The sequence below is a fragment of the Nicotiana tomentosiformis genome, chromosome 3 (genome assembly GCF_000390325.3).
Source record: "Nicotiana tomentosiformis chromosome 3, ASM39032v3, whole genome shotgun sequence".
NCBI classification, from domain to species: Eukaryota; Viridiplantae; Streptophyta; class Magnoliopsida; order Solanales; family Solanaceae; genus Nicotiana; species Nicotiana tomentosiformis.
In genome coordinates this window covers 53,035,111-53,107,199 of record NC_090814.1, presented here as the reverse complement: position 1 = coordinate 53,107,199, position 72,089 = coordinate 53,035,111, and the positions used below count along the sequence as shown (strand labels likewise).

Genomic DNA, 72,089 nt, shown 5'->3' with positions numbered 1-72,089 from the left:
TATCTTTCTCGAGCCATTAACATCAAAATACCCATTCATAACCACCATTATTACAAAACCACTTACTCTTCTTGAGTCCAAACTCATTGACATGCATGGGAATTTAATTTGCCCCAAAATTTAACAACGTGAAAGATCCTTCAAAACATTCACACTCGAGATCGTACGTCACATCAAAATGAAAATGAAGCACCCAATGGCCTTCCTCTACATTTCAAGAAAACACTTCTCATCACATTCACATCATCTTAACACCTTCCGCAGTTACGTCATACTCACCACAAAGCCATTCTACCACTCATCGAGCCACAAATTCCACTCGTGGGGACATTATCGGACATATGAGTCCAAATGTATAGGTTACAACCGAGCCTAAGCTGCGGTCTAACCATGGCCTCAAGTCCTCCAGACTGGCCCACCACCACAAAAAAGAATACACATCCCAACCCTGTTCATAGAATCACAAGTCGTCGATGCACAATCGATACCGAGCACTCATGTGCGTATACGAAGGCGTGGAAGGAATTCAAGGAGTTATGTTCCAAGCTGAATCAATTCTGCATGATAGAATACTAGAAAGTGAAATTTTTCTAAGGGTTCTGCAGCCTCTCGAAGATAAGTACAGACGTCTCCATACCGATTCGCAAGACTCTACTAAACCTGTTCATGACTCGTGAGACCTATGTAATCTAGGGCTCTAATATCAATCTGTCACAACCCAAAAACCTAACATGTCGTGATGGCGCCTATCATAGAACTAGGTAAGCTGACTCATTCCAAAACAAACCGATATCTCATTTCAAAGATAATTTCAAGGCTATTTAGCATTAAAAAAACCTTCGTAAAGGAGTTCAAATCAAACCAAAATTTCAGAGAAGAAAAGCCCGACATCGGGGTGTCACTAATCATGAGCATCTACTACAATTCATCTGACAATATCAATAATAACATAGTCTGGAAAATAGAAAAATACAACTAAAGAAAGATAGGAGGGAGAACAGCAGGGTTGCGATCGCCAGGCAGCTACCTTGCTATCCCCGAGAAACTCTGTAATCGGAACAGTCAACAGCCGCTATCGTGTCCAGCTACACCTGTATCTGCACACAAGATGAAGGGATTAACGTGAGTACGCCAACTCAATAAGTAACAACAATAAATAAAGACTGAGCAGTAGTGACGAGCAATAAGCATATAAAGTTCATATCATGGAATCTCAGTAAAATACCACATGCTTTTAAATTCAGGGTTTGAATCAAAATATTTCGTTTAAACCTAGTTCCAGTAAAATCATTTAAAGATATTTTTCAACAATTTTCAAACAAAGTCTCAATGCAAGGTGAGCAAAATGATGAAATCATAAACAACCCCTCGGGCAACATCAATCGTATACAGCCCCTCGGGCAAACCTCACAATCACTCATGCCTCTCGGGCATACCTCACAATCACTCATGCCACTCGGGCATACCTCACAGTCACTCATGCCACACAGGCATACCTCATAATTACTCATGCCTCCCAGTCACTCAGCGCTCGACACTCTCACTCAGTAGGTACCTGCGCTCACTAGGGGTGTGTACAGACTCCGGAGGGGCTCCTTCCGCCCAAACACTATATCAAGACAAATCATGGCATAAATCACTCAGGTCCTCGGCCTATATCAAACATGTTGTGGCGTTCAACCCGATCCCATAAATATCCTCACAAATCAGGGCCTCGGCCTCACTCAGTCATAAACCTCTCAAGCCACTTGGGCATTTCAGTAAAACCAGGGTACTCAGCCCAAAACAACATTTATATGCATCAAAATAGAGTAAGAAAAACTGAGTTATGCAGTAAACAGGTATAACCATGACTGAGTATAGATTTTTAATCAAAAACAACTATAGGATAGTAAGAAAAGGCCCCTAAGGGTCCAAACAGCATTGGCACAAGGCCCAAACATGACATTCAACCCAATTTACAGAAACTCTTTCTAAAACATATAAGTATCATATAGTTTCAACAAAATATGAAACTTTACAATTGCTATGGGACGGACCAAGTCACAATCCCCAACAGTGCACGCCCACACGCCTGTCACATAGCATGTGCGTCACTTCAAAATAGTAGAATGATACCAAATCCGGGGTTTCATGTCCTCACGACTAGATTTATAATCGTTACTTACCTCAAACCGATCAAATCTCTATCACGCAATGCTCTTGCCTCTCCACTCGGCCTCCAAATGCTCCGGATCTATTCACAATCAGTACATACATTATTAGTCAGAAACCTCTTTCTTGCTTATTTCTAGGAGGAAATCATAACACACAACACGTTCCGTACACCAGTAGAAAATATTCGGTTCAAACCATGGTAGAAACCATCATGAACACTTTGAAATCCATTTGCACATAACCAAGCTATCTTAACTGAATTCCTCTAACTCCACCAAGCTACACAGGTTGGAAAATCCGAGAGCATTGCCACGAAACACCTATAGATACTAGCCACGTCATAAGTACCTAAAGAACCGATCATACACATTACTGTGTTAACCTAACCTACTACCAAGCTGTCCTATTTCTCCAAGTCCTTTCCAAATTGCCTTCAAATTGCTACTTTTTCCTTGTTAGAATACTACTATCCTTAACTAAAACTTGCCCCACAAACTCTAGCATAGAATCACACCGCCCTAAGGCTTATAAGCCGATGAATTCCCTTTTTATGTATCCCAAAGGTTCCACAACCAAAAATGCTTACTCGAAAGAGACATTATGTGAACTTAAGACTGTTTCCTTCACCTTTTTGATACTGAATGCATAATTCACAATGATATAAAATGTCACGAGTCTCGACACCATTCAATGCAACTCCCAGTTTTCTAGCCATATATATAAATCTTGAAAATTCCAAATCGCTGCATATAAATATTGAATCCATTAGAACCATTCTTGAGAGTCATCCACTCTACTCAAATCTCGAATTAACCGACCAAACGGACCGAAACGACATGTGCCTCATTAGCACACCAACACCCAAGGGAAATAAAGAGTAACCCACACTCCTACACAACCGAGCAAATTCTCGCTCCATGTACACTACATTCTTCGTGAATAACCACTCAATTATTTTATGGTCCTCCTATAACCATAGAGTGTAATAGAACTTGTGTCCAGAAATTCCTTTACCTGAGTCATCAAGTCCTCTAGACTGGCCCACCACTACAAACACAGAATACACATCCCAACCTTGTTCATAGAATCACAGGTAATCGATGCACAACCGATACCGAGCGCTCATGTGCACATACAAATGCGTGGAAGGAATTCAAGGAGTTATGTTTCAAGCTGAATCAATTCCGCACGATAGAATACAAGAAAGTGAAATTTTCCTAAAGGTTCTACATCCACTCGAAGATAAGTACAAACTTCTCCGTACCGATCCGCAAGAGTCTACTAAACCTGCTCATGACTCGTGAGACCTATGTAACCTAGGGCTCTGATATCAATCTGTCACGACCCAAAAATCTAACCTGTCATGATGGCGCTTATCGTGGAACTAGGCAAGGCGACTCATTCCAAAACAAACCGATATCTTCATTTCAAAGATAATTTCAAGGCTATTTAGCATTAAAAAAATAACCTCCGTAAAGGAGTTCAAATCAAACCAAAAGTGCAGAGAAGAAAAGCCTAACATCGGGGTGTCACTAGTCATGAGCATCTACTATAATTTGTTTGATAATATCAAGACTAACATTGTCTAGAAAATAGCTAAATACAACTAAAGAAAGATAGGAGGGAGAAGAAAAGGGCTGCGATCGCCAGGCAGCTACCTTGCTATCCCCGAGAAAATCTGCAACCAGAACAGTCTATAGCCGCTATCGTGTCCAGCTACACCTGGATCTGCACACAAGGTGCAGGGAGTAACGTGAGTACGCCAACTCAATAAGTAACAACAATAAATAAAGACTGAGTAGTAGTGATGAGCAATAAGCATTTAAAGTTCATATTATGGAATCTCAGTAAAATACCACATGCTTTTAAATTCAGGGTTTGAATCAAAACATCTCGTTTAAACCTAGTTCCAGTAAATCATTTAAAGATATTTTTCAACAGTTTTCAAACAAAGTCTCAATGCAAGGTGAGCAAAAATGATGAAATCATAAACAGCCCCTCGGGCAACATCACTCGTATACAGCCCCTCGGGAAAACCTCACAATCACTCCTGCCTCTCGGGCATATCTCACAATCACTCATGCCACTCGGGCATACCTCACAATCACTCATGCCACACGGGTATACCTCACAATTACTCATGCCTCCCAGTCACTCAGCACTTGACACTCTCACTCAGTAGGTACCTGCGCTCACTAGGGGTGTGTACAGACTCCGGAGGGGCTCATTCAGCCCAAGCGCTATATCAAAACAAATCATGGCATAAATCACTCAGGCCCTCGGCCTATATCAAACATGTTGTGGCGTTCAACCCGATCCCATAAATATCCTCACAAATCAGGGCCTCGGCCTCACTTAGTCATAAACCTCTCAAGCTACTTGGGCATTTTAGTAAAACCAGGGTACTCAGCCCAAAACAACATTTATATGCATCAAAATAGAGTAAGAAAAATTGAGTTATGCAGTAAACAGGTATAACCATGACTGAGTATAGATTTTTAATCGAAAACAATGATAGGATAGTAAGAAAAGGCCCTAAGGGTCCAAACAGCATTGGCACAAGGCCCAAACATGGTATTCAACCCAATTTATAGAAACTCTTTCTAAAACATATAAGTATCATATAGTTTCAACAAAATATGCAACTTTACAGTTGCTACGGGATGGACCAAGTCACAATCCCCAATAGTGCACGCCCACACGCCTGTCACCTAGCATGTGCGTCACTTCAAAATAGTAGAATGATACCAAATCCGGGGTTTCATACCTTCAAGACTAGATTTACAATCGTTACTTACCTCAAACCGGTCAAATCTCTACCCCGCAATGCTCTTGCCTCTCGAATCGGCCTCTAAATACTCTGAATCTATTCACAATCAGTACAATACCATCAATATATGCTAATGGAATGAATTCCGCAAGAAAAACTATCAAATTAGCCCAAAACCTGAAATTGGCTCAAACCCGGCCCTTGGACCCACGTCTCGGAATCTGGTAAAAGTCACAAATTACGAACACTCATTCACTCATGAGTCCAACCATAATAGTTTCACTCAAATCTGACTTCGAATTGACATTCAAATCCCAAAAATTTATTTTATGAAGTTTCTACAATTTTCCCCAAATTTCCACCTCAAAGTACTAATCAAATGATGAAATCATTGATATATTCATGTATATTAACCAAATTCGAGTTAGAATCACTTACCTCGATGAATTTCTTGAAAAACCCATGAAAAATAGCCACAAACCGAGCTCCCTAGGTCCAAAATGTGAAATAATACCCTAAACCCTATTTATATAGTGCACCTCTGATCTCCCACTTCGCGGTTCGTGAAAGTTTGAGCGCGGAAGTGCCTACCAGGTCCTGCGGTCGCGAAAAACTAGTGAGGCCGCACTTTTGGTGGCTGCACTGCCAGGCTTTAGTATTTTGGAATTAACTTTCTCTACATATGTCCAAATGATGACTTCTTTATCTTTCTAGAAACTAGACATAAAGGGCTACAACTTTCGTTTTTTAATAATCTCAAAATTCTTTGTAGATAGCGCGGCCGCGAAATTCTGTTGCGGTCTGCGAAATTCCAAGCACCAGAACCATATTTGAGTTTCGAAAATGACCAGACTCGCTCAAAACTCATCCCGAAACACACCCGACCCCCCAGAACCTCAACTAAACATACAAACCAATCCTAAAATACCATACAAACTTAGTCGAATCTTCGAATCACTCAAAACAACATTAAAACACAAAATTACCCTTGGATTCAAGCCTAAGAACTTCTAAACTTTCATATTCGACAACCGATGCCGAAATCAACCAAACCACGTTCGAATGACCTCAAATGTTGCACACACATCACAAATGACATTACGAACTTACTCCAACTTCCGGAATTCCATTCCGACCCCGATATCAATTTTTCCACTACCGACCGAAATCGCCGAATTTCTAACTTTCACCAATTCAAGACTAATTCTACCATGGGCCTCCAAATTATATTCTGGACGCGCTTCTAAGTCCAAAATACCTAACGAAGCTAATGGAACCATCGGAATTCCAATCCAAGGTCAAATGCTAAAAAGTCAAATTGGTCAACTCTCCCAACTTAAAGCTTCAACAATGAAATTCTTTCTTCCAATTCGATTCTGAAATACCTGCAAACCAAAACCTACGATTCACACAAGTCAAAGTACATCCTACAGAGCTACTCATGCCCTCAAACAACCGAGCAAAGTGCAAATGTTCAAAATGACCGGTCGGGTCGTTACATCCTCCCCCACTTTAACATATATTCGTCCTCGAACGTGCCCAGAGTTGTTCCAAAAGTCATCAAATCGCTGTGTAACTACCCATGCACATACCCGGGGGTGATCCCATGTCACCCTATCACATACAGGTCTGATAGCACAACATAGCTGAAATTTCTCAATTCAACCTAGCCCACAAGCCTTCGAATCAAGTTTCCAACATCCAAAATTTCCTATAAGATCAGAAGTTCGCATTTACATACCGTATAAGTCTGAACAAGCTGTACCAAAAGCTGTAACCATAACTCAAATACTCAAATTCAAATACCGCATGGTTCGAATGCTCGAAGTAATGATTTCTAATCATAGTATCGGCTCAAATCAACCCAGTGCCGGTAATAAACCTCATATCAGACAAAACCTTGTTCTAAAACCTTCGTACACTGCCAATGATGAAAGAAATATACTGAATTCATAACCATTCATTAGACCAACAGGTCATGGAGCTCTCGTTCCTTCTACAAGAACTATAGCTAATTTCAAAGCCTACTTCCGATATTATCCTCCCAATTATACCACAATCAAATCCGATAGCATCCATTCTAGGCCAAATGACCTCGTCTCATCCAACACGACCACTCTAATGACATGACACATCAATACAATCTAAAGCCACAACCCGTACACCAGATAGCAGCATTCCAAATGTACTCAATCGTAACAATGACCCAAAAAGGAGAACCATTATGCAAGCACAACGGGTACCACCCCGACGCAATGCTAAGAACCCATCACACACCGCAAAACGTTAACACACGAATCTTACACAAAGGATCATATTTCTGCATAACTCTACTACAACACGTGCCCCTATCCAAATACTGGTCCATATGAAACACCTCAAGCCACCCTGCTAAAATCAATAACCATGCACAATTCGACATTAAGTACCCAAAGTGCATTACCATAACCATGGAGAAGCAAACGACACCATCATTTCAGAACACGAATAAACTTCATATCAACCGAATGGCACATCCTTCAACAATAGCAGTATGGAGCCAATCAATCCGGCTCGGTGTAGAATACACATCCTAATTAAGCCTACCAATGGGCCCCAAATCAACTCTAGTGAGACACCAATAGATAAATAACCTCCGAAAGTCCACAATGACTAAATCATAACATATTCTATCATCTGGCTAGCTCCAGCCACAACTTCACAGTCCACAACCATGAAACAATCTGCTCCTGAGAACTCCCAATCTCCAATTTCATAGAACATACGAATCACAATATTTGATTCCACCTCCACCACCCGAATGCCTAACACCACTCTCATACACAATCATCCCACGGGAAATACTTTAAAAATTCTTTCGTGCCACCTGGAAAAAATTTGAAAATCAGCAATCGATCAATCGGGAGAGTGCCGCAATACCAACGAAGTACCCATAAATCAAAACACACTGCCCTTTCTGAAATGTACACTCTCATCAAGCCATACCAAATAGTAATATCATTTACATAGTCATCTAAAACCGTCCATGCTGCCTAAGAATTTATGTCATTCCCTTCAAAACTGAACTGTGACCTTGTACATGTAAATCCTATTCCCACACAACACAACACATCTATTATGCCATCATGTGACAAGCATAAGAATTACATTATCAACTCTGAATCGCTAGAAAATTACATACCTTATTAGTCATAAACCTCTTTCTTGCTTTTTTCTAGGAGGAAATCATAACACACAACTCATTTCGTACACCGGTAGAAAATATCCGGTTCAAACCATGGTAGAAACCATCATGAACACTTCGAAATCCATTTGCACATAACCAAGCTATCTGAACTGAATTCCTCTAACTCCACCAAGCCACACAGGTTGCCAAATCCGAGTGCATTGCCACGAAACACCTATAGATACTAGCCACGTCATAAGTACCCAAAGAACCGATCATACACATTACTGTGTTAACCCAACCTACTACCAAGATGTCCTATTTCTCCAAGTCCTTTCCAAATTGCCTTCAAATTGCTACTTTTTCCTTGTTAGAACACTACTATCCTTAACTAAAACTTGCCCCACAAACTCTAGCATAGAATCACACCGCCCTAAGGCTTATAAGCCGATGAATTCCCTTTTTATGTATCCCAAAGGTTCCACAACCAAAAATGCTTACTCCGAAGAGACTTTATGTGAACCTAAGGCTGTTTCCTTCACCTTCTTGATACTGAATGCATAATTCACAATGATATAAAATGCCACGAGTCTCGACACCATTCAATGCAACTCCCAGTTTTCTAGCCATATATACAAATCTTGAAAATTCCAAATCGTTGCATATAAATCTTGAATCCATTAGAACCATTATTGAGAGTCATCCACTCTACTCAAATGTCGAATTAACCGACCAAATGGACCAAAACGACATGTGCCCCATTAGCACACCAACACTCAAGGGAAATAAAGAGTAACCCACACTCCTACACAATCGAGCAAATTCCCGCTCCATGTACACTACATTCTTCGTGAATAACCACTCAATTATTTTATGGTCCTCCTATAACCATAGAGTGTAATACAACTTGTGTCCAAAAATTCCTTTACCTGAGTCATCCTAGATCTCGACCTCTGTAAGTCAAAACTGATTCACAAGTATACCACGAACCGAAACTAATATGACATATAACCGTGCAATCAACTCGTCGATAGCAAACTTTCCCACTTAGCCTTAAGCTGTAATTATATAAAATTAGAACCCACAAGGATTTCACGCCGTTAACCCGCCAGACTTCTCGAAGTCTTTTATTAAACTTTTCATGAACATTCTGAATCGCCAGCCACAATCACACACGCGACCTCCGACTGTGTAGCAAGTAATATTCCTTGCAAAAGCTTCATCAATATCATGCCACCGCTAGCTGCACACAGGAGATAACCCACCTGTGGAATTCCTTACCGACATCTCCCAATGACACTGCACTGAGTGCAACGACCATAAAATCCGTAAATTCTCATGAGTTCATGCTCGCCCATCATTGGTATAAGTTTGCATTTTCCCTATTGACATCAACTGTATGTCCAACAATACCTTCCAAACTCAAGTCATATTGCACCTGACACGATAATCAGATCTTCACGCTTCTCTTCATTTCAAACACACTCATTTCTGCCATATTCAATCTTCCGTTGTACAGTAACCATCACTCCAAATAGAGTCTGCACGCCAAATCACATACTAACATGATTCCAAACCATTCTACCCTTTCTCAAGGCGCACGACTACCCTACCAGTGAATTCATATGCTAATCTGCCACTCTTACTTCGGTTAAATCATCTCCTTTAAGAAACTTCTCAACCTCTACTTCTCCTACTTGACCCGCTAGTACTTCAACCACCGCGAAACGCTTCCCGTCATGTCTTCTCTCATACTTTGCTGCCCAATTGCTGCATCAACTCGAAATGCATCTCTTTCGTACCAGAACTAATAGAAGGTTACCGACTCTAAGTCTCTTCAAAGATTATCTTTCTCGAGCCATCAACATCAAAATACCCATTCACAACCACCATTATTACATAACCACTTACTCTTCTTAAGTCCAAACTCATTGACAGACATGGGAATTTAATTTGCCCCAAAATTTAACAACGTGAAAGATCCTTCAAAACATTCACACTCGAGATCGTACGTCACATCAAAACAAAAATCAAGCACCTAATGGCCTTCCTCTACATTTCAAGAAAACACTTCTCATCACATTCACATCGTCTTAACACCTTCCGCAGTTACGTCATACTCACCACAAAGCCATTCCACCACTCATCGAGCCACAAATTCCACTCGTAGGGACATTATCGGACATATGAATCCAAATGTATAGGTTACAAGTTACAACTGAAGCTACCGAGCCTAAGCTGCGGTCTAACCATGGCCTCAAGTCCTCCAGACTGGCCCACCACCACAAAAAAGAATACACATCCCAACCTTGTTCATAGAATCACAATTCGTCGATGCACAATCGATACTGAGCGCTCATGTGCGCATACGAATGCGTGGAAGGAATTCATGGAGTTAAGATCCAAGCTGAATCAATTCCGCACGATTGAATACAAGAAAGTGAAATTTTCCTAAAGGTTCTACATCCTCTCGAAGGTAAGTACAGACGTCTCCGTACCGATCCGCAAGACTCTACTAAACCTGCTCATGACTCGTGAGACCTATGTAACCTAGGGCTCTAATATCAATCTGTCACGACCCAAAAATCTAACCTGTCATGATGGCGCTTATCGTGGAACTAGGCAAGGCGACTCATTCCAAAACAAACCGATATCTTCATTTCAAAGATAATTTCAAGGTTATTTAGCATTTAAAAAAACATCCGTAAAGGAGTTCAAATCAAACCAAAAGTGCAGAGAAGAAAAGCCTAACATCGGGGTGTTACTAGTCATGAGCATCTACTATATTTGTTTGACAATATCAAGACTAACATAGTCTGGAAAATAGCTAAATACAACTAAAGAAAGATAGGAGGGAGAAGAAAAGGGCTGCGATCGCCAGACAGCTACCTTGCTATCCCCGAAAAAATCTGCAATCGGAACAGTCTATAGCCGCTATCGTGTCCAACTACACCTGGATCTGCACACAAGGTGCAGGGAGTAATGTAAGTACGCCAACTCAATAAGTAACAACAATAAATAAAGACTGAGCGGTAGTGATGAGCAATAAGCATATAAAGTTCATATCATGTAATCTCAGTAAAATACCACATGTTTTTAAATTCAGGGTTTGAATAAAAACATCTCGTTTAAACCTAGTTCTAGTAAAATCATTTAAAGATATTTTTCAACAGTTTTCAAACAAAGTCTCAATGCAAGGTGAGCAAAAATGATGTAATTATAAACATCCCATCGGGCAACATCACTCATATACAGCCCCTCGGGCAAACCTCACAATCACTCATGCCTCTCGGGCATACCTCACAATCACTCATGCCACTCGGGCATACCTCATAATCATTCATGCCACTCGAACATACCTCACAATCACTCATGCCTCCCAGTCACTCAATACTCGGCACTCGCACTTAGTAGGTACCTGCGCTCACTAGGGGTGTGTACAGACTCCGGAGGGGCTCCTTCAGCCCAAGCGCTATATCAACCCAAATCATGGCATAAATCACTCAGGCCCTCGGCCTATATCAAACATGTTGTGGCGTTCAACCCGATCCCATAAATATCCTTACAAATCAGGGCCTCGGCCTCACTTAGTCATAAACCTCTCAAGCCACTTGGGCATTTCAGTAAAACCAGGGTACTCAGCCCAAAACAACATTTATATGCATCAAAATAGAGTAAGAAAAACTGAGTTATGCAGCAAACAGGTATAACCATGACTGAGTATAGATTTTTAATCGAAAATAACGATAGGATAGTAAGAAAAGGCCCCTAAGGGTCCAAAGAGCATTGGCACAAGACCCAACCATGGCATTCAACTCAATTTACAGAAACTCTTTCTAAAACATATAAGTATCATATAGTTTCAACAAAATATGCAACTTTACAGTTGCTACGGGACGGACCAAGTCACAATCCCCAATAGTGCACGCCCACACGCCTGTCACCTAGCATGTGCGTCACTTCAAAATAGTAGAATGATACCAAATCCGGGCTTTCATGCCCTCAGGACTAGATTTACAATCGTTAATTACCTCAAACCGATCAAATCTCTACCCCACAATGCTCTTGCCTATCGAATCAGGCTCCAAATGCTCTGAATCTATTCACAATTAGTAAAATACCATCAATATCTGCTAATGGAATAAATTCCACAAGAAAAACTATCAAATTAGCCCAAAATCCAAAATTGGCTCAAACCCTGCCCCAAGACCCACATCTCGGAATCGGGTAAAAGTCACAAATTACGAACACTCATTCACTCACGAGTCCAACCATACTAGTTTCACTCAAATCCAACTTCGAATTGACATTCAAATCCCAAAAATTCATTTTATGAAGTTTATACAATTTCCCCCAAATTTCCACCTCAAATTACTAATCGGATGATGAAATCATTCATATATTCATGCATATTAATCAAATTCGAGTTAGAATCACTTACCTCGATGAATTTCTTGAAAATCCCACGAGAAATGGCCACAAACCGAGCTCCCTAGGTCCAAAATATGAAATAATACCCTAAACTTTATTTATATAGTGCACCTCTAATCTCCCACTTCGCGGTCCTTGAAATTTTGAGCACGGACGTGCCTCCCAGGTCCCGCGGTCGCAAAAAACCAGTGAGGCCGCACTTTTGGTGGCTGCACTACCAGATTTTAGTATTTTGTCCATAACTTTCTCTACATATGTCCAAATGATAACTTCGTTACTTTTCTAGAAACTAGACACGAAGGGCTTCAACTTTCGTTTTTGAATAATCTCAAAATTCCTTGTAGATCAAAAGATATAGGCTTCCAAAGTCGTACTAGCGTATCTGCATAACTTTCTCCGGAGTGCGGCCGCGGCAAAATTATGCGGTCCGCGTAATTCCAAACGCGGCCGCGAAATTCTGCTGCGGTCCACTAAATTCCAAGCACCCGAACCGTATGTGTGTTCCGAAAATGCCCGGACTCACTCAAAGCTCATCCCGAAACACACCCGAGCCCCCCGGGACCTCAGCAAAACATACCAACTAATCCTAAAACACCATACGAACTTAGTCGAATCTTCGAATCACTCAAAACAACATCAAAACACAAAATTACCCTCAAATTCAAGCCTAAGAACTTTTAAACTTCCACATTCGACAATCGATCCCGAAATCAACCAAACCACGTCCGAATAACCTCAACACATCACAAATGATACTACGAACCTACTCCAACTTTCGTAATTTCATTCCGACCCCGATATCAATTTTTCCACTGTCGACCGAAATCGCTGAATTTCTAACTTTTGCTAATTCATGCCTAATTCTACCACGGGCCTCCAAATTACATTCTGGATGCCCTCCTAAGTCCAAAATCACCTAACGAAGCTAATGGAACCATCGGAATTCCAATCCAAGGTCAAATGCTAAAAAGTCAAATTGGTCAACTCTCCCAATTTAAAGCTTCAACAATGAAATTCTTTCTTCCAATTCGATTCCGAAATACCTGCAAACCAAAACCGATGATTCACACAAGTCAAAGTACATCCTACGGAGCTACTCATGCCCTCAAACAACCGAGCGAAGTACAAATGTTCAAAACGACTGGTCGGGTCGTTACATCTTCCCCCACTTAAACATAAGTTCGTCCTCGAACGTGCCCAGAGTTGTTCCAAAAGCCATCAAATCGTTGTGTAACTTTCCCATGCACATACCCAGGGGTGATCCCACGTCACCCTATCCCATACAGGTCCGATAGCACAACATAACTGAAATTTCTCAATTCAACCTAGCCCACAAGCCTTCGAATCAAATTTTCAACATCCGAAATTTCCTATAAGATCAGAAGTTCGCATCTACATACCGTATAAGTCTGAACAAGCTGTATTAAAAGCCGTAACCATAACTCAAATACTCAAATTCAAATACTGCATGGCTCGAATGCTCGAAGCAATGATTTCTAATCATAGTATCGGCTCAAATCAACCCAGTGCCAGCACTAAACCTCCTATCAGACAAAACCTAGTTCTAAAACCTTCATACACTGTCGATGATGAAAGAAACATACTGAATTCATAACCATTCATTAGACCAACAGGTCATGGAGCTCCCGTTCCTTCTACAAGAACTATAGCCAGTTTCAAAGCCCACTTCCGATGTTATCTTCCCAATTATACCACAATCAAATCCGATAGCATCCATTCTAGGCCAAATGACCTCGTCTAATCCAACACGACCACTCTAGTGACATGACACATCAATACAATCTAAAGTCACAACCCGTGCAATCCGTGCACCAGATAGCGATATTGCAAATGTACCCAATCGTAACAATGACCCAAATAGGAGAACCGTTCTGCAAGCTCGACGGGTACCACCCCGACGCAATGCTAAGAACCCATCACACACCGCAGAACCATAACACACGAATCTTACGCAAAGGATCATATTTCCACACAACTCTACTGCAATACGCTCCCTTATCCAAATACTGGTCCATATGAAACACCTCAAGCCACCCTATTAAAATCAATAACCATGCGCAATTCGACATCAACTACCCAAAGTGCATTACCATAACCACGGAGAAGCAAACGACACCATGCTACACAAAACCCGAAATGACATGACCAATACGCCATCAACCAAGCAATATCCAATACTATTCTCGCTCAAATTCCGCTATAAGACCACCATAGAACCGCACCATATGTGCATGTAACTAACGAATCACAACTCCCTATAGCATAGAAGAGTAACTCATAGATCATTTCAGAACACGAATAAGCTTCACATTAACCGAATGGCACATCCTTTAACAATAGCAGTATAGAGCCAACCAATCCGGCTAGGTGTAGAATACACATCCTAATTGAGCCTACCAAAGGGCCCCAAATCAACTCTAGTCAGCCACCAATAGATAAATAACCTCTTAAAGTCCACAATGACTAAATCATAACACATTCTATCATCTGGCTAGCTCCGGCCACAACTTCACAGTCCACAACCATGAAACAATCTCCAATTCCATAGAACACATGAATCACCATATTTGATTCCACCTCCACCGCCTGAATGCCTAACACCTCTCTCATACACAATCATCCCATGAGAAATACTTTAAAAATTCTTTCGTGCCACCTGGCAACAATTTGAATATCAGTAGTCGATCAATCGGGAGAGTGCCGCAATACCAGCGAAGTACCCACAAATCAAAACACACTGCCCCTTCTGAAATGTACACTCTCATCAAGCCATACCAAATAATAATATCATTTACATAGTCATTTGAAACCGTCTATGCTGCCTAAGAATTTATGTCATTCCCTTCAAAACTGAACTATGACCTTATACATGTAAATCCTATTCCCACACAACACAATACATCTATTATGCCATCATGTGACAAGCATAAGAATTCCATTATCAACTCTGAGTCGCTAGCAAATTACATTCCTTATTAGTCAGAAACCTCTTTCTTGCTTCTTTCTAGGAGGAAATCATAACACACAACACATTACGTACACCGGTAGAAAATATCTAGTTCAAACCATGGTAGAAACCATCATGAACACTTTGAAATCCATTTGCACATAACCAAGTTATGTGAACTGAATTCCTCTAACTCCACCAAGCCACACATGTTGCCAAATCCGAGAGCATTGCCATGAAACACCTATAGATACTAGCCGCGTCATAAGTACCCAAAGAATCGATCATACACATTACTGTGTTAACCTAACCTACTACCAAGTTGTCCTATTTCTCCAAGTCCTTTTCAAATTGCCTTCAAATTGCTACTTTTTCCTTGTTAGAACACTACTATCCTTAACTAAAACTTGCCCCACAAACTCTAGCATAGAATCACACCCTCTAAGGCTTATAAGCCGATGAATTCCCTTTTTATGTATCCCAAAGGTTCCACAACCAAAAATGCTTACTTCGAAGAGACTTTATGTGGACCTAAGACTGTTTCCTTCACCTTCTTGATACTGAATGCAGTTGATTGCACGGTTATGTGTCGTATTAGTTTCAGTTCGAGGTATACTGGTGAATCAGTTATGACTTGCAGAGGTCGAGATCGAGGATGACTCAGGTAAAGGAATTTCTGGACACAAGTTGTATTACACTATATGGTTATAGGAGGACCATAAAATAATTGAGTGGTTATTCACGAAATATGTAGTGTACATGGAGCGGGAATTTGCTCGGTTGTGTAGGAGTGTGGGTTACTCATTATTTTCCTTGGGTGTTGGTGTGCTAATGGGGCACATGTCGTTTTGGTCCGTTTGGTCGGTCAATTCGAGATTTGAGTAGAGTGGATGACTCTCAAGAATGGTTCTAATGGATTCAAGATTTATATGCAGCGATTTGGAATTTTCAAGATTTATATATATAGCTAGAAAACTAGGAGTTGCATTGAACGGTGTCGAGACTCGTGGCATTTTATATCATTGTGTCATCGATAACAGACTCCCCACTTAGCCTTAAGCTGTAATTATATAAAATTAGAACCTGCAAGGATTTCTCCTTCTCAATTACCAAGATCTCACGTCGTTAACACGCCTGACTTCTCGAAGTCTTTTATTAAACATTTCATGAACATTCTGAATCGCCAGCCACAATCACACACGCGACCTCCTACCGGGTAGCAAGTAATATTCCTTGCAAAAGCTTCATCAACATCACGCCACCGCTAGCTGCACACAAGAGATAACCCACATGTGAAACCGACATCTCCCAATGACACTGCACTGAGTGCAACGACCACAAAATCCGTAAATTCTCTTGAGTTCATGCTTACCCACCATTGGTATAAGTCTGCACTTTCCCTATTGACATCAACTGTACATTCAACAATACCTTCCGAACTCAAGTCATATTGCACCTGACATGATAATCAGATCTTCACGCTTCTCTTCATTTTAAACACACTCATTTCTGCCATGTTCAATCTTCCTTTGTACAGTAACCATCACTCCAAATAGAGTCTGCATGCCAAATCACATACTAACACGATTCCAAACCATTCTACCCTTTCTCAAGGCGCACGACTACCCTACCAGTGAATTCATATGCTAATCTGCCACTCTTACTTCAGTTAAATCATCTCCTTTAAGAAACTTCTCAACCTCTACTTCTCCTACTTGACCCGCTAGTACTTCAACCACCGCAAAACGCTTCTTGTCATGTCTTCTCTCATACTTTGCTTCCCAATTGCTGCATCAACTCGAAATGCATCTCTTTCTTACCAGAACCAATAGAAGGTTACCGACTCTAAGTCTCTTCGAAGATTATCTTTCTCGAGCTATCAACATCAAAATACCCATTCACAACCACCATTATTACATAACCACTTACTCTTATTGAGTCCAAATTCATTGACAGACATGAGAATTTAATTTGCCCCAAAATTTAACAATGTGAAAGATCCTTCAAAACATTCACACTCGAGATCGTACGTCACATCAAAACAAAAATCAAGCACCCAATGGCCTTTCTCTACATTTCAAGAAAACACTTCTCATCATATTCACATCGTCTTAACACCTTCCGCAGTTACAATATACTCACCACAAAGCCATTCCACCGCTCATCGAGCCACAAATTCCACTCGTAGGGACATTATCGGACATATGAGTCCAAATGTATAGGTTATAACTAATACTACCGAGCCTAAGCTACGGCCTAACCATGGCCTCATGTCCTCCAGACTGGCCCACCACCACAAACACAGAATACATATCCCAATCCTGTTCATAGAATAACAAGTCGGCGATGCACAACCGATATGGAGCGCTCATGTGCACATACGAATGCGCGGAAGGAATTCAAGGAGTTATGTTCCAAGATGAATCAGTTCCGCATGATAGAATACAAAAAAGTGAAATTTACCTAAGGGTTCTGCAGCCTCTCGAAGATAAGTACGAACGTCTCCATACCGATCCGCAAGACTCTACTAAATCTGTTCATTACTTGTGAGACCTATGTAACCTAGGGCTCTGATATCAATCTGTCACGACCCAAAAACTTAACTTGTCGTGATGGAGCCTATCGTGGAACTAGGCAAGCCGACTCATTCCAAAACAAACTGATATCTTCATTTCAAAGATAATTTCAAGGCTATTTAGCATAAAAAAACCTTCGTAAAGGAGTTCAAATCAAGCCAAAAGTGCAGAGAAGAAAAGCCCGACATCGAGGTATCACTAGTCATGAGCATCTACTACAATTTGTTTGACAATATCAAGACAAACATAGTCTAGAAAATAGGTAAATATAACTAAAGGAAGATAGGAGGGAGAAGAGCGGGGCTGCGATCGCCAGTCAGCTACCTTACTAACTCCGAGAAAATTTGCAACCGGAATTGTCAACAGCCGTTATCGTGTCCAGCTACACCTGGATCTGCACACAAGGTGCAAGGAGTAACGTGAGTACGCCAACTCAATAAGTAACAACAATAAATAAAGACTGAGCAGTAGTGACGAGCAATAAGTAGATAAAGTTCATATCATGGAATCTTAGTAAAATACCACATGCTTTTAAATTCAGGGTTTGAATCAAAACATCTCATTTAAACCTAGTTCCAGTAAAATCATTTAAAGATATTTTTCAATAGTTTTTAAACAAAGTCTCAATGCAAGGTGAGCAAAAATGATAAAATCATAAACAGCCCCTCGGGCAATATCACTCGTATACAGCCCCTCGGGCAAACCTCACAATCACTCATGCCTCTCGGGCATACATTATAATTACTCATGCCACTCGGGCATACCTCACAATCACTCACGCCACTCGGGCATACCTCATAATCACTCATGCCTCCCAGTCACTCAGCACTTGGCACTCGCACTGAGTAGGTACCTGCGCTCACTTGGGGTGTGTACAGACTCCGGAGGGGCTCCTTCAGCCCAAGCGTTATATCAAGCCAAATCATGGCATAAATCACTCAGGCCCTCGGCCTATATCAAACATGCTGTGACGTTCAACCCGATCCCATAAATATCCTCACAAATCAGGGCCTCAGCCTCACTCAGTCATAAACCTCTCAAGCCACTTGGGCATTTCAGTAAAATCAGGGTACTCAGCCCAAAACAATATTTATATGCATCAAAAAAGAGTAAGAAAAACTGAGTTATGCAGTAAACAGGTATAACCATGACTGAGTATAGATTTTTAATCGAAAACAACAATAGGATAGTAAAAAAAGGCCCCTAAGGGTTCAAAGAGCATTGGCACAAGACCCAAACATGGCATTCAACCCAATTTACAGAAACTCTTTCTAAAACATATAAGTATCATATAGTTTCAACAAAATATGCAACTTTACAGTTGCTATGGGATGGACCAAGTCACAATCCCCAACAGTGCACGCCCACACACCCGTCACCTAGCATGTGCGTCACTTCAAAATAGTAGAATGATACCAAATCCGGGGTTTCATGCCCTCAGGACTAGATTTACAATCGTTACTTATCTCAAACCGATCAAATCTCTACCCCGCAATACTATTGCCTATCGACTCAAGCTCCAAATGCTCTGAATCTATTCACAATCAGTACAATACCATCAATATCCGCCAATGGAATAAATTTCACAAGAAAAACTATCAAATTAGCCCAAAATCCTAAATTGGCTCAAACACTGCCCCGGGACCACGCCTCGAAATCGGGTAAAAGTCACAAATTACGAAAACTCATTCACTCACGAGTCCAACCATACTAGTTTCACGCTAATCCGACTTCGAATTGACATTCAAATCCCAAAAATTCATTTTATGAAGTTTATACAATTTTTCCCAAATTTTCACCTCAAAGTACTAATCAGATGATGAAATCAATGAAATATTCATGTATATTAACCAAATTCGAGTTAGAATCACTTACCTTGATGAATTTCTTGAAAATCCCTCGAGAAATTGCCACAAACCTAGCTCCCTAGGTCCAAAATGTGAAATAATACCCTAAACCCTATTTATATAGTGCACCTTTGATCTCCCACTTCGCTGTCCGCAAAAGTTTGAGCGCGGACGCACCTCCTAGGTCCCGCGGTCGCGAAAAACTAGTGAGGCCGCACTTTTGGTGGCTGCACTGTCAGGCTTTAGTATTTTAGCCATAACGTTCTCTACATATGTCCAAATGATGACTTCTTTACCTTTCTGGAAACTAGACACGAAGAGCTACAATTTTCGTTTTAGAATAATCTCAAAATTCTTTGTAGATCAAAATATATAGGCTTCCGAAGTCGTACTAGAGTATATGCATAACTTTCTCCGGAGTGCGGCCACATCAAAATTATGCAGTCCGCAAAATTCCAAGCGCGGCCGCGAAATTCTGCTGCGGTCCGCGAAATTCCAAGCACCAGAACCATATCCGAGTTTCGGAAATGCCCGGACTCGCTCAAAACTCATCCCGAAACACACCCGAGCCCCACGAGACCTCAACCAAACATACCAATCAATCCTAAAACACAATACGAATTTAGTCAAATCTTCAAATCACTCAAAACAACATTAAAACACAAAATTACCCTCGAATTCAAGCCTAAGAACTTCTAAACTTTCACATTCGACAACCGATCCCGAAATCAACCAAACCATGTCCGAATGACCTCAAATTTTGCACACACATCACAAATGACAATACGAACCTACTCTAACTTCCGGAATTCTATTCTGACCCCGATATCACTTTTTCCACTGCCGACCGAAATCGCTGAATTTCCAACTTTCGCCAATTCAAGCCTAATTCTACAACGGGCCTCCAAATTACATTTCGAACGCGTTCCTAAGTCCAAAATACCTAACGAAGCTAATGGAACCATCGGAATTCCAATCCGAAGTCAAATGCTAAAAAGTCAAACCTGGTCAACTCTCCCAATTTAAAGCTTTAACAATGAAATTCTTTCTTCCAATTCGATTCCGAAATATCTGCAAACCAAACCGACAATTCACACAAGTCAAAGTACATCATACGGAGTTACTCATGCCCTCAAATAACCGAACGAAGTGCAAATGTTCAAAATGATCGGTCGGATCATTACAATTGCAGTAGAAAGCTTGTATATAATTATTATAGCACCATGAACATACATATATGTATGCTAACCTACTGTCAATTTGTGCAAGGAATTTCAGCAGTAAAAGCCTTCTATGAGCTACTTAGTTAGTCGTTTAAATGCTTATCACCATGATGAAAGCAAACATATTGCTCCTGTTGAACTTTGTCCATTATTGAATACATTGCATAAACTATTGATAGTGAGGTACTTAAGATACTCGCCTGCTTTCCCTCTTTAGTTAGCAAAGTAATATGATTGTTGGTGCATTGAAACTATAGAGAGGTTTCATGAGAGGCAATACTTCAGTCCTTGAGAGATGACACCATGAATGATTTCCGTGATTGTATTGAGATTGCACAAAATCATGCCTTATACAAACCTTCATTACTTGGGCAGTAACATTGATTAAGGGGCCTTTGCACACCGCCATCACCTGCTATTCAATTATCTGAATTCTTCGATAGTAAAGTTATTTATGAAATTAGGTGTTGCGTGTTTGATGTTGATTTGTAATTTGGAAAGATCTTCAAGAAGTGTAATACCTTCCGCATCTGCTATGAGAATCAACAGTTTCGGTTGCTTTATGTCTAACAATTGGATGCTTACTGACATCATTAAGAATTCTGGACAATGCATTTGTAGCGTTTTTAGTATGTAATTGACCCAATACATAATCCACCTCATGCTTTAATAAAGCAGTCGTTGAACCTACAGATTCAGAAATTGTGTAAATTGCTTCCCGTCCACCTTTGTTCTAACGTGCAAAATAGGGATACTGAGTAGATAAAATAGGAATTTGAAAAGGATTTGAAATAATAAAGCGTCAGTTATATAAAATAGGGAGTTTTGTTGGAAGCCCACCTTTGGAAGCACGATCAAACCGTTTTTTTCTTTTTCTTTACAAAAATAATTTGCAAATTTGAGTGTAGTTATTAAAAAATGGCCAACAAAAAAGTAGGAGTAATTTTGTTTTTTGGTAATTGCCAAGTATAATAAATAAAATAACTGCCAAAACATTGGAGGAAGTATACAATTTTTTTGAAATTCACAAGTTGAATTTTTTTTCACTAGTTTATATTTTAAATTAATTTTAAACTCCAACTATGTTGGAGATTTATCCTAAAGTTTGACATGTGTTGAGTTGTGAGTATTCCACTTGGCATCCTATCATAGTTTTGCTTTTCCTATTTTATATATATATATATATATATATTTTTTTTTTTTTTTTTAAAATTAATTTTAAACTCCAACTATCTTGGAGATTTGTCCTAAAGTTTGACATGTATTGAATTGTGGGTATTCCACTTGGCATCCTATCATAGTTTTGCTTTTCCTATTATATAAAAGATAGATAGATAGATAGAGTTTTTGGCCAATATTGTCCCTTATCTTTGAGGGTAGGTCTATTTTGGTCTCTCAAATATAGTCCTGAGCATATCTAGCCCCTTAAGTATGCTAAAGTGGAGCATCTTTAGTCTCACTCACACAATGTGTTCAAAAACTAACGTTGTTACCCAACTCCGATTCATGAAGCAAATCTTCTACTCTGAAGCAAAACGTTTACTCTCCTTTTATTGGATAACGCAAATTATCACTTTTAATTCCTCATTTTTAGATAATGTCTTCTAAAATTTTGACTTTGAAAATATCCCCTTCTATGCCAGTTTTCAATGAGAAAATGACATTGTATAGCTGCTGTAAAAATAATACCCGAAAAATGTATAAAATTTATATATTTCTTTTATATATATATATATATATATATATATATATATATATATATATATATATATATATATATATATATATATATATACATACATTTTGTATGTTAATATACAAAAATTATACAAAATTTATATATTTTTTCCGCTACCAGATGTAAATAGTTTATGACACGGACTAAAAGTGATAATACAACGTGGTTATTCGTTTGCTTCAATAATATGCCTAGAAGTAATTCTGGTTGCTCTATTTTTTTTAAATTTTAACTTTTCTTTTTGGAAAAATCAACTGAAAATTTTAAATGTATATATATACAAAAAAAATATAAATTTTATATATTTTTAGCCTATTATTTTTACAGCGGCTATACAATGTTATTTTCTCCTTGAAAACTGGCACAAAAGGAGATATTTTCAAGGTCAAAATTTTAGAATACATTATCTAAAAATGAGTAATTAAAGTGATAATTTGTGTTATCTACTAAAAGAGAGGAAACAATGTCCAACATTATATCATTATATTTGAGTGTACCAAAATACACCCAAAGTTACAATATTAGTCAAAAACTATAGACAGTTACACAGAGAGTCACATATCGCCGCATCCTTCTGATGCGAATGCTTTAACTCGCTTCTCTATTCACGCAGAAACACTGATAATGGCAACGGAAGGGACAGAATCTAACTACAATTCGTCTACTGAAGGTCTTCAGGACCAATCTTCGCCTCGCGAATCGCTGCCTCCTCATTCAGGTAATCATCACTGTTTTTATTCTCTTCTTTAGCGCATATTTTTAACATCTGGATGCTTCAGATCTGCTATCTTTTGTTGTTCCGTATTTGAATTTTATGATAATGCCGTTTTACATTGTTGATCCGCCGTTCTATACGACAGTGTGAAAATCAGTATGTGAGCAGGTTTTTTTGCTTATATGTGTGATTTTAAACCCTAAGGATGAATTTTGGTGTTTTTTGGGATGTATATGAGTTCATAATCCGATGTTTGGTTCCAAAGATGCGAATTACGTCTCAAATAAAGATGTGAATTACGTCTCTAGATATACTTATAAAAAAACTAATATCTAGCCGATTTGATCCCTTGGAAGTTGGAACAACTCAACGAATTTAGTAAATTATTTTAGGAGGCCCTAATGACTATAGATCGAACCTATCCAATTTTTACACTATGATGGTTGGCTGTTCATGGCCTAGCTGTATCTACCAACTACCGTCTTTTTTCGGGATCAATATCAGCAGTTCGTGATAGACAACAAGACTATTGCACGTCGCGAGAAAAGCACACTGGAAGGTTAACTGAACCTTTTGGTGTAACGGAAACACTTAGTAGGTTCAAGAACACTTCTTTTGGCCCAAAGTGGCTCAATATGTTCAACTCATTGTGGAGAGATGCACCGTTTGTCACAAATCCAAGAGCCATCACCAACCGTGCATGTGTGCACATCTAGCAATCCTTGGAATGATGTTAGCATAGATTTTGTGGTGGGCTCCTTGGAACAAAGACTTAATAATGCTAGTTAGCTGTCGGTTTTCTAAATTAGCACTCTTGAGTCGATGTAATACCATTCATAATGTCTCTATTATTTTCTTATCATTCTTCCAAGGAGGTGGACAAGCTTCATGAAGTTGTAAAGATAACAACTTTAGGTTGTGACTTAAAATATACAAGTCACTTTTTGAAGACTACGTTCGGTACCCATTGACAGACATGGTGAGAAAGAGTCTCAGAAAATGAGACTTCTACCACATTTTGAATTTGCTCATAACATGAAGAAGCTTTGTTTTTGACAGTGTTTTTGAGAGCGGTCCTTCGGTTTGATTCGTATTCCGATCAAAAACTTTATTTCTTAAAAGGATGAGAAGCGCAAAAAAGCGACAGAGGCTCGCCTCGCTTCAAAAGCGAAGCGCACGCTTCATTGAAGTGAAGTGCAATTCTTAAAAAAACATAATGTAAATCTTGCAAAGACACAATATAAATAATCAAAAAGTTCAATTTAAAAACTTAAAAGTAGGTACCACAAAATCCTCCATAAACCATAGGGCAAGCAAAATCAAAACCACTAACTTACTAGAATCAACATCTTATTCTTTACTCTTCTTGTTCTTTTTCAAGATTGTCAAAATCTTGAATTCCTCTATTATCTTCATATTGCTCGTCATCTTCTTCTTCCCCCTCCTCTTCCTCTTCATGATCACTTTCATCTTCATCAATTAGGGATAGAGATCGACTTGTAGTAGCCACACTTTTTCCCTTCCTAGTCGAGCTTGAACTTGAAGTATTCCCCCCTAAACCATAAGCGTTCTCCCCAACTCCACTAGCATCCGCAACATCACCCCAAGTGAAATTAGAGTCCCCTTCAAATACTTCTTCATCTTCACAATTTTCGGGGACTCCGGTTAGCCACTCATTTGCCTCATTGTCCAAAAGAATTGGATCGATTAGATTGCGGTTGTAGCAATGCCTCAATGCTCTATTATATTTTATGAACACTAGATTATGGAGGCGCTTCAAGATTAGTCGATTCCTCTTCTTTATATGAATCTGCAAACAAGATGTGTCAACTAATTAGTAGGAGTTAGGACAATTGAGATATAATTTACTTTATCTCAAAACACGTAATCATTCTTTTTAGTTCTCACGTATTAAAAAACGCTCCAGTTCCTTTCATATCCGGATGAACTACGAGTTAAACTTAGAACTTTGATGGCGAAAGTCTGTCAATCCGGAGTCTCTGCACCATATTGGTCCCGCCACTCAACTATAGAAGTGAAAAAAAACTATTCAACAGTTAATAAGTATAAAAAATACATTAAAAGTTAGAGCTATAAAATATAGAAGCACTCGATCACCGGGCGACTTCGTCTTTCTTTGTTTAATAGCCATTCGCAGCTTAAAAAGTCCTTCACCTGCCTTGTAAATAGCAAACTGATCTACTATCTTTTCTTGCAAGTCTTCATCTGGGGTCAACTTAATAACACACTCATGGAATCCCTTCCACATTTCTCTAGCCAGTGAATTATTTTCATACTGATCATAAAAGAGTGACGGGCTCAGAATAGGTCCAGCTGCATGCAAAAGTCGATGAAGTTGTTCCGTCCATCTTGAATCAATGATCTGAAAGACCTTTGCATATTTCTGTTCATCAGTGAATGATGCTTGAATAGCCTACTTGGCCCTATCCATAGCTTCATAGAGTTAGCCCATTGATGGTTTTTGCTCCCCTTCCACCAAACGGAGTACTTTAATCAAAGAGCCACCAATTTTAAGAGCATGAAGGACATTATTCCAAAAAGAATAAGAAAGAATAATGCGTGCAATATCTTTCCCCCAGCTTCCTTTGCAAATTTACTCTTTTCCCATTCCTCTGAAATGAACAACTTTCTCAAATTGGCTTTTGCAAGTGAATACTATGCAAAGTCAAGAAAGCAGTGGCGAACCTTGTCTTGCCCGGTTTCACCAAATGTTTTTGTCTGGTGAATCTTCTCATCATATCCAATAACAAGGGCTGCTGAGCAATATAAGAATATACCCCAACACCCTGACCAAAAACTGTAGAGAAGGGTTTTTCCTTGAAAATGTCCCCGAATATTAAGTTGATACAATGAGCCGCACATGGAGTCCAATAGACATTCGGGTACACTCCTTGCAACATACCACTCGCTTTAGCATTTTCACTTGCATTATCAGTGACTACTTGAACAACTTTGCTTGGGCCAATCTTTTCAATGGTGTTCTGAAACAAGGCGAACATTTTGATGTGGTCAGTGGACGAGTCGCTAGCATCAATCGACTCAAGAAGCAAACTTCCCTTGGGAGAATTCACCAACACATTAATAATCATTTTCCCAGTTCTTGCCGTCCACTTATCCATCATAATGGAGCATCCATACTTATTCCACATAACTTTTTGTTCCTCCACAATTTTATTGGTCTCTTCCACTTCCTTATTTAGATAAGGACCTCTGATTTCATGATAAGTGGGAGGCTTCATCCCAGGTCCATATTGACCAACGACTTCAATAAAGTCTCCAAAAGTGTCAATATAGTTGACACAATTGAAGGGGAGCCCAACATCATAGACTCATCGTGCAAAAGCTTTAACTGCACGATCCCTTAAAATGTCCTTAGCAATTTTTTGCACATCTTTTCCACCGCTCATTGCTTCTGGCTTCTTTGGGAAATAACAATCTATAGGACCTTTAGTCTTACTCGTACCCGTCGATCCATGGCTTGAAGAGATTGCATCTCTTCCCCGTTTTGTTGGAAGTGACAAACCTTCACCTTCTTCCATATCATCATCATCATCATCAAGATTGGTCGCAAATGGTTGATGACTCATTTAATTTTTTTGCTCCTTCTTCGAACTTTGGGTCATTTTCAAATCCCTATTAAGATATAAGAAAAAACATAATCAAATAAATTGAAAATATAATATATATAATAATTAACTTTATAAACTGAAATACACATAAAAATTAATAATTAAAGGCTAAAATACTAATCAAATAAATTGAAAATATAATATATATATATATATATATATATATATATATATAAAATTAACTTTATAAACTGAAATACACATACAAATTAATAAATAAAGGCTAAAATGCTAAATAAGAAGAATAAAAGGAAAAAATAAATCGCGCCTGCCCTAGATGTGAGCAGACGCCTGGACGGGAACAAGAAGAAGAAGCAGAGAGAAAAAAAGGAGAAAAAGAAGAAAGAAGAAAGAAGAAAAAAAGAAGAAAAATTACCTGGAGGAGGTCTCTGGTCTTGGATGGTCTTGGCTGTCGACTGGAACCCTAGCAGCAACAATTGATTTTGGGAAGAAGAGAGAAATGGCTGTTCACTTTGGTCTTAGAACAGACCCGAACTTTATTTTTTTTTTAAAAACTGACCCCTCTGAATAGAAGCGAGCGATTCTGCGCTTCTCGCTTCTAGGTCGCTTCGCTCTTCTTCTACTGAAGCTAGCGCTTCGTCTGGTCGAGTCGCCTCATGTATGAAAAAGTGAGCAGCCATCGCTTCACGTCGCTTCTCGCTTAAAGCGACGAAGCGATCGCTATTTAAAACACTGGTTTTTGAGTTGGAGAATTGCAACTGCGAGCCTAGGGACTCTTTATGACTGTACCTTAGGAATGAGGCATTCTGTCCAAGCACAATTCAGAACTAAAGCCTCAATTAAAGGGCCTTTTAGAGTGCTCAAAACTTTTTTGTAGCAACACTACAAGCTGGAGCGTAAGGGAGGATACAGTTGGATGTCAAACATCTCTTACCCTAACATGTATATGATTAAATCCAAATTTGAGGCAAAATCCTCTCCATCTAGGGGAGATTGATGCAGGAACGAGTAGCCAAGTTTATATTTGCGCTAAGTCAAGTCTAAAGCTCCAATAGCATTAGGTCACTTTAGGGTCTTATTACAATATCTAAAGCTTTTACATGCATTATAAGACTGCCCAATGTTAGTTGACCTAACAAAGTTATGATTACTCATGTTTGGGCTAACAAAGTATGATTATTACCATCTATCAACTGGACTATAAGGGTGATGACGCACCATATATGTGCAAAAGCATTACTTAGCTGATTACTGATAGTTTGAAAGTAATAAATGCATGATTTTTGCAATATTTGTTACAGACTAGAAGTTAGCAGTATTTTTTTTAAAGTTTCTTTCTCCATTTAAGTTTTTGTTTGTGTTGAATAACCTTTTTTCATTGTTATTGCGTTTTCGTTTTTCTTAACATGCGTTTTTCTTGGTTAAAGTGGGCGCTTTATTTGCACTTTAAGCCCAGCAGAACTTTATGCTTTTCCCACTTTGTATAGTTGACAATATTATCCTGTATTGCATCGATTTTGGTACTTTTCCTTGTTTTTGAAGACGGGAAATGAGGTGGCAGATTTTGTTTTCATTACTAAGGATTTATATATGAAGAGCTGCTTGATATCACGAGACAGGCACATAGGTATTGCACTTTGTTTAATGCCTTTGCGATTTCATGAGCATCATGTTTACTTGTTATCCTTTCAATTTGTTTGTTCAAAATCATGATTTTAATTTTGATTAGTAGCCTGTGTTGTCACTATCTCTTCTGATCACTAACTTACAATATCAATTTTAGGGCTACTTTATTTCGTGTTGTCTCTTATTTCCTTCTCACTCTGATGTTCCAGCCTCCAGGCCACGAGGAGGAGAAAACTTATGTCAAGTTTCTTCTATCAAATACTGAAGCCGGCTCAATTATTGGAAAAGGTGGCTCAACAATCACCGAGTTTCAGTCCCGTTCTGGGGCAAGAGTTCAGTTGTCACGCAACTTCGAGTTTTTCCCTGGTACGTCAGATAGGGTTATAATGGTATCTGGGCTTGTGGATAATATACTCAAGGCAGTTGAACTTATTCTTGGTAAATTGTTAGATGAGGTAATACACCCTCTTGAATCCCATTCTCTGTACATTTATCGATATATTGATTGAAATACTGTCTCTTTCTTGAGTCAGTTTTATGCCGAAGATGGTGATGATGTGCGATCAAAAGTTAGACTAGTTGTGCCCAATAGCTCTTGTGGTGGAATTATTGGGAAGGGAGGAGCCACGATAAGGTATGAGTTCTTACTAAATTCGTACCTCATGAGCATTGCGGTTGCATTTTGCGTATTGCTCTTAGAAATGCACCTGAGTTTCATGTTCTTTTTTAATTGAGAAGCAGTCCACCTGGCAAATGTCCTTGATTTTTTTCTTTATTATTATTATTATTATTATTATCATTATCATTACAGTGATGTACCTAAATGACATAATGTACTGATATACTTTTTGCTGTAATTTTCACTCACTTTTATTTTATTTGGAATGATGATGATATGAGTTTAGCTTAATGAAAGATGTGAGGATTCATATAGCCGACCCCAACTTGTTTGGGACCGAGGCGTAGTAGTTGTTGTTCTTCTCAGAGTTATGGCAAAAGTTGCATGTTGCCATGTGCTGGAGTGATTCTCTTGAAATGAAAGTGTTCATTTGTCTTTGGTTTCTGACTGGCACAATGATCAATTGCTTGAGGCCATGCATCCATTGAATAATGAATAGCAGCTTATTACCCCTTGAAATAATATCACACATGCAAATAGAGGCTTTGCTTCTATGCATGTTCAAGCGACTAAGTTCCTTCTTCCAATATGAATCATCAAGATTCTTTTTTCTAAATTTGTTTTCTAGATTAAGTCTCCATAGCTAAATTCTCTGGGTCAATGTTACGATATCCTGTCCTAGACCATGTTTGCCCTCAATGTGACACTTGGGAGTAGTATGGGAGTAGTTTCTAGAAGTTGAGCTTTTGCTCTTTTACACTTTTAGGTTCTCTTTCTATCTGTTTCATCAATGTCCTATTCAATTCAACCAAGTCCTATGAGCACAGATCAACTGATCAACCAAACAAAAAAGAGGGGTGGGGGGTGGGGGATGCTATATGGATGCAGACTGAAGCTTTAACCTTACTTAGGCATTGAAGGCTATGAGTATTTTTGTTACTTGGGATAGGAGATAAATGTGATCAGTAAATTCAGTCACCTTCTATTACCTATCCGGAAAAAAATATATTCAGCCACCTTCTCTTATATTAAGCTAAAAGGGGGATTGTAGTCCATGTAGACAAACTGTTTAGGGTGCTGTAGGAAAAGGTCTCTTGTTGCATAGTTATTAAGGATTAAAGTATATGTTCTATCATTAACTTAAGTTATTATTTTTTGTTACAAACAAAAATATGTTTTAGACTTGGGACTATTTCGTTGACCCCAACTTGCTCGGGATTGTGGCATAGTTGTTGTTGTTGTTGTTGTTGTTGTAGTATTCAGGACTTTCACTGTGTGTGTGTCCATATATGTCTTTCAGCAAAAACTGTAATTTTGCTGCTGGATTCCGATTTGTGATTCCATTAAGAATGCGATTGATTTTAGCCGTTGGAAAAGTCTTTCTTCTACATAGATGGGTTAGGCTGGGTTAGGCTTGCATCCAAGCAGATGTAGTGCATTTTATTTGATCGATGTTAGTTTCCTGGTTAATACAAATTATTGTGTGTATTTTCTGGTAAACCATCACAAATACACCCTGCTGATATTTTGATGACATTATATAGCTTCTATGTTACTTATTAAGAAGAATATATCCTATATGATTGCTTTCTATTTCTAAAATAACTGTGAAAAGTTTCTTTGATAGCAGATAAGATTATCAAAGAACATGTGATACTTATATTTGGAAATAGAATAATGTAGAAACAACACCTTTTCAGAAGACATAACAAAAACCATTTCTAAAGGAAGGTGGGGATTTTTATGGTCTTCCAAAGACCGGTAACATTTCTCTTAAGTTAAAGTGCTCCACATAGTATTCCGAAGTTGAAAATATGACTCGGTATGAGTTTGATCTTAATATCTCTTGAATTTGACTTTGCATTGCACTTATATATATGTATACTTTATCGAGCCGTGCTATAGTCGGCATGGTACGACACCTATTGTGCAACCACTGATCAGTTGGGTATGATGAGACTTGATATGAGACATTACCGAGTCCTTGTGTGGCTGGGTACGATGATGTGTTATGTGAGGCTACCGAGTCCTCATGAGGTCGACTACGCCGAGTCCTGTTGAGGCAATGTGTAGTCGAGTCCTCCTAAGGTCGGATGCGACCGAGTCCTCTATGAGGACGAGTATGGTGTGATGTGAAATAAGACTTTATTGAGTCCTCTCGAGGCCGGTTACGCCGAGTTCTGTTGAGATCGGGTACGATCGAATCCTCTATGAGGCCGGGTACGATATGAGATGATATGCCCAAAGAGTGGCTGAATGTATATATTATAATTAATAAAATGCATGGCTCCAATGAGTGGCTTGATTTGTTTGCAAAACTTGCATACATTCATGAATCCATGGTTATAGAAGTGCACGCCCTCAGTGGCTTGTCTTCGGTATACATGTTAAAATTGTATATTTCTATCTCTTATGTTATGCCTTTGATTTACGTATGTTATCCGATTTACATACTCAGTACATCTTTTGTACTGATGCCCTTTTCTTTGGGCGTTGTGTTCATGCCCACATGTACATATAGACCCGGTGGCGTCCCTCCCTAGCAAGGTACCCGCTTGAGTTGTTGGTTGTCGCACTCCACTTCTCCGGAGTAACTGACCGAAGTGAATAGGTACTAAAGCACAAGTTTCAGTCATTTTGGGGTACGGTGAGGCCCTTTCCCGACCAAGTCATGTACTATGTTTTAACACTCTTAGAGGCTTGTAGACTAATATTCGGATATATGTAAAGGCTGGTTATGACCATGTTGGTAACAACTGTGAAGTTGTAGTGTTAATATTCCTTTCACAGTTAGATGTGCACATTTTAAATTCTGGTATTATTACTTGGAGGCTTCGTTGGCCTAGGTTTCCTGATTAAAAATGGTCTTAGTAAGGATGTTGGTTCGCACGGGGCCTTCGGGCATCGTGTGCCTGTCGCACCTCCCAAGGTTGGGGTGTGACAAACTTGATATCAGAGCAGGTCTGTCCGAGGGAGTCTGCTAGTCGTACCTAGTAGAATCTTGTTTATGGGTATGTCGTGCACCATACTTACAAACAAGAGGCTACGTGATATCTAGAGTGAATACCTTTCCTTCTGATCTAGATTGTGCGCTAGAGCGGGGTCGTAAGTATTCGTTTCTAATCCCCATCTTGTTTATGTTTATAGCGATGCCTACCACAAGATGCCAGACATTTATTCGAGGATTGAATGAAGAAGCAGGAGAAGGTACCAACCAGGTGCCACCTGCCCTTATGGGTCAACACGGACCCCCCAATGAGGCTGATACTCAGGTTTCGGGGACAACCCCAATACCCCCAGAATGACAAAGAGAAGCTAACGAGCCTTCGATTCCTCCCCGTTTGTTCCTGAACAAGATCAAGATATGAGGACTGCTCTGCAGTTGCTGACTCGATTAGTAGCCTCTCAGGCCCAACGTCAGGTCCTTGCCACCTCAGATAGAGCAGATAGTACGAGAGTTCGGGATTTCATAAATTTGGACCCCTCGGTATACACAGGAACAGATCCAAACGAAGATCCCCAGAATTTTCTAGACCAGATGCATCGGACTTTATGAGTTATGCATGCCACTAATACAGAGCCTATGGAGATTGTCTCATATAGATTGCGAGATATTGCTGTGACTTGGTATGAAACTTGGGAACAATCTAGGGGACCTCTTGCCCCACCAGTAGGGGATGGATGGAGTTTTCTGAAGCCTTTCTACAACAATATTTTCCTATTGAGCTCTGCCGAGCTAAACAAGACAGTTTCTTACGTTTGGAGCATGGTAACATGAGTGCTCGGGAGTACATCATGCAGTTTAACTCCTTGACCAAGTATGCTCCTTTGGTTGTGGTCGAGATGAGTGATAAAGTACATCTATTTGTGGGTGGTTTTGGACCACATTTGATCAACGAGTGTACCATTGCTTCTCTAAGTCCAAACATGGACATTGCTCGCATTCAAGCCTATGCGCAGAGCTTGGAGGTTAAAAAAAGGCAAAAACGAGCTGCTCTAGAGCATGATTGGGGCCAACATAAAAGAGCCCGGTCTATAGTTGATATAGTGAATCTCGAGGTGAGTCCAGACTTTCGTTTGCCCGACACCTATCTTATCCGGTAGCTAATACAACAACATAGTTTCAGGGTCAGCGTCATGATTGAACCACTCATTTTGGTTAGGGTCAGAACCCCCGAGGACAGAGCTCACAATATAGTGGAGACCCTAATAAGATGAGGCCCCCGACGCCGCATTGTGGTCGGTGTGGTAGGAATCATTTTGGCATTTGCCACCAGGGTTCAAACATATGCTATTCTTGTGGGCAGCCCAGTCACATTATGCGTTTTTGCCCAGTGAGGAATATGGTAACATGATGCCGCCAACAGGACCTGCAACATCTTCGTCATCATCAGTACACCCTCATAAGGAAAGCATGCAACCGTCGGTAGGAAGAAGTAGAGGTAGAGGTGGAGCATCTAACTCGGGGACAACTGATATTCAAGTTAAAGTATGTGTATTTATATGCATGCCGTCTCGCATTTTGCTCATATTTGGTGGAATCAGGATGTGTAATATAATAATTTATTCTAATTCATGGTATTTTTATGTGTAGGAGTCACCCGGAGCCAATGAGAGACGAAATTGTACGATTTGAAGCAAAAAAAAAGAACAAAACAAAAAAAATGGGCCAGTGTAGCACCCTGGGTAGTGCATCGCGCTACCCGTGGCACAATTTACAGATCTAAAAATTTGGCCAACAGGCGAGCGCCAGGGCTAGTGTGACGCGCTACCCTGGGTGCTGGGTGATGGAGAATCTCCTATTTTGTGCGGGACAAGGTTATTTTGGCCCTACACACCCCCAACTCGTATAAAAAGAAGTCTAAACCTATTTTGGAGGGGGGGAGGGGGGGGAGGGCACTTTGAGAGAAAAACACAAGCACGAAACACTCGAGAGAAAGGATTCTCAATTTTTCTTCACCTTTCTTAGTATTTTCAACTATTCAACACTTATGAAATTGTTTAACTTTATCACGTGTGGCTAAGAACCTCATTATTCTGGGGCTATGGGTCGTTATTGACTATTGTACTTGACGATTGATTGCTTTGCTTGGTTTATCATATTAATTTGTTTATTCAATCTTGCACTTAATTATTCTATTGCGTAGCTAACAATAGAGTACTATCTACGAATTTATAGTTGAGGTCGAAAGTGGGAACTATAGATTGCATATAAGATTGATTAGAGTAAGTTTTTGAATCCGGGCATCAGAGAATAGATTCGCGATTAGGATAGACATATTCTAGTTGCCTTACTTGGTTAGTTTTGCAGGAAATCTATATGCATTCTTGTTAATTCTAATTCTATAGACATATAGTATTAGGTTGGCTTGAATAGGTGAGCGAAGCGTCGAAAGAACTTCGCGAGCATAATAAACCCTTTTAATCAATAAATTAGATAAATCAAGTGATTAAATGAACCAGAAGAACTCAATAGGAGCGACATTAATCCCATAACCCCAGAATATTCCCACCTCATTGAATTCTTTCTAAGTGTTTGTTTGCTTTACTTGCGATCTTATTTTCTTATTAATTTATTAGTAATTTAGTTAATAAAAATCACCATCATTTTCCTCATGACTACTTGAGTAATAAATTTATAAATAGTTTAGATTGGACAATAGTTGATCATAAATCTTCGTGAAAACGATACTTTCTCATCACTTTATTATCGATCGTGTATACTTGCATGTGCGTTTGGACCCAACAAGTTTTTGACGCCGTTGTCTGAGATTTAGAAATTAGCTACTTGTCCGAAATAAGATTTTATTTATTTTTGTTTGAGATTTAATTTGTTTTGCTATTTCTCACTCTACAGGTGTGCATATTGAATGCTAAGAAGAAGTAACAGTTTGAACAATCTTACGCCTTTTGATCTTGAACCCGAAAGATCTTCCACAGGTTAAGGACGGAGGCAGAAGCAAGATAAAGAATTGCAGAGTTGCGCATCGTAGTCCAACCACAGCCAATTGAGATGGCAGAAAATGAATAGCGACCAGTGATTGAGGCCTCAAGGCCTAGGCTCACGAACATGAATCAGGCTATCGTTAGCCTAAAATAACTGGGCACTTCGACCTAAAACAGTACATGATGCAACTAATTCAATCCATAGGGCTATTTGTGGGTTTGTCGAGTGAAGATCCCCAAAGGCATATATAAATTTTTTTGGAGATTACGGATACATACAACTATCTGAACGTCTTCAAGGACTATGTCAGACTAACTTTGTTTCCCTTTTCTCTGATGGGGGAAGCAAAGTAATGGTTAAACAAAGAGCCTGCAAACTCAATCCTCACATGAGATGATCCAACACGCAAATTCCTCATCAAATTCTTTCCCACTAAGAAAACAATGTCATTGAGAAGCCAAATTTTGGGGTTTCAACAAAAAGAGGGCGAGACTCTACGTCAGGGCTGGGAGAGATATAAAAAGCTACAGAGAGATTGTCCTCACCATTGTCAAACTGATGAAGTGTTGGGACACACGTTTGTGGATGGGTTGGACGAGACCTCCAAATTGAATCTAGACTCAACTTGTGGAGGAAGTTGAATGCAAAAGCCCTACAGTGAGATTCAGACTCTGCTGAATAATTTCACTACAAACGATCATAACTGGCAACGTGAGAGTGAACCAAGAAGAATGATCAGATAGAAAGCAACAGGTATACTCGAGCCAGATGAGATGTCAACCATGCGGCAAGAAATTTCTAAGCTTACCAACAAAGTGGATAAGATGGCAATGGGTCAAGGGCATCAAATGCATCAGGTTCAGAGGATTGCCATATGTTTTGAAATTTGTAGAGAAGGTCACACGAGTGACCAATGTTCGGTGAATCCAGAATCTATTTATTATGCGAGCCAGTAGAGTAGAGGTCCAATGATACAAAATGCACAATATGGGAACACTTATAATCCCAACTGGAGGAATCACCCGAGCTTCTCGTAGGGTGGAAATCAAAGTCAAAATCAAAACCAATACAGACCCCAAGGAAACTATAACCAAAGCCAAACACCACCACAACAAGCAGAAGAGAGCATAAATGACTTGTTGAAAATGTTGTTGCTTGACAACCAACAGCTTAGAACCGACAATCAATAACTTCGGCTTGACAATCAACAACTCAGGACTGATTTTAGAAATTTGGAGAGGCAATTCGGGCAAATAGCCTCTAATTGGAATGTTAGGCTAGCTGGAGCACTCCTAAGTGATATTGAGAAGAATCCCATAGAACACGTGCAATGAATTAATCTGAGAAGTGGGAGAGAATTAGAGGAGCCTCCTTCTCAAAAGCATGTATCTGAAAGAGAGTTGGTGCCTAAGCCAGTAAAAGAAGCTAAAATAAGGATGATGAACACAAGCAATAGATAGAGGTAATGCCACCAACGCCTTTTCATCAAAGGTTGCAAAAATTGAAAGATGATTCCGAGTACAAAAAGTTCTTAGATATATTGAGCCAGGTGCGTGTGAATCTACCTCTGGTAAAAGTGCTGCAAGAAGTTCCTAAATATGCCAAGTATCTGAGAGACATTGTGGCCAACAAAAGAGGGTTGACAGAGTTTTAAACGGTTGTACTTACTGAGGAGTGCAGTGCTAGAATACAAAGTAAGATCCCGCCTAAGTTGAATGGTCCAAGTTGTTTTATAATTCCCTTGGCGATTGAAAAACGCGAGTTTGGTAGAGCCTTGTGCGATTTGGGAGCGAGCATTAATTTGATGCCACTATCAGTGTTTAAACAGCTTGATCTAGGAGCACCTAGGCCTACTACTATAACACTACAGCTAGCAGATCGGTCATTGTGAGCACGCAATTTTTTCCCTACCCATAGTTTACTCCTAAATAATTCACAAAAATAATTTTCTAATTGTCTTTGATTTTTATATAATTTTTAGGAATTTCTCTTTATTTGTTTGGTTGCATTTATTTGCATTTGTGCATATTTAGGAATATCGTAAATCATGAAAGTCATGAAAAAATATTTAATCTTTATTTCATAGCATTTTAAAATTTTAATTGCATTGCATCACTAAAAATAAAATCACAAAAAATGCATTTAGTTACTTTGCATTGTAGGTGCAGTTAATTAGTCTCTTTTCTTTTAATTTGTAAAAGTAATTGATTAGTTTTAGTTGTTAAAATAGTTAAATGGGTTAATTTTGCATATTAGTTTTAAAATTAGGTTTGTTAGGATAAGTGGCTAATGTTGAAAATCAAAACAAAGAGGGAAATGGGAATTGGTGGGTTAAAAAACCGGACTGGGCCATTGTTTCAGGCCCAAACCTTTGCCCAAATCACTCCAGACCCGATCCCTTCGCCTCGTCTCCAAGAGACTACCAAACGACGTCGTTTTTGGCGTGCGTAATCTCGGCCATTCATTCTTCTTGATCGAACGACTGGGAACTAACTCTTCTTCCCCATATAACTGTACGAACCAAGTCCCTACCCCCAAAAGCCTCTCAGAACACCCTCTTCTCTCACCACTGTTTCTCTGTCCAACGCCGCCGCTGAAAATCGCCCACGGCGGCGGCCGACTTCCAAACATCCCAAAATTTTCGACACGTGATCTCCATCTCCCCCTCTCTCTTAATCTTCCATTGGATTTTTCTTAAGGTCCTCATAGTTTCATGATTTTTAGATCTAAGAACCAAACCAAAAATCTAATCCATCCCCTTCTTGTTTTCTCCTAAATCTCAGCTTGCTCGAGGTCGAAACGTGCACCAATTAACCCTCCTTGTTGTGTATTCCAATTTGGTATTAGTATTCGATCTGTTTCTAGGCCGTCAGAATCTTTTGTATCTGTCAAACTCCGTTGAACCTCAACGGGCTTTGTCCAATGAAACACTTATCGGACATCAAGGGTCCAGATCAATGTTCATTAGACAAAGATCGTTACCGTTAAACATTGAAACGCCGGTGTTTTGAATCATCTCCTTGGCTTTTGGGTCTTATCGACTGTAAGTTTCTTTTCCTTAATTTTGTTTCTTCATTATTATTCACAGATGTCGTGGTTTTAGGTGTTAATGTGTTAGTTTAATTATTAGTAGGCATAGTTTGAAAAGTAAAGAGAAACTGTTTGATTACATTGATCATTAGCCAAATTACGTGATTGCATATTCCAATTTGTTTTAATCGCTGTAGTAATTGTTGTTTAATCGGAATTTGAAATTGATTGATAATGTTTTGTTGATTATTGGGTATTAAGAAATTTGGGTCTCCCTATAAGGCAGGCCCATTGGATTCGAGTTTAGGAACAAAGGGGCAGAAGGGTTAGAGGAAAAGGAATAATTTAAAAAGGACCTGTTTAGCAAACAAAAGAGGGAAGGGGTCGGGGGTAAAGGGGAAAATAACAAAAGAAGAGGGATGAAAGAGAAAGGAAATAACTGAAAAGATTCTCTGCATTTTCTATATAACATAATACACATTGATAGATTGCTCATTCATTCTTACTCACACATTCTCTCTCATCTCGCTCACACAAAAATTCTCACTCCTCTCATTCACTCACACACTTCACGGACTTGAAAGCTCTTCATATTCAAAGCTATGAGTAAAAACTTTAAAAATTTAAAAAATATTAACTGAGATCTGAGATTTAGGATAACAAAAATATCAAAAAGGGGAAAAGTGTAGAAAAGGGAATTTCAAAGGCTGGACTGATTTCTACTCCTTTGTTTCAATAATATCTGGTTGCTTTGAGTCGATTTTGGACCTAAATTGAAGATGTGTTGCTGATTATGCATTGCTGAATTCTTCTCGTCTTCACTCTGCCTTTATTTGGCATTTCAGTGTCTGTGTTGCTGATTTTGTTTCGAAAATTGAGAAGAAAATTCAAGATTCAAAAATATTTTCTTTTTTCTTTAGAAGTTTTTCTTTCATAAATTCAAAATAAAAGTTCAAAAATTTAAAAATATTTTCTTTCTTCTTTAGAAGTTTTTCTTTCAAAATTCCAAAAAAAGAAAACAAATCAAAATTCAAAAAAAATAAAACAAAAATATTTTCTTTCTTATTTAAAAGTCTTTCTTTTAAAAAATTCTCAAAAAACTAAAAAATAAAAAAAATCAAAATTCAAAAATATTTTCTTTCTTCTTTATAAGTCTTTCTTTCGGAAATTATAAATAAAATTCAAAATTCAAAAAAGGGTTAATTTATTTACTTTATTTCTGATCTTTCTGAACTACGCAAGATCTGATTCATGTTCCTGCATGATACGTAGGCAATCCATAGCAGGTTCGATTGAATGGTTAAAAAAAAAACAAAAAAAAGAGAGAAAAGAAAGAAAGAAAAAAAAAAGAAAAGAGAAAAAAGGAAAAAGAAAGAGTGTTCATTCTAACATGTTTGTTGTTTTGAAATAAAACCTGGTTAAAGGTGGTCGGTTTGTTGGTTTGCAATGGCGAGTCACAAAAACAATCCAAGGTTCCTCAGAAATAAAAATATCTTCTCAACCAATGGAACAAGCACCACTGTTTGATCCAAGGTCACGAAAAGGAAACTAGGCAAGTTGGTCGTGAAAAATCAAAAAGGGAGGCAAATGTTGGTTGACTTTACCAGGTTTAAGCAATAGGATATGCACTGCTCGGGATGATTTGATGATGGAGAGACATGAAAATCTTTCAAGTCCTTTGGGAAATTAGTTGCTATGAAATCTCCCATGTCGTCAGTCCTGAAATCCGATAGTCAATATTGGGAACGATTTGATCAAAAAGTCAAAATTTGAGTGTTGAATCAAAAGCAATAAAAAAGACTGAATGCCGTAGTAGTGCTGATATGCAAATTTGTGGCTAAGATGTCGCTTAGCAACTGGAAAGTCACTCCTCTTTTAGACATAGAGGAGTCTTGGTAGCTTGGTTTGTCATATTTTCTGTTATCTGGGTTATCCAGGGCTGTAAACCCGATTTCAGTTTATTTGTCTTATTGTCAAATCCTTCCATCCTTTATTTAATGAAATACAGTTTGTCCCTTTGTGTTATCCTGTCTCTTTGTGGCATTCTATGCTTAATTCTTTCGTCGCTAGTTTTAGTGACATGACATGCGTATGGAATTTTCGACCGGCTTTTATAAAATTGATCTAGTGTTGAATTGGATAACTGAGAAAAAGACATTTTTGATGATTAATAAAGAGTCGAAACACCTTGGAATTAAGCTCGAACAAAATTCATGTGGAACTAGAATAGTCATACTCGTGGAGGTTAACGATCTTTACCTTCAAATCATTGTGAAGATCGGGTTTGAGGAAGAATCAATTGATGGTGGAAAGTTTGACATTAATGCATGGAAACTGTCTTTCGACCATGATACACTAAGAAGACAGACATGTTCATTCAATCCGGTGATCGCCAAAAGTTACTATGTTTGGCGTTCTCGAGGCTGGGAGGCCCTTTTTCTGCTATCCAAACACTTTATACCCTTCCTTACCCCTTTTGAGCTTGAGTTATTTTCTTTGACCACCCTCTTTTGGAATCAAGTTTCGAGTTAAGTCAAAAAATAAAGAAAGAAAAGAAAAGACCATGCCCCAAGAGTATAAACTAGGAAAACTCTTAGAAAGTTCAAGTGAAAAAAAAGATCAGTCAAAGGTCCATACCCCCAGAAAATAAAAGCTGGGGCAATTTGTTTTGGAAAAAAAGAAAAAAAAAGACAGAGAAACATAAAGAAAGATGAAAAAAATAGTTAGGTCAGATGCTTGAACTATGTTTGACCTGAATCCTTAAAAAAAAGAATACGTAGGCAGCCTTACACGGTTCGATCCGACCAAATAAGAATCCAACCAAAATAAAAAAAAAATCCAGTATCTAAAACTAGGGCATGAGTTTGTTTTAGTTTTTGAAAGAGTCGATTCCAAGAGTTGTAAGTATACAACCCATCATATTGAGTCTACTTTGAGCCTTCATTCTGTCCTTTCTTTCTAACCATATCCAGAAGCCTTCCAAACAAGACCTGATCAGTTTTGAGAATGGCAAGGGAAATCCGCAATGAGCAATGGTTGTCATATGAAGGACATGGTCATGGTTCTCATTCAAGGAATCAAGAAAAGAAAAAACAAGAAGAGAAAGTCTTACTAGTGAAAACCCTCACAGGCACTGTAAAACAACGGTAAGTAGAGATAAATAAATGAGAGAGACTTGTTGGTAAATATTCCTCGGGGCACCACTAGTCGAAAGTGAGTCGTGAAGCTGATGCAAAGGATTGGCACGAACAAGCCCGACTTCAAAGGTCATAAGAAAGGTAAAAGGGAAGATTTGATCAGTTTGATAGATCAGGCCGTTGAGTCCAAAATGCATGTCATGATCATTAAGGCTAATTACCAAAAACAAAAAGCTCGTCGTTCCTTTCTGACAGGGGCATTTCTTGTTTATATTGTTTCTTCGCATCATTATGTCCTTTGTTTGAGTCGATCCTCATTAAAATAAGCAAGAAAGGATTTCAAAATCTGCTACCAGCTTTTCAGTTGCACAAAGCAAATTCTGGCCTGAACATTCAAGACAACACTGTCTGGGGAGTAATATGCACTCAGTTATTGCAATCGACATGTGTTGAGGATTCGTGCAATACGAAGTTTCCCTCAAAAGATACTTATGTTGGCCTACTTGTCAAAATTAAGCAAAGAAAAGATCGTAAGATTGATTACGGGTTCCTTGTGGTACTAAACAAAGACTATGGAGTGTGCAAATCATGTGGAAGGCACATATGCAATTGTGATTCTCTCCGACAACCAAATTGCTCAAAAATCAAAAACCATTCAAAAAATCAGAAAAAGGGTTACTAGAGCAAAATATCCTTTTGGGATAAGGTTGATTGAGCCACAAACACAAAATGGTATTGTGTGTGAAACAATCAAGTTTGATACGAAGAGCAAAAATCTCTTGAAAGAAAAAACAGAGTCTCCCAGCAGTGTAGCCAACTACCAATATAGTCGGTCTTCCAGAAGCGAATGGGCACAAGGCCAAGCTGCCAAAGACATCAAGGTCACAAACTTACCACCTCCTTTTGAAACTCACAAAAACTTTCTTTGTTTGAAACAGGAACAAAGCAGTGCAAGAAAAGTGGTTCAAAAAAAAGGGAAAAGAAAAGGGGGGTTGAAAAATGAAAAAAAAATAAGTAAAGAAAAAGAAAAAGAAAAGAAGAGAAGAGCTGACAAAGGGAAGTTTCTCAAATCTTTACCTTTTTTTGTCTTTCTAAAATGCATAAAATCATATCATTTCTCTTCACATTTTTCTCCTAGGGTAATGCATCCTAGTCTGATGGATCTTTCCTTCCAATAAAAATCTTAGTCTGATAAATCATTCTCCTAAGATAAAAAGCCCTAGTCTAATAAACTTTCTCCTAGGATAAAAATCATAAATGAATTTTCTCCTAGGATACAAAGTCTTAGTCTGATGAATATTTCTCCTAAGATAAGAAAACTTGGTCTGATGAATTTTCTCCTAGGATAGAAATCTTAGTCTGATGAAACTTTCTCCTAAGATAAAAAAGAAAACAAAACCTAGTCTGATGAATTTTCACATAGGATACAAAGTCTTGGTATGATGAATCTTTCTCCTAAGATAAGAAAACCTAGTCTGATGAACTTTCTGCTAGGATAGAAGTCTTAGTCTGATAAGTCTTTCTCCTAAGATAAATAAAACCCAGTCTAATGAATTTTCTCCTAGGATAAGAAATCTTAGTCTGATGAATCTTTCTCCTAAGATAACAAAGAAAAAAAAACCTAGTATGATGAATCTTTATCCTAGGATAAACGTCTTAGTCTGATGAGTTTTCTCCTAAGATAAGAATCCTTAGTCTGATGAATTTTCTCCTAGGATAGATGTCTTAGTTTGATGAATCTTTCTCCTAAGATAAGAAAAATCTAGTCTGATAATTTTTCTCCTAGGATAGAAATCTTAGTCTGATGAATCATTCTCCTAAGATTAAAAAAAAAGCCTAGTCTGATGAACTTTGTCCTAGGATAGAAATCTTAGTCTAATGAATTTTCTCCTAAGATAAGAATCCCTAGTCTGATGAATTTTCTCCTAGGATAGACGTCTTAGTCCGATGAATCTTTCTCATAAGATAAAAAGCCCTAATCTGGCGAACTTTTTCCTAGGATACAAAGTCTTAAACTGATGAATCTTTCTCCTAAGATATATAAAAAATCCCTAATCTTATGAATTTTCTCCTAGGATAATTGTTTAAAAAAAAAAAAAAGAAGTCTAGATCTTATAAAAAAAAATGTTCATGCCCTCAGGAAATAAACTTTAAGATAATTTGTTTTTAAAAAAAAAATGTTTTTCTCAAAAAAGAAAAAGAAAAAGGAAAACATAGTCGCATGTTAGTATATGGTACATCTTTCCCTAATTGCATTTTCCAACATAGGGTTTTCACTCCCTAGTTGATATTATTTTAGACATAGGGTCTCCACTCCCTAATATTCTTTTCCAACATAGGGTCTCCACTCCCTAGTTGATTTTATTTTAGACATAGGGTCTCCACTCCCTAGTGTCTTTTTCCAACATAGGGTCTCCACTCTTTAGTCTCATTTTCCAACATAGGGTCTCCACTCCCTAGTTGATATTATTTTAGACATAGGGTCTCCACTCCCTAGTCTCCTCTTCCAACACAGGGTCTCTACTCCCTAGTTGATTTATTTTAGACATAAGGTCTTCACTCCCTAGTCTCCTTTTCCGACATAGGGTCTCCACTCCCTAGTTGATGTTATTTTAGACATAGGGTCTCCACTCCCTAGTTGATGTTATTTTAGACATAGGGTCTCCACTCCCTAGTTGATCTCCACTCCCTAGTTGATGTTATTTTAGACATAGGGTCTCCACTCCCTAGTCTCCCTTTTCCAACATAGGGTCTCTGCTCCCTAGTTGATGTGAGCTTAAATGCAGGGTACACCACTCCATGATCTCCTTACCAGTATAGGATACACCAATCCCTAGCTGTGTTTTCCAACATAGGGTATACCACTCCCTAGTTGATTTTATCTTAAATGCAGGGTACACCACTCCCTGATATCTTTGCTAAATATAAGGTACACCATTCCCTCATCGCATTTCCCTAACATAAGGTACACCAATCCTTAATTGAGGCACTATTTAGAAAATTAGGGTACAACATTACCAAATAATCATGTTTTCCGAGGGTACACCATTCCCAAATTCTTATTGCTTTCAATAATGAAGTAGTTTAGAGTTTTTGTTACAAATAACTCACGAAATTTTTCTAGTGAAAACTGGGGCAGAAAAATTTCGTTTGTTTGTTTGTTTTGGTGTCTAAGAAGGTGCGAGATGATCAAAAGAAGAAGTCTCAATCCAGAATAAAGAAAAAAACAGAAAATAAAAAAGAAGTGAATCCAAAATGCAGAGGCAGATGAAAAGATGTGGAATGCTCAAGACGTGACTGAAGTCACGAGCATTGCATTTCTCGTTTTGACCGGAAGAAGCCTTAGAAGAATTAACTAACACCTGCAGCTAGCAAACATCAAGGTTCAGAACAGAGTCTGCGTGAAGAACCAGTCAAGACTCAAGATCAAATTTTAGAAGACTTATAGATATGAATCTTGTAACTCATAACTGATAGGCTTGTTTAGTTTCTTTTGATTTTGATTTTAATGTAATAGCAGGACCACAGACCGGAGCCTCGACGGAACCTTACTAAACTCTCGAACTCATCATTCCATCATTCTCCTTGAACTACACGCGACCCGATTCCCTTATGACCCAAGATATGTAGGCTGTCCAAAATCAGGACTCGATTACACCCTTTCCATTGTTTATTTTCCCTTTTGAATAAAGATTTGGTCAAATATTAGTCACATGGCTCACCTTGTCTTTCCCTGAAAACTCTTCATGTTTTCAAGCACAGAGGGGCAGCTGTGAGCACCTAATTTTTGACTATATTTGATTTTTTCATCACTTTTTAGTATGTAAATATTTGCTAAGTTTAATATTGATATTTAAGCCTTTATTTCACTTTTTAGTAGGTTTATTTTATAAAATTAAAAATCACATTCACATTTTAGATCATAGTTGTGTTTTATTTGCAAAAGAAAAGAAAATTCACAAAAAATAATAATATATTTTTCTTCTAATTTTTGGTAAGACTAGCAATTTTTATAACTTTTCTTAATAGTTTCTTATATTTTTTCTAGTTTAAAATACTAGTATAATATTTTTAATTTTAGTTTATCTTTAAAAAGAAAAGAAAAAAAAAAGAACCAATGCAAAAATGCCACCTAGCAAGATTCTTTCATATCTTTTGTAACAAACTCACCTGCACACTCCTCACACTACACGTTGGATTCCTTTTTACAAAAAGCTCCTGCACATTTTTCTTTCTCCCCAAGACACACAGAGCTCACACCCCGTCTCCCTCCAACTCATTTCTTCTCCTTTATCTCTTTTATATAAACACGCTCAAACACACCAAAAAGGGGCTGGGGAAACGAGAGAAAACAAAGGGGAACACCTGAAAAAGGGGGAGAGAACAAAATTAGAAAATCTTAGAGAGCAAAAACGCAAAAAGGGAAGCCACACTAATTCTTCTTCTTCCACACGATGGTTTCTTGCCAAATATTACGCACGACGTTGCCGAGGTGAACGACCCGATCCCATAAGAGTATTTATAGAAATGTCGAGGCGTACAACCCAATCCCATAATAATGTGTACACTGCCGAGGGTCGAACGACACAAACCATAGATGCATCTATTATACTGCCGAGGCGAACGACCCGCTCCCATGAGAATATGAAATTGCCGAGGCGAACGACCTGATCTCATTAGAATAAGAAGCTTTAACGGGTCCTTGACCCCACTCACGAAGATACGTGTGAGTTATGAAATTTAAAGAAACTTTTCAATGAAAATGCACAACGCAAGAGGAATTCGTAAGGGAAACACAATTATTCCGCGGCTAATCAAGTAGCTCATAAAATCTCCACAATAGCGAGTCTATGTCTCTACGCAAGCCTAATCTCATGTCGCAACATGAAGTAAAGGAATTAAACAAGCAAGGATAACTCAATTAGTACAATTAAAGCATGGCGGGAGCCTAAGTGTAATGACCTGACTGATCTTTTTGAGCTCTAGCGCGTCGTTTGGCGGTTTGAGGCCTCGAGTAGCTTCACTTCATATTTTATGATTTGTACGTATGGTCGAAATTGAATTTCGGGAAGTTCGGAGTTGTTTCGGAAGGAAAGTTCTCAATTCGGAAGCTTTAAGTTAGAAAGTTGAAGTTTTGAAATATTCATAAATTTGACCAGAAGTTGACTTGGTTGATATCGACCTCAGATTTCGATTTCAAAAATTGGAACAAGTCCTTTATGTCATTTATGACTTGTGTACAAAATTTGAAGTCATTCCGGATTGATTTGATACGCTTTGGCACAAATTATAGAATTTGGAAATTTTATAACTCATAATTCGATTCGAGGCGCGATTCGTAATTTCGGCGTTGTTTGATGTGATTTGATGCTTCGAATAAGTTTGTATCATATTTTGGAACTTGTTGGTATGATTTGACGGGTTCCTGAGGGGCTTGGGTATATTTTGGATCATTGGTTGAGAGAGCTAGAAAAAGGGTGGCCGGTCTTCCGAAAAGCAGAGCCCAAAAACACAGCCTGTGCCTCCCTCTTCACTCATCTTTCTCAGCCTCTAAGCCCACCATTAAAAAATGAGCATTGTAAACCCCCAAAACCCAGCTGAAAAATCCACCCCAAAACAGCCCCAAATCTCCATTAAAACTACTCTAAACCCAGCTTGGAACAACCAAACTCCAGCAAAATCCAGCAGCTTTTTAGCTGCAAAGACCACCAAAAATCAGCCTCCAAAATAGACCAAGAGCAGCCCAAAAACGACTTGGAAATCCACCCCCAAACCAGCCTTCTTCTCAGTCCAAAAACGACTCCGAAACAGCCCTGAACAACCTCCTAAAATGCTGCAAAAGACCCGCTGCGAACAACCCCAAAATCCAGCTCTAACACAATCTGAAACAGACCCAAAACAGCCCCAAAATCACTCAAAAACGCAGCTGAAATCACTCTCAAAACACAACAAAATCAACACAAAAAATAGGACAAAAATAATCCCAAAACAATCCCATAAACTTCAGCTAAAATCAGTCCCGAAATCCAGCTGAGAGCAGCCCAAAACATCACCAAGAGCAATCTTAAAACATTCCGAAAATCACCACGAAAGCTGTCGTCCTTCAGCCAAAACCAGCAGCTCCTTCCTACTCTATCAATCACTACAAACGAGTCGAGTTCGAGGCGGTTTGGTCGAGGTTCGTTGAGGTTCCGGCAAGGCATTTGGTTTCCTGTTCGAGGTTCTCATTTGCTTGACGATTCGAGAATATTTGCAATTTTTTGGAGCGACGGGATCAATTTGAGGTGTTAAAGTAGCGTTGGAGCCGGTTATGGAACTTCGGAGCGAGGTAAGTCTCTTGTCTAACCTTGTGAGGAGGAAACTACCCCTAAGTGACATTTATTAATATGTGCAATTAGTTGTGGATGCTATGTACACACGAGGTGACGAGAGTCCGTACATAGCTAAAGCATGTTTATGTTTGGGTAGACTTAGAGCTTATGGTTATCGGTGCATTGGTGGATTATTTATGATGGTGTTAGACGCCATCACGACCTATAGTGGATTTTGGGTCGTGACACTAAGTCTACCTGGATATAATCAAGAATCCTAGCATACACACAGACACTTGTCATGTCATACATGCGTAGCTCTCATAACATGTAACATATAAGAATATAATACCTACATGGTATATTCCCCTCACAAGGTTAGACAAGAGACTTACCTCGCTCCGAAGCTCCATAACTGGCTCCAACGCCTCAAACCAAATGCCCATCGATCCGAACTAGTCAATTTATCATGAAAGACAATAAAAATATGCTCCAACATCATAATTAATTCATTTATAATAATTTCCAACATCGCTCGACAAGTTAATAAAGTCAACCCTCGGGCTCACGTGCCCGGATTCCAAATATTCTCGAAGAAAATCATTACCCATAATATTATGAACTCAAATTCATATCTTATCCGCAATTACATGTCCAAAATCGTGGTAAAAATCCAAAATATCAATTCTAGGTTTCTCCTTAAATTTCCCTAATTTCCAAGTTAAAAACCCTTTATAAAATCCAAGTATTTAACTTGTAATAGGAGGAAATCACTTACCTCGAGTTGCTCGATGAAAACCCCCTCAAAATAGCTCCCTAAATTCGGCCGTCCAAGTGAGAAATGAGAGCTAAGTCTCGATTTAAAAGAACCCTTTTGCCCAGCGACTTCCGCACCAGCGGACATCCAGCAGCACGTGTGGCGTCGCTTTTGCGACAAAAACTTCGCTTCTGCGCTTCATCAGCCCAAGGCCCCTTCCCGCTTCTGCGACCAACGGCCCGCACCTACGAGCTCACAGGTACGGAAATTCCCTCGCACCTGCGCAACCATAGCCTCTCACCCATGACCGCTTTTGCGATCCCTTCTCCGCATCTGCGACTTCGCAGGTGCAGAATCTTCCTCGCACCTGCGCTCCCAGACCTCCTCCACCAAATTCGCACCTACGATGACCCCCTACGCACCTGCATGACCGCCCCTGCGGCCACTCCTTCCGCAGGTGCGATGACACAAAACTTCAACAGCAACAACATGTCCCAAATTTCAAGTTTCAATCCGTTTTCAATCCATTTCAAATCCAAGCCCCCCCGGACCCCATCTAAACGTACAAACACACCTCAAAATACAATACGGACTTAGTCGAAGCATCAAATCATGCCAAATAATATCAAAACTATAAATGGACGATCAAAACCTTTCTTTAAACTTTCAAACATTTAAACTTAGCCCAAAGCGTCCGAATTATACTTAAACATCCCGGAATGACGCCAAAATTTGCGTGCAAGTCACAAATCACGATACGAACCTATTCCAAGGCTCGGAACTTCAAACGGACATCGATAATATCAAAATTCATTTCAAATCAAACTCAAGAAATTCTTAAACTTCCAAAATGCCAACCTTCCATAATAGACGCCGAAATGCTCTTAGACCACCCAATACTCAACCCGAACATACGCCCAAGTCCGAAATCATCATACGAACCTATTGAAACCTTCAAATTCCGATTCCGTGGTTGTTCACTCAAAAGTCAAACCTTAGTCAATTCTTCCAACTTAAAGCTTCCGAATTGAGAATTTTCCTTCCGTAACCACTTCGAACTTCCCGAAATTGAATTACGACCACACGTACAAGTCATAAAATATGAAGTGAAGCTACTCAAGGCCTCAACCCGCCGAACGACATACTAGAGCTCAAAACAACCGATCGGATAGTTACATCTCACACGACCTGTTAAATGTCCATTGCTATTATGTAATCAATGTGATCTTTGGCACTATCATCCAGTTTCTACAGCTAACGAGTCAAGGAGGGAGTAGGCGTAATTAATTCATCAAAGTACCATTAGTATTGGCAGTAGATCCCCCTAGTGATCCAAATAATTTATTATTATAACTTATCGAATCTTTCCATTTCAATACTTCCAGTGGTTAAAGATGAACAAATGTAGTGCTTTTAAAATTCCCATACGACCACTTTATAAACAGTCATTAATGTATCTTTACCCATAATAACATTCCATAATTCTTGGACCTTTATAATAAAATCTCAAATTTAGTCAAATTAATTACATGAATACTCATAGTTGGCTTTAGGTGTGTTTAAAAAATAATTCGTCAACTTATGGATACGTTTCCCGCGGCATAACTGTGACATCTAATCCCAAATTCAGGTGCACGCATGTATGACTCGACCCCAACTTCAACTAATAATAAAATAAATATGTCACAAATCGCGGGTGCATTTCACGTGGCGCGGTTTGCAGTATGTACAAAACGACAAGTGTACGACATCATAACTTGTTCAAATAAATTTCATAAATACTTAAAATGGCCGAAACATATATTTAAAAGTGGTATAAAAGGTAAATGCACATAGTTTCTAAACACGTAATATTTGGATAATTAAGCCGAGTTTAATGGTAAAGCGACCGTACTAAAACCACGGAATCCGGAAGTGCCTTACACTTTCTTCCGGGTTAACAGAATTCCTTATCGGTCTTTTGTGTTTTGCAGACTTATACAGAGTCAAATTTATTGATTTGGGATTTAAAATAAATGGCAACTTGGGACGCCGTAAATAATTATTTCAAATGGCGACTCTATAATAAATAAATAAAATAAATTAATCCCATTTCAAATAATGTCACTTAAATTGGAAAAACTCCTTATCTTCGAAAAAGGAAGTGTGACAGTTCTGGCAACTCTGCTGGGGAAAAGAACCCCGAACTTAGGGTTCAGAATTCGAGCTTAGATGACTTTTATACTTGGCTTTTGTTTATTATCTGATTTTACGTGTTTGGGCCTAATGTGCTAATTGCCGCTCTTTACCGCTTTGATATTGCGTGAACTGTATATAAAACTGTTACGCCACTCTTCTTCTCTTTGAGTCTTCTAAATCTTCTGGGAAGTATGCGTTTCACGTGGATTCTTTTCTGTTAGATTGTCATACCATTAATTTTAACGAGGATCAGGCTAGTTGCAAAGCTGATGAAGGTTCTGTATTCCTGGTAAGCTGTCCCCCCTCGATTCGAGTTGTCCGCTCGGGTAAGCCTTGTCTAGAACTCCACACCGTAAGGTTTAAACTTAGAAGAACAAAGCCTCATGCCGGAGACCTAGTAGGTAAGCTTGTTTTCATCACATGCATTTGACTTTGGGGACTCATCACAGGGGTTGGGTTCGTCTATGTCAGGTGTACCCCCCAAATAAAAGCCAATCCTGATGCTTCTTACGTGCTACTTATTGTATTTATTGTTCTGGTTTGCATGTTGACCGACTTATAGAAGAGAGATAAAAAATCAACAAAAACCAGAAGAGAGAAAATTTACCCGGTTCCTGAAAATTTCCATTAAAAAAAAAGAGAAAGAAAAATCCTGAAACTCTATCGAATTCTTAGAAGATTGTTACAAAATGAGTCAAAACTTTCAGAAAATGACCTTTACCCTAATTTTGAAAAAGAAAAATTTCCCGAACTACGCAAGTGTGATTCTCACCGGATGTGAGATACGTAGGCAATATTTATCGGGTCCGGCCCCCAATTTTCAAAAAATCCAAAATATTTTCCTTTTCCTTAATTCCCTTTTCAGAAGTCTTTCCTTAGAAAATTCCGTAAAAGAAAATTTTTAAACCCAAAAATATTTTCCTTTTCCTTAATCCCTTTTTCAGAAGTCTTTCCTTAGAAAATCCCTGAAAAGAAAAATTTTTAAACCCAAAAATATTTTCCTCTCCTTATTTGAAAAAAGAAAGAAAAAATCAAAATCCAAAAATATATTTTTCCTTTATTTAGAAATCTTCATCCAAAATTTTAAACAATCAATTTTTTTTTCAAATCCAGAAAAAAAGCAAAGAAAGAAAAAAAATTAAAACTAACAAACAAAAATTTGAATACTAAAAAAAATATATCTTTGTTCGGAAATTTTAAAAAAATATAAAAAATCCAAAATATTTTCTTTCTTCTTAGAATGTCATTCTTTAAGAAACAAAAATTCAAAATTCAAAAATATTTTCCTGTTTCTTTAGAAGTTCTTCTTTCAAAAATTCCCCCCAAAAAAACTCCAAAATCCAAATATTTTCTTAGAAGTTTGTATTAAAAAAACAATCAATCAAAAATCGAAATTATTTTCTTTCTTATTTAGAAGTCATTCTTTCGAAATTTCCCGAACTTTAATAAAAATGGATAAGTAAGTTTCAAAACCCGAAAGGTATTTTCCTTGTCAGTCTATGCCTGATATACTTGAACTACATGATGATCTGATTCATGCGACGCCATGATACGCAGGCAATCCTCATCGGATTAGATCATAGCCATTAAATAAACTGAGTGATAAACAAACAAAAAATAAATAGCCATTAAATAAACTGAGTGATAAACAAACAAAAAATAATAAGAAGAACAAAAAGAAAGAAACAGTGACAAAAAATAACAGAGATAAACAAATAGCGAAAAACAACAAAAAAGAAAAAATCAAGATGTGAAATGTAATGACCCGACCGATCATTTTGAGCTCTAGCGCGTCGTTCAACGGTTTGAGGCCCTGAGCAGCTTCACTTCAGGTATTATGACTTGTATGCGTGATCGGAATTTAATTTCGGGAAGTTCGGAGTTGATTTGGAAAGAAAATTCTAATTTCGGAAGTCTTAAGTTGGAGGAATTGACTAAAGTATGATTTTTGAGTAAACGACCTCGGAATCGAGATTTGAAGGTTCCAACAGGTTCATATGATGATTTTAGACTTGGGCGTATGTCCGGATCGGGTTTTGGATGACCCGGGAGCGTTTCAACGTATGTTATGGAAGTTGGCCTTTTGGAAAAATTTCATAAATTTGAGTTGAAGTGAATTTCAATGTTATCAATGCCCGTTTGGGATTTCGAGCCCGGGAATAGCTCCGTATGATGATTCTGGTATTGGGAGCGCGTCCGGATGTGGATTTGGAGGTCCATAGGTTATTTAGCGAAAGTTGGAATTTGGATGATTTTTGAGAAGTTTGACCGAGAGTGGACTTTTGATATCAGGGTCAGATTCCGATTTCGGAAGTTGGAATAGGTCTGTAATATCAATTATGACTTGTGTACGAATTTTGAGGTCAATCGGACGTGATTTGATAGGTTTCGACATCGATTGTAGGAGTTTGAAGTTCTAAAGTTCACCGAGTTTGAATTGGAGGGTGATTCGTAGTTTCGATGTTGTTGGATGTGATTTAACGGCTCAATTAAGTTCGTAATGTGTTTTGGGACGTGTTGGTATAATTGGTTGAGGTCCCGAGGGCCTCGAGTGGATTCCGGATGGTTAACAGATCGAATTTGAACTTGGAAGAAAAGATGAGGCATCTCATATATGGTGTGATCGCACCTGCGTGAAAAGGGCCGCAGGTGCGAGCCAATGGTTGTAAGTGCGGTTTGGGCAAAGCTGGGCAGTGACCGCAAGTGTGAAGGGTTGTCCGCACCTCGAGATCGCAGATGCGGAGGTGCGTCGCAGGTGTGAGATTGAGAGAAAAGTCTGGGAGCGCATGTGCGCGGGAATGTCCGCACCTACGAAGGCGCAGATGTGCATGAGGATCGCAGAAGCGGAAGCACAGGTGCGCCGCATGGGGCGCAGATGTGGAGCTGTGCTGGGAAAAGGGAATGCGCAGGTGCGAGGTTTTTGGCCGCACCTGCGACGAAGAGGCCGCAAGTGCGAAAGTCGGGCTGGCATAATGCTTTTAAAGCGGGGTTTGGGTTCATTTCACCCATTTTTCATTTGGTTGGGCGATATTTGGAGCTCTTGGATGGGGTACTTTCGTTATCTATATCAAGGTAAGTGATTCCCACCTATTGCAAGTTAAATACTTGGATTATATAAGGATTTAGACTTGAAAATTTGTAGAGATTTTGGATTTTGAAGAAAAACCTAGAAATTGGTATTTTTGGATTTTGACCACGAAGTTGGGCATGAAATTGGAAATTAATTATATATTTGAGTTCGTAGTGCTATGGGTAGTATTTGTCTTCGAGAATTTTCGGAATCTGGGTATGTGAGCCGGAGGGTGATTTTATCGACTTTTCGAGCGGAGTTGGGAATCATTGTAAATTGAATTATAATGAGTGTTAGAGTATATATTTATGGATTTGCACATTTATTGACTAGTTTTGGAGCGACGGGCACCAGTTTGAGTAGTTGGAGAGGCTTTGGAGCCGGTTATGGAATTGCGGAGCGAGGTAAGTCTCCTTTCTAACCTTGTAAGAGGGAATTAACCCCATAGGTGAATTGATTAAATATGTGCTTCTACTTGCGGGGGCTACGTACACACGAGGTGACGAGAGTCCGTATGTAGCTACTAGCTATGCCTATGTTCGGGTAGTTTTAGGTTTACATCATGCCTTGCTGATATTGTTATTTGATTTGTGGTTATTGTTTGCCTTGAGAAGAATTGAAATTGAGGAAATTAAGTTTTTTTTTAAAAAGTTTTCATTTAGACTTCGTGTTTTCGAAAAGAAATTGAGGAATATTATAATAACTTAAGAAATCTATGTGTAACCACGTCGCAATTATATTTCACGAGCGGGATAAATTTCCACTACTCTAATGGGAGCGGGCCGTTTGCCTCAGAAGGTTAAATAGATGCATCTATGGTTCGTGCCGTTCGACCCTAGGCAATACACAATTTATATTTATATGTTGGATTGGGCCGTACGACCTCGACATGACTTGCGCATGATTGTATTAATTGCTTTGAAAATTATAATAATTGATACTACCTCACTGGTCTGAGATAATAAATTGTTAAATAATGAAAATGAATTTGGAAAATGCCTTATTAACAAAACAATTGTTTACTTATTTTACGATATTGAGCTTCCAACCGTTCCACATGATTCATGCTTAATTTATATCATTGATGTTTTATTTATAGCCCATAGTAAGTGTCCGAGTCGACCCCTCATCACTACTTTTTCGAGGTTAGGCGAGATACTTACTGGGTATGCGTTGATTTACGTTCTCATACTACACTTGCTGCACGTTTTGTGCAAGTGTGTGTGTGTGTATATGTGTGTGTATATATATATATATATATATATATATATATATATATATATATATATATATATATGTCTAGAGGCCTTGTGGGCGCAGAGGCGCAGTTATTGCAGGGACTTAGGTGAGCTGCACTTTCTACTACGATCCGCAGCCAGTAGAGTCTCCTTCAGAGTATTTATATTTCTCCTGTCCAAATTTGTATTCCGGACAAATCCTGTATTTTATTTTTACTTCCTAGGTGATGCTCATGCACTTGTGATACCGAGTTTTGGGATGATTATGGATTGTCTTGTATTGAAATTGATACAAATATTATTATTTAATTTGTAAATTTCATCTTTTGCTATTTAATTAAAGGAAAAATATGATTTCAAAATATTAAAAACGAGAACCAAATTGAGTATTTATTGTTGGCTTGCCTGACAACGGTGTTCGACGCCATCTTGACCTTTAATGGATTTTGGGTCGTGACAACATGGTATCAGAGCACTAGGTTTACTTAAGTCTCACGAGTCATGAGCGAGTCTAGTAGAGTCTTGCGGATCGGTATAGAGACGTATGTACTTATCTTCGAGAGGCTACCGGGTTGATAGGAGCACTTCCCTTCTTGATTCCTCATCGTGCGATTTGATTCCTTTAAGGCTTACGCCTTCATTTCCTTCCTATTAAATCTTATGCGATGCGAAGCGTTTGTTATAAATTTGGATTCGAGGAATTGTAATGGCACTACTGATGTAGAGTAGGATGTTTCTCGCTGCGTGTTCAATTGTGCTAATGCCGTCGTCTTGTGGAAGGATGTTTTGTCATCTCAGCTCTGTAGCTGTATTTCTGATGATTTTAGGGCTATGCACCAATTGCTATAATGTTCATGAGTTGTTATCGCACAGTATTAAGGTAATGGTAGGATACTTGTCTACGTGTAGGGGCGGTGAATGAATTGAAAGGATGTTCTTCTCAATGCGTGATTCAGAGGTTCAGCGTTTTATTTCCAACGGAGGGAAAGACAACCAGACTAAGAATGTTCAGGTTGGATTGATGGAGTAACGAGACTTGGTATTTTCATGTGTGCTGGAAATCTTCATCCGAGATGTGGTGTCGTCGTCCTTGATTGAATGTGTTAAGTTTGCCGGTGTTATGGCCTTCTTCAAATTGCCTTTGGGGCAGGGTATTGTGAAATGATGTCAGGGGAAGCGACTGCCAGATGTCGCAGTGTGCTGTGGTTCAGAATCGAATAGGTAATCCTAATGTTGATGGCTCAAGGAAGATGATCTTCGTAGAGGTCTAGAGTTAGCGATGATCTATTGGTTCGGGTGCTACAGAAATGAATTTTGAGTTAAGGCAACAACTGGGAAACGGAGGATGGGGAAGGACATGTGGAAGGTGTCTTGTGGTGGTTAAAATTCTAGAAGACCAAGTGTGAGAAACAGAAGTCGAGTAGTTGCTTAAAGAGAGGGTTTGACCAAAGTGGGAGAGTAGCATATGGGTTCTGTGGTAGGATAGCTACACGCCTTGGGGAAAGTTAGAGTGAATTGGGATTCATGGTGGACAATGACTAGGTCTACAAGCTTAAATTTGAATATTGGCTGCTATTTTGAGGAAGATTCAACATGACTTTGGATTGAAATATATTGTCGCACCTTTAGTTGATGTCCATGAGGAGTGAACGAACTTGTACAACTGGTGAATGATCATGGACTCAGTATGGTTTATTGGCTTCGTGGTAATTATACTCAGTGCAACATTGTTGGAGGATGTCGGCATAGAATTTCCAGAGGTGGGATATCTCCTGTGAACAGGTTAGCGGTTGCGTGGTGTTGATGAAACTCCTATGAAGAATTTTACTGACTATCCAGTAAGAGGTCGAATATGTGAATGCGGCTAGTGATTCGGAATGTTCATGAAATGTGTAACATAAGGATTCCGAGTGAATTTGGCGGGTTGATTGTGCAAGATCATGTCAATAGGGGATAAGGAATCTTGGTGGGTTCCAGAGTTATGCAATGGTAGCTTTAAGCTAAGTGGGAGAGCCCCATCGTCTATGATTGGATTGCGTAGTTGTCAACTAGTGCGGTTTCTAGTTATCGGTGTATTGGTGGGTTATTCTGACTTAGGAAGAAAAACATCAGTGGTAATTCGAGCAAGGTATTTGGGGAATGTGTGCTATGTTTGGCCATGTCGATTCGTGTTCGGGTAAAAAAATAATAATTATGCTTCGTGGGGATGTGATGTACAAGGAAATGAATTTAGTTGACTGCTTCTTGATAGGGTATACACGTGCTAGCAGAGCCTTAGAGTTGGTTATATTGGGGATCAAGCCAGGGTGGGTGACCCTCAACGATGGTCCTAGTGGATTCAAAAGTAAAGTGCGGTGCCTCAGAATTTTGAGTTCGTAGTAGGGCTAAGTATCGAGCCTTTGCAATGGATTATGAAAGGGGCCATGAGTGTGATACGTTATCTTCACTTTGCAGTGTAGTATTGGAGGAATGGGGGAAAGTAACTTCGGATTCATAGAGGAATTATCAGAATGTGTGTACTAGTTGAAGGTGCGAATATCCGCTCTACCACTGAGCTACTGAGGAACATGCGCACAAGGAGGGTATGAGATCGTTCATGAGTTTTGAGACAACGTGGTCTCGTGAAATAAGGTTACTCGGGATGGGTGCGGATTTGGATTTGTTATGTTTTGAATGGAACCATTATTATTCCTAAGGTAAGTCCAGGTGAAATTAGAAGAAGTTGATTCGGTTAGCAGTGGTTGGACTGGCATGATGGTGGCAATGATCAGTCCCTTCAGTGTGGTAAGTTATACACGTGATTTGTGGATGCACGTGCAGGGCTTGGCGGCCGCCGAAGTTGATTTTATTTGGAGGCATTCGAGTATTATGGCCTGTTATGTGTGGATGGATCCCAAAATGATTATGGTGGTTAGGCCACTACTCGAGGTTTGTATTTTTCTGCGGTTTGAGAATTTAGTTGCGTGTTGCATTGGTTCTTATGGAATGAGCTAAGTAGAAGGTTTCTATACGATGAAGTGCTTATTCTATTAGTGGATCAGGGGTTATTGTAGAGTTCTGGTACTCTCACGCATTGGCATATTAGGTGCAGCGAGCAGTATGGGAAATATGAGGATGAGGATCAAGGTTACGGTTCAGTGTTGACAGGAATGTCAAGAGCTCGGATGAGCAGGGAAGAATTCAGATGTTTAGAGTAAGCTGGTATTGTCTTTAGCGTCACCTGAGATCGGTGTCATGTGGAAGAGGCCTTATGTATTGACTTGCAGATTTTTTTGACTCACTCTACAGAACTAAAATGGTTGGTGGTATGGATATGCGGACCTTGCTACCGGAGCGGAATGGTCGCATGAGCATGCCCCACGAGGATATTTGTATAAGAGTGACATGTCAGTCACTTGATTGTTAAAGATTGAGACCGGATATGGAGGTCATGGTATGAGAGAGTTTATGCCTCAGAGGTTTTCTATTTCCTTGGGCTATGGATAATGTGAGTTTGTTCCAAATTGGCGACTGTTCTTATGTGTCGTGAATAGGCCATTGTGGGTCCTTGAGAGGCTATTTATACAAGCATGGTATGATCAAAATTGGTTGGAGGTCCTTGGATGGATCTAAATGTGAATGTGGGCTCTATATCAGTCCGAATGTGTTCATTTCAGCATAGCATTGTTTTTGGAGGGGTCTGCGGGCCTTAGATGTTATTTTTGTTGTCGGCCCTTCCGTGCAGTCTCTATTGTGCAATGTGGGTTATGAGGCGGTTTGATTATTCGCACTCGTATTGAGATCCCATATAGTTTGTGGTATTATGTGAGTAGGATGGCTCCCGTGATGCTGATCAAATATCGCACCTTAGTTGTGCTTGGGTTTTATAGCGTATGATGCTACCCGTCTCCCCAAGATTTGTATTATGCACTTGGCGTGCTTATGGTAGATATTCGGGCATTTCGTGAGTATAAGCGTTATTGATCGATGTGTGTTTTCTTTAGATTATTATGTGTGGATCGGGTGCACGCCACCACGGGTATATAGTTGGATCGGGTGGTATGCCGCCACGGGTATCATGGTTGGATCGAGTTGCATGCCGTAACGGTATCATGTGTGTATCGGGTTGCACGCCGCAACAATGTGATGTTGAGTATAGTTCCCCATATCTATCCGTATGTGTTTTGTTTCTCATTTTGTAAGGAGGGTTCATAACTTCTTTTCGGTTGTTTAAATTAGCTACGTGGGTTGAGTAGTTCTTTTTCAGAGTTCGTTTTCCTTATGTATCGCATTCGAGTTGGTAGCTCGTTGGCACATTGTAGCAGCGTATGAAACTTTTGGCAGCTTCTGGGGTGATTTATTGCCGGAGCAACTTGTACTGGGTGAGACAAGATTATTGGACCTGGGATCAGTGCGATCAGATTTATATGAAGCATATTAAAGAGTAAATATTGTTAATCAGTCCAGAATTAGGTAATGGTTCTTGTCGGGAGGAGAGACTCCATAAATTGTGACTCGGCAGTTGGTATGAATTTATACATATCTTCTCTATCGTGGCAGTATTGCGAGAGTTAGAGCAAGACTTAATCGGTCATAAAGTACACTACGGGCTACGAGTTAGTGGAAATTTTAGCTGTTGTGCTTTGGGTAGATTGACTTGGGCAAAGGATTTACGTGGTGCATGGTAAGAATTCGGTAAGGGAATACAATTATGTGTTGGTACATCATGTGGTGATGGATACGGTGTTCGTGTGTTGGAAACAGACCTGGTAGAGAATTTCAGATATTGGAATTTGTCTCTAAGGCTTATTTGCCTGAATAAAGGGGAAGATCTTCAGAATTGCTCGATCTAATGTGCTCAGCTGGGTTGTGGTAGCACGGGTAGGTGCACGAGGTGTTAAACAATGATTTCAGACAACTCCAGAGCAGTTGTTGGCACGTTCGAGGACGAACGTATGTTTAAGTGGGAGAGAATGTAACGACTCGACCGGTCGTTTTGAGCTCTAGCGCATCGTTCAGCGGTTTGAGGCCCTGAGCAGCTTCACTTCAGGTATTATGACTTGTATGCGTGGTCGGAATTTAATTTCGGGAAGTTCAGAGTTGATTTGGAAAGAAAATTCTAATATCGAAAGTCTTAAGTTGAAGGAATTGACTAAAGTGTGAATTTTGAGTAAACGACCTCGGAATCGGGATTTGAAGGTTCCAACATGTGCGTATGATGATTTTGGACTTAGGCGTATGTCGGGATCGTGTTTTGGATAACTCAGTATCGTTTCAGCGCCTGTTATGGAAGTTGGCCTTTTGAAATTTTTTCATAAATTTGAGTTGAAGTGCATTTCAATGTTAGCAATGTCCGTTTGGGATTCTGAGCCTGGGAATAGCTTCGTATGGTAATTCTAGTATTGGGAGCGCGTCTGGATGTGGATTTGGAGGTCCGTAGGTCATTTTGAGGCCATTTAGCGAAAGTTGGAATTTTGATGATTTTTGAGAAGTTTGACCGGGAGTGGACTTTTGATATCGGGGTCGGATTCTGATTCCGGAAGTTGGAATAGGTCCGTAATGCTAATTATGAATTGTGTGTAAAATTTGAGGTTAATCGGACGTGATTTGATAGGTTTCGGCATTGATTGTAGGAGTTTGAAGTTCTAAAGTTCATTGAGTTTGAATTGGAGGGTGATTTATAGTTTTGATGTTGTTGGATGTGATTTAAAGGCTCGACTAAGTTCGTAATGTGTTTTGGGACGTGTTGGTATAATTGGTTGAGGTCCTGAGGGCCACAGGTGGATTCCGGTTGGTTAACAGATCGAGTTTGGACTTGGAACAAAAAGATTAGGCAGCTGATATGTGGCGTGATCGCACCTACGTGAAAAGGGCCGTAGGTGCGAGCTCGCAGGTGCGGTTTGGTCGAAGATTGGCAGTGACCGCAGGTGTGCAGGGTTGTCCACACCTGCTAGGTCGCAGATGCGGAGGTGCGTCGCAGGTGCGAGATTGAGAGAAAAGGCTAGGAGCGCAGGTGCGAGGGAATGTCCGCACCTGCGAAGGCGCATATGCACATGAGGATCACAGAAACGGAAGCGCAGGTGCGTTGCATGGGGCGCAGATACGGAGCTGTGCTGGGAAAAGGGCCGCACTTGCGAGACGGCAAATGCGACGAAGAGGCCGCATGTGCGAAAGTCTGGCTAGGCAGAATGCTTTTAAAGCGGGGTTTGGGTTCATTTCACCCATATTTCATTTGGTTGGACGATTTTTGGAGCTCTTGGATGGGAGATTTTCGTCATCTATATCAAGGTAAGTGATTCCCACCTATTGCAAGTTAAATACCTGGATTGTATAAGCATTTAGACTTAAAAATTTGTTGAGATTTGAGATTTTAAAGAAAAATCTAGAGGAGTTCGGAATTGTTGTAAATTGAATTATAATGAGTGTTAGAGTATATATTTATGGATTTGCACATTTATTGACTAGTTTTGGAGCGACGGGTACCAGTTTGAGTAGTTGGAGAGGCATTGGAGCCGATTATAGAATTGCGGAGTGAGGTAAGTCTCCTTTCTAACCTTGTAAGAGGGAATTAACCCCATAGGTGAATTGATTAAATATGTGCTTCTACTTGCGGGGGCTACGTACGCACGAGTTGATGAGAGTCCATACGTAGCTACTAGCTATGCCTATGTCCGGATAGTTTTAGGTTTACTTCATGCCTTGCTGATATTGTTATTTGATTTGTGGTTATTGTTTGCCTTAAGAAGAATTGAAATTGAGGAAATTAAGTTTTTTAAAAAAGTTTTCATTTGGACTTCGTGTTTTCGAAAAGAAATTGAGGAATATTATAGTAACTTAAGAAATCTATGTGTAACTGTGTCGCAATTATATTCCGCGAGCGGGGTAAATTTTCACTACTCTCATGGGAGCGGGTCGTTCGCCTCGGAAGGTTAAATAGATGCATCTATGGTTCGTGCCGTTCGACCCTCGGCAGTGCACAATTTATATTTATATGTTGGATCGGGCCGTATGACTTCGGCATGACTTGCGCATGATTGTATTAATTGCTTTGGAAATTATAATAATTGATACTGCCTCATTGGCCTGAGATAATAAATTGTTAAACGATGAAAATAAATTTGGAAAATGCCTTATTAACAAAAGAATTGTTTACTTATTTCACGATATTGAGCTTACAGCAGAGTCTCCTTCAGAGTATTTATATTTCTCCTGTCTAAATTTGTATATCGGACAGATGGTGTATTTTATTTTTACTTCCTAGCTGATACTGATGCACTTGTGACACCAGATTTTGGGGTGATTATGGGTTGTCTTGTATTGAAATTGTTACAAATATTACTCACTGCGTTCCAATTTATGTGAACCTATTTGACTGGGCACGGAGTTTAAGAAAAAATGAAAACTTTTGGAATTTGTGGTCCTAAACAATTCAAAAATGGGCCCAGAGTATTTGTGTGGTTATAAAAGCTTCTCATTAAGGGTAAAATTATATGTTTAAGCAAAATTATTTCCAAATTTAGAAAGGGGTCATTCTTTTTGGCACGGACCAAAAAGAAAATAGGTTCACATAAACTGGAACGGAGGTAGTATTATTTACTTTGTAAATTCCATCTTTTGCTTTTTTATTGAAGGAAAAATGTGATTTCAAAATATTAAAAAAGAGAACCAAATTGAGTATTTATTGTTGGCTTGCCTGACAGCGGTGTCCGGCGCCATTACGACCTTTAATAGATTTTGGGTTGTGACAACATGGTATCAGAGCACTAGGTTCACTTAGGTCTCACGATTCATGAGCGAGTCTAGTAGAGTCTTGCGAATCGGTACAAAGACGTCTGCACGTATCTTCGAGAGGCTACCGGGCTGATAGGAGCACTTCCCTTCTTGATTCCTGGTCGTGCGATTTGATTCCTTTGAGGATTACACCTTCATTTCCTTCCTATTCAATCTTATGCGACGCGAAGCGCTTGTTATAAATTTGGAATCGAGGAATTGTAATGGCACTACTGATGTAGAGCAGGATGTTTCTCCCTGCATATTCGATTGGGCTAATGTCGTCGCTTTATGAAAGGATGTTCTGTCATCTCAGCTCAGCAGCTGTATTTCTGATGGTTTTGGGGCTATGCACCAATTTCTATAATGTTCATGAGTTGTTATCGCACATTATTCAGGTAATAGTAGGATATTTGTCTACGTGTAGGGGCGGTGAATGAATTGAAATGAGGTTCTTCTCAATGCGTGATTCAAAGGTTCAATGTTTTATTTCCACCGGAGGGAAAGGCAACCAGACTAAGAATGTTCAGGTTGGATTGATGGAGTAACGAGACTTGGTATTTTCATGTGTGTTGGAAATTTTCATCCGAGATGTGGTGTCGTCCTTGATTGAATGTGTTAAGTTTGCCGGTGTTATGGCCTTCTTCAAATTGCCTTTGGGGCAGGGTATTGTGAAATGATGTCGGGGGAAGCGATTGCCAGATATCGCAGTATGCTGTGGTTCAGAATCGAATAGGTAATCCTAATGTTGATGGCTCAAGGAAGATGATCTTCGTGGAGGTCTAGAGTTAGCGATGATCTGTTGGTTCGGGTGCTACAGAAATGAATTTTGAGTTAAGGCAACAACTGGGAAGCGGAGGATGAGGAAGGACATGTGGAAGGTGTCTTGTGGTGGTTAAAATTCTAGAAGGCCAAGTGTGAGAAACAGATGTCGAGTAGTTGCTTAAAGAGAGGGTTTGACCAAAGTGGGAGAGTGACAGAGTAGCATATGGGTTTTGTGGTACCCATCATGATAGAAACAAAACAATTATGGGCCATTGAGCCAAATATATTCAATATTAAAGTCAATATCTAATTATGTTTTGATAAATCATGCATGAGTTATGATGAGAGGTTGATATAACGTAGGCTTGCTCGACTGGTTCCACTCGGTTGAGTGCCGGTCGTGCTCCCCGAGTTCGGGGCGTGACAAACTTTGTATCAGAGCACGGTTTAAGAGCCCTAAGGTGTCATGGATCTGTGTCAGTAGAGTCCTTCTTATTGCTGTGTTTCCAGCCACACTTATAATAGAGAGGCTACAACGACATTTAGGAAATGTTTCTCTTTTTCTATCCTCGATCGTGCGTTAAGGTTCTGAGTTAGTCTCGGAGTTCCCTTGTTAATATCAAGGATTGTTTGCACACCGTGCTACGAAATGAGAAAGGCCTAAGGATTTAAGGAATGATGCACATAATAGGCTTAATCCGTGAGGTTCCCAATTGTCCTCATCATGGAGGAAGGAAAAGTCAAGGATACGACCAAGGTAAGCAAGGTCATACAGTTGGCTTCGAGAGTCATGGTTGTTGATTTCATGTATATGGTGCAATATGGTGTTATCTATATGTTGTTTAGGATTGATTTCTAAGATTCTCTGGCAGGTGGATATGCCCCAATTACATGGGAGACTCTGGCGAAATTTCTGTAAATTTGGGGAGTTAGCCAAATTTTGGAGCTTTTGGTGTGAATATAAAGATTTAAGTCACATTAGATGTCTATGGCAGACTTTAACCCTCATTCGAGGATGAATAACCCTAAGCGGGGGAAAATGTAAGCCCCCGTTAAAATTTTCTAATAATTTAAGATTTTAATGTGTGCCAACGGTATTTGGGAATAATGTGTTAGAGTATTTAAGGAGACCCATGGGATAGAACCACATTATTTTAAAATAAAAATATATGTTTAAGGTGTGTTGGAACATACTAAGAAGTTTTGTGAATGGCAAGAATTTGAGTGGAATAGATTGGATACATTAAGTGGAAATGATGTCTCAATTCGCACAAGATCCTATTTAAAACGAATGCTGATACCAAAATATAACTACCTATGTTGTGATATACCTAGACAATTAAAGCCCTTTGAGTGTAGTTTCCAACTCATCAAACCGTTCGTCATTTGGACACTCCTACAAGATGTTATGACCAAATTATCAAAGGCTGGCAAAATGTGATTCTGCGGCCAATTCTGCGACCGCAGAATCATTCTGCAACCGTACAAGTTGTCTGCAGACCACAGAATGGTCGAAGACCTGACCAGTGTAGCCCAGTTCTACGCATCAGTTTTGCGGTCCACTATGCGGACCGCATACCCATTATGCGGTCTATTCTGCGACTGCAGACCTGAGTTCGGAGGGTCCATTTTCCTATTTTTATAACCCGACCCCATTTTGATAAGTAGCCTTTTGGGCTCATTTTGAAGGAAAAAATCTGACATTTTTAGAGAGAAGTGAGGGTGTTCTAGAGAAAGGAAGAAGATCAAGTGCTTGGCTCATCAAGATCTTGTCCAAGCTTTGAAATCCAACAAGAAAATCTCACAAGATCTACACTCAAGAGATAAGGATCTAACCCTAGTCTTCAATTTCGAGTTTGGGGTAAAAGATGGGTGATTGGGAGTATGATTCTTGGGTGTTAGAGTATTATGTATACATGTAGGTACCAATAAGGTTTGTGGGATGATTGTTGAGCCCAAAAGGGTAAAGATTGGGATGCGAAGTGAAATAAATCTTGTGGAATGAAGGAAATCTTGTAGAAGAGCCTTGTAGTCATATTTGCACACATAGTGTTTGATAAAATGCACAAATGAGCTGAAACCATGAATATTTTCCTAATTTGTGTTCAATTTTGTTATGTTTCTAAATAGATTGAAGTTTCTAGGATATCTGGAATATTTTAGTAATCTAAGGAAAGCTCAAGCAAGGTATATGTCACGACCCAAAACTTACCATGTCGTGAGGGTGCCTATCGGTGATACTAGGCAAGCCGACGTTCCCAAAATACTCCAGTTTCAATAGAAAAGGTAGTTTAAAACTTTTTCATATCAGAAATGTTTCATAAAAACCAAAGTTGAACTCAATATAGAATCAAAATGCAGAAACTAGCCCTAAACATCGAGGTGTCACTAAGTCATGAGAATCTAGATAATCAAACTAATACAACTAGTGTCTAAGTATCAATACAAGACATAAAGAAATATAGAAGGAGTGACAAGGTACTGCGTACGCCGGCAGCTACCTCATAGTCTCTGGTACTCGATCGCTCCCGAACTTAACGACCTACATGATCAAACATACCTGGATCTGCATATGAAGTGCAGGGTATAGCATGAGTACAACCAACTCAGTAAGTAACAAAAATAAATAAGTAATTGAGAAGTAGTGACGAGCTATACATAACAATTCAGTTGATAATTTTCACAGTTAAAAGTAAACATGAATTAAAGATCAGTTGCATAATTACCAATTCCAGCCAGACAATTATCAGCTAAATACATCAACAAAGTGAAATAGATAAAACCTCACAAACACTCTCACTCAAACCCTCAATAACTCGACACTCAACTCTTAGCCCGCAATGCACACGCTCAATAGATACCTGCGCTCACTGGGGGTGTTCAGACTCACGAGTGGCTCCTACAGCCCAAGCGCTATAATCTGCACGGAAAACTCACGTGCCATAGTATAAATATCTGGATCCGCATGGACAACCCACGTGCTGCACGGACAACTCATGTGCCCTAGTATAAATATAAGGATCCGCACGGACAACTCACGTACCATAGAATAATACCTCACAACCAGGCCTTCGGCCTTACTCAGTCATGAACCTCTCTAGTCTCATAGGTCTCAATAAAGAAAGGAAAAATAACCCAAATCAAAGTGTTACAGTATATCATCAGGGAAAAATAACAGAGACTGAGATAAACATGTACAAGAATCACTATGAATGAATATAACTACCATGAGGAGGAATATAGCCTAAGCATGATCTCTAACATGAAAGACAGTCAAGTTCTAGTAGATAGGAATGCATATAAACACAAATAAAGGCTATTAGACTTCACAGTCTCCCGGGATGAACCAAGTCTCAATCCCTCACGGCGTACATCCACACGCCCATCACCTAGCATGGGTGCCACCTCCAAACAGTCACATTATACCAACTCCGGGTTTCATACCCTCAAGACCAAATTTAAAACTGTTACTTACCTCAACAGCGTAGAACTCCTACTCCGAAATGCCCTTTCCTCTCAAACTGGCCTCCAAATGACCCGAATCTGGCCACAAGCAATAAAATACGATCAATATGAGCTAAAGAAATGAATCCCACAAGGAAAATACCAACTTATAGGCGAAATCCCAAAATTCACTCAAACCCGGCCCCCGGTCACACATCTCAAAATCTGACAAAAGTCGCAAAGCCCGAAAGCCTATTCACTCATGAGTCTACCCATACTAAATTCATCAAAATTCGACCTCATTTGGTTCCTCAAATCCCCAAATTACTCTCTAATGATAATAGAGCTTAAGCAACTTGCCTCAGTGAATATCCTTGAATCACCTTCAAAACTCACCCCAAAAGCTCCAAAGTCTGAATTGAAAAGGATGGAAATGACAAAAAATCCTAAAGTTCCCTATCTATAGGTTCTGCCCAGGTTTTCGCACCTGCGGCTCAAAAATGCGCACCTGCAGAGCCGCCTTTGCGCACAAATTTCCGCATCTGCAGACAATCACTTAAGTGCGCATCTCCGCACCTGCGCTCCCTATCCGCTTCTGCAACCTCGCAGGTGCGGAAAAGACCTCGCACCTGCGATTCAAGACCAGGTCCTCCATGTCCGCATCTGTGGTTCACCAAGTGCACCAGCGACCTCGCACCTACGCTCCCCCCTCCGCATGTGCGGAAATACCAGTAGCAGCAGCTTCAGCTGCATTTTTCCAACTTTAAACAATCCGTTAACCACCCGGACTCACCCCGAGCCCCTCGGGACCTCAACCAAACATACCAACAAGTCATATATCAACATAAAAACTTAGACAAATCATCAAATCACTTAAAACAGCATCAAAACGACAAATTACCCTCGGATTCAAGCCTAAGAACTTCTAACTTCCCAAATTCTGCAAATGATACCAAACCACGTCCGAATGACCTCAAATATTACACACACATCAAAAATGACACCACAAACCTATTCCAAGTTCCGTAAATCCATTATGACCCCGATATCAAATTTTTCACTGCCGACCGAAAGCACCAAATTTCCAACTTTCGCTAATTCAAGCCTAATTCCACTACGGACCTCCAAATCACATTCCGGGCGTACTCCTAATTTCAAATTCACATAACGGAGCTAACAGAACCATAAAAATTAAAATCCGAGATCGTTTACATATAATTCAACATTCGGTTGGCTTTTCCAACTTAAGCTTCTACTTTAGAGACTAAGTGTCTCAATCCACTCCGAAACCACTCTGGACCCGAACCAACTAACCCGGTATATCATAATATAGCTGAAAAGCACAAAAGGAAGCAGGAATGGGAGAAACGGGGCTATAACTCTCGAAATGACCGGCCGGGTCGTTACATCCTCCCCCTCTTAAATAAAAGTTCATCCTCGAATGGGTCTAGAAATATACCTGGAGACTCAAATAGGTGTGGATATCTACTCCGCATCTCCCGCTCGGTCTCCCAGGTGACCTCCTCTACATGATGACATCTCCATTGCACCTTCACCGAAGTTATGTCCTTTGAACTCAACATCCGAACCTGCCGATCCAAAATGGCCACCCGCTCCACATCATAAGTCATATCACCCTCCAACTGAACCGTGCTAAAGTCATAAGCATGGGACAGACCGCCAACATAAATTCGGAGCATAGAAACATGAAACACTGGATGCACGCTCGACAAGCTGGGTGGCAAGGCAAGCTTATAAGCCACCTCCCCTATCCTCTGAAGCACCTCAAAAGGCCCAATAAACCGGGGGATCAACTTGCCCCTCTTCCCAAACCTCATAACACCCTTAATGGGTGATACCTTTAGAAAAACCTTCTCCCCAACCATAAACGACACATCACAGACCTTCCTGTCCGCGTAGCTCCTCTGCCTAGACTGTGCCGTGTGAATCCGCTCCTGAATCAATTTCGCCTTATCTAATGCATACTAGACCAAGTCTGTACCCAAGAGCCTATCCTCACCCGGCTCAAACCATCCTACCGGAGATCTACAACTCCTCCCATACAAAGTCTCGTACGGAGCTATCTGAATACTCGACTGATAACTGTTTTTATATGCAAACTCCGCAAGCAGCAAGAACTGGTCCCATGAACCCCCAAAGTCAATGACACAAGCGCACAACATGTCCTCCAATATCTGAATAGTGCACTCGGACTGCCCATCTGTCTGAGGGTGAAAAGCTCTGCTCAACTCAACCTGAGTACCCAACTCTCGCTGCACGGCCCTCCAAAACTACGATGAAAACTGAGTACCTCTATCTGAAATGAGGAAACTGGAATACCATGCAGGCGAAAAACCTCTCGGATATAAATCTCAGCCAACCGCTCTAAAGTGTAAGTAGTTCCAACTGGAATGAAGTGCGCGGGCTTGGTCAGTCAATCCACAATAACCCTAATAGCATCGAACTTCCTCGAAGTCCGTGGGAGCCCAACTACGAAGATCATGGTGATCCGCTCCCAGTTCCACTCTCGGATCTTTAACCTCTGAAGCAAGCCACCCGGTCTCTGATGTTCATACTTAACCTGCTGACAGTTGAGACATCGAGCCACAAACCTAACTAAATCCTTCTTCATCCGCCTCCACCAATAGTACTATCTCAATTCCTGGTACATCTTCACGGCACCCGGATGGATGGAATACCGCGAGCTGTGGGCCTCCTCAAGAATCAACTCACGGTGCCCATCTACATTGGGCACATATATCCGGTCTTGCATCCTCAACACGCCATCATCACCAATAGTCACATCTCTGGCATCACCTCACTGAACCCTGTCCTGAAGAACGAGCAAGTGCGGGTCATCATACGTATGCTCCCTGACACGGTCATAAAGAGAAGGCCTGGAGACCACACATGCCAATACCCGCCTCGGCTCCGAAATATTCAATCTGACAAGCTGGCCCGCTAAGGCCTGGACATCTAATGCCATGGGTCTCTCTACTTCTGGGAGATAGCTAAACTCCCCAAACTCTCCGCCCGACGACTCAAAGCATCAGCCACCACATTGGCCTTCCCCAGATGGTACAAAATAGTGATATCATAGTCCTTAAGAAGCTCTGACACCAACTTGTCACAACCCAAAATCTAACATGTCGTGATGGCACCTATCGATAGTAATAGGCAAGCCGGCGTTCCCAAAATACTCTACTAATTCAATAGAAAAGGTAGTTTAAAATTTTTTCATATCAGAAATATTTCATAAAAACCAAAGTTGAACTCAATATAGAATCAAAATGCGGAAACTAACCCCAAACATTGGGGTGTCACTAAGTCATGAGCATCTAGATAACCAAACTAATACAACCAGTGTCTAAGTATCAATACAAGACAGAAAGAAATATAGAAGGAGAGACAAGGTTCTGCGGACGCCGGCAACTACCTCGTAGTCTTCGAAACTCGATCGCGCTCGAACTCAATGACCTCCGTTATCAAACACACATGGATATGCACATGAAGTGCAGGGTATAGCATGAGTACAATCAACTCAACAAGTAACAAAAATAAATAAGGAACCGAGAAGTAGTGACAAGCTATACAGAACAATTCAGTTGATAATTTTTAAAGTGAAGAGTAAATATGAGTAAAAGATCAGTTGCATAATTGGCAATTCTAGCGAGACAATTTTCAGCTAAATGCAGCAACAAAGTGAAATAGATGAAACCTCACAGACACTGTCACTCAAACCCTAAATAACTCGACACTCAACTCTCAGCCCTCAATGCACACGCTCAATAGGTACCTGCGCTCACTGGGGGTGTTCAGACACATGAGGGGCTCCAACAGCCCAACCGCTATAATCTGCATGGACAACTCACGTGTTACACGAACATCTCATGTGCCATAGTATAAATATCTGGATCCGCACGGACAACTCACGTGCTGTACGGACAACTCATATGCCCTAGTATAAATATAAGGATCCACACGGACAACTCACGTACCATAGAATAATATCTCACAACCAGGCCTTCAGCCTTACTCAGTCCTTTTGACTTTTCCAACTTAAGCTTCTACATTAGAAACTAAGTGTCTCAATCAACTCCGAAACCTCTCCGGAACCAAACCGACTAATATGGTATATCATAATATAGCTGAAAAGCATAATAGGAAGTAGAAATGGGGGAAATAGGGCTATAACTCTCGAAACGACCGGCCGGGTCATTACATCCTCCCCCTCTTAAACTAACTTTCGTCCTCGAACGGGTCTAGAAACATACCTAGAGTCTCAAATAGGTGTGGATATCTGCTCCGTATATCCCACTCGGTCTCCCAGATGGCCTCCTCTACAGGCTGACCTCTCCACTGCACCTTCACCGAAGATATGTCCTTTGACCTCAACTTCCGAACCTGCCGATCCACAATGGCCACCGGCTCCACATCATAAGTCATATCACACTCCAACTAAACCGTTCAGAAGTCCAAAACATGGGACGGATCGCCAACATAATTCTGGAGCATGGAAACATGAAACACTGGATGCACGCTCGACAAGCTGGGTGGTAAGGCAAGCTTATAAGCCATCTCCTCTATAGTCTGAAGCACCTCAAAAGGCCCAATGAACCGGGGCCTCAACTTGCCCCTCTTCCCAAACCTCATAAAACCTTTCATGGGTGATACCTTCAGCAAAACCTTCTCCCCAACCATAAACGACACATCACAGACCTTCCTGTCCGCGTAGCTCTTCTGCCTAGACTGGGCCATGCGAAGCCGCTCCTGAATCTATTTTGCCTTATCTAATGCATCTTGGACCAAGTCTGTACCCAAGAGCCTAGCCTCACCCGACTCAAACCATCCTATCGGAGATCTACACCTTCTCCCATATAAAGCCTCGTACGGAGCCATCTGAATAGTCGACTGGTAACTGTTGTTATATGCAAACTCCGCGAGCGGCAAGAACTGATCCCATGAACCCCCAAAGTCAATGAAACAAGCGCACAACATGTCCTCCAATATCTAAAT

General features: G+C 39.7%; 1 protein-coding gene across 1 annotated transcript; it reads left to right on the top strand.

Annotated features, from left to right (window-relative positions):
* The first annotated feature begins 23,411 nt into the window (after positions 1-23,411).
* On the top strand, positions 23,412-40,449 carry LOC104093521 (protein BTR1-like). Its single transcript, XM_070196959.1, has 4 exons — positions 23,412-23,594; positions 29,117-29,283; positions 29,362-29,462; positions 35,305-40,449. The coding sequence occupies exons 1-4, from the start codon at positions 23,501-23,503 to the stop codon at positions 35,315-35,317; spliced, it is 375 nt and encodes a 124-aa protein (XP_070053060.1). The 5' UTR covers positions 23,412-23,500; the 3' UTR covers positions 35,318-40,449.
* Positions 40,450-72,089: the final 31,640 nt, after the last annotated feature.

Bases quoted from the DNA above. Each gene is read 5' to 3' on its own strand.
- LOC104093521 (XM_070196959.1), top strand. From the start codon at position 23,501: ATGGCAACGGAAGGGACAGAATCTAACTACAATTCGTCTACTGAAGGT. The intron at 23,595-29,116 runs GTAATCATCACT...TTATTGGAAAAG, and splicing joins ATCGCTGCCTCCTCATTCAG to GTGGCTCAACAATCACCGAG. The intron at 29,284-29,361 runs GTAATACACCCT...TTCTTGAGTCAG, and splicing joins TTGGTAAATTGTTAGATGAG to TTTTATGCCGAAGATGGTGA.